Genomic DNA, 64414 nt, shown 5'->3' with positions numbered 1-64414 from the left:
TTAACTGTAATAAATCCCTGAAGCTTGTGAGTAATCTACTTCATACACAACCCCCATCCTTTAGAAATATTATATTTTGGGGTCATTCATAAGTGACTTCATTCTCAATCACCTGACTTTGAGATGACTGATTGGGAAAGAAAGATGCAGAGCTGCTTGTTATGTGGTAACTGAGCCGATGGTCTCCATAAGGGATATGTTTAGGAGACAGGAGACACTGAGTTCCTCAGAAGCCGCTGGGCTATGCTGCCTCACTTATGCCCAAAGAGGCTTTATTTTTCTCAGCAAGATATCTGCACCAGAACCATTGAACAGAAATGTCCTCTCGCCTCTGTCAAGTCTCTGTTAGATCCTTTAGGTCCCACACAGTACCGTCTTTAAAGAATCTTTTAAAAACTCTGCTCCATGGATGTACTTGACAGACCTTCTTCATTCTTCAAACCTTTACTGAGTACACATTTACACAAGGTGTTTCACTAGTGTTTAGAACACAATTGAAAAGCCCAACTAGGACCTGGAGGAGCGCATATTCAAGATGGAATGAGTAGCTTTGACAAGTATTAAGTGCTCCATTTCCAGAGCTCCCCAAGCAAACACTAAGGGAAAATAATGATAATTTATAGATTACATAGAATTGTTACCAAGTTTCCTGCAAATATTGAGTTCATCTTCCCATTAGATTTTAAGTTGGTTGAAGGACTGTGTCGTAGACCAGCTCCAACATTGGGTCTCAGGAGACGAACGGATGGTGAAGAGTCGGCGAAAGAGGAGGTGGAGAAACAACAAAGACACCAAAGTGAAGGTGTTGATCCCAATCTTTACTTGTGAAGTTGATCATATATACTTTTCATTTTGGTAGGCTTACAGTACTTTGTGGTTACAAAACAGGAATCATTATTCAAACAAAACAAAATATTACGTAGCTACAATTAGGATAGAAGAATATATCTTGGCTTATGCATAAGCAAGCATTTGTACTTTCAGTTCGAGTTTTGCTTTGAGCTGTTTCTGCTTAGTTAACTTTTAATAATAGTTACAAATGTTCCAAACTATTGGCCTATACCTTGACTATTCTTTCTTGACTTACTGACTGGAACCGGTGCCATGGTTACGCAAGTAGTTGATTTGTTATTACTTGTAACCAAACAAAAGTAAGAGCACAAACCATTGTGCACAGGAACAAGAACAAGTTGCCCAGTACTAAGCACTAATCTATCTTCTTAACATTAATTTTTCTTCTCTAGATTTTAATTTAATTTCTCAAAAAATTCCTTGATAGGAATACAGGGAGTTTTTCTTTAGACATTAACAATTTACACTTTATAGCTGAATCATTGCATTTAGAGCAAACAGATCTGTGCTTTAGAAGTAGTTGCATTAATTGGGAAAGTCATGATTTTTCCTTTATACTTAATGGTCATATGAGAAATCAAAACTATACTTACTAAAAAAATACAAAAACAAATCAGCCCATTCCCAGAATCATACTGCGCTCCTCCAGAGGATGGACGCCTTGCTCCATCCACCTCAGTAGGGCCTTGCCATTGCCTGAGTCAGGGGAGGGGCACAGCCGGACAGGGATCAGATTTTTTCCTTTTTGGGTTTCTTAGTAGATCTGGCTTAGGACTAAATTAGACCCTGTATAGGAACAAAATTGGTTTGAATTGAAACTATCCACTACCAAGAAAAGAAATTTTAAAATCCTAAATGGAAAAGAGAATTTTTTATTTTGAAGAATTTTATAACTAGAAGGCTCTGACATATCGTAAGAGGTAATAATTTGTCTTCCCTTTTCCCTTTATGCTTGAAGAAGCCCAGGTGAAATAAAAAGAACTGAAAGAGCTGGCACAGTGGTGCACGCCTGTAACCCAGCAGCTCAGGAGGCTGAGGCAGGAGGATAGTTAGTTCAAAGACAGCCTCAGCAAAAACAAGGCCAAAAACCTCAGTGAGACCCTGTCTCTAAATAAAATATAAGATAGGGCTGGGGATGTGGCTCAGTGGTCAAGCCCGTGAGTTCAATCTCAGGTAACTTACACCCTACACCCGGGCCCCCAAAAAACAGAACTGAAAGAGATGTTAAATGCTGAATTGAGTGCTGAATCTCCAATACAGGAGTGAGGCTTCTTTCTGGTGAATTTGTTAAGATTTTAAACCTACCAGTTAGGGGTAAGGGCATCCCTGCATGTTAGGTGAAAGAGCCAGCCTTTCCCAAAGTGTGTCCTTGGACCAGCATCACTGGGAACACTTAAAACTCACTGACTGAGGCCAACTGTTCTGCACAATGACCTCTGATCTTTCCCTCAGCTCCAAGCACCCACACCACATGGAGGGATATGAGGACAACTCTGAGCCAGGCCAGATAGCTCATAGATTTCACAGTAATAAATTCACATTGCCACAAGCACCAGAAATCATTCAGATATTTTTTCTGAATATATTGACCTTCTACTGTGTGTGTGTGTGTGTGTGTGTGTGTGTGTGTGTGTGTGTGTGTGTGTTTTAAGAAATTTACTGGGCAACATGAAAATTGGACTTAAAAATTTTAATCATTGCTTGTGCTATTGAGATCAAATAGGAATCATTGTTTCTCTTATGTGCATAAGGGTTTTCATGATCACACAATTCTTTCTCGTTTTGGTCATGCTCATTTTTTTTTGTTTGAGGAAATGAAACCCTAAGTTTAGTCAGAAAAACATTTCATTTATTGCCAAAGCAAAAAAAAAAAATTCTTCTTTAAGACTCTAGACTTATTTATTTCATTTTTTTTATATTTAGATTTTAAAATTAGTTGTGCTTAACTGAAGCACCGAATTTCTATTGAAATTTAAATACTTTAAGCTTTTTAAGGCCCTGAGATTTGGAATTTTAATGAAAGCTGTGTTGGCCTATTAATCATGTGCAATGAGTTATTAGAACCAAAGACAAGAATGTCTGGGCATTGAAGGTAATAAGACAGTTTACTAATATATGGTATTATCATCAGGTAACAAAGTATCACTACAAATAAGAGTTATTACATGATAAATTTTCTGAGTCAATTTCTTTTTTGTTTCTTAAATCATAATTTTAATACATATTAAATGTACAAATTAATGTACATTATGCAAATTAAAGGGATTCATTGATGTTTCCCTACTTGCATTAATATATTGTGCATTAATTTCAATTCTTTTTTCTGTAAAATGGGGATAATAGGTTATCTTATACTTTGTTGTGTAAACCAAATAAGTTAATGCATGTTAAAGTCTTATAGGCATTTAATAAGTGTTAAGTATTTTTATCTAATGTGTGTCTCTATTCGTTACTCAATTTGAAAAATCCTGATTTGATTCAGGTATGCAAAAATTCATCTTTTCAAAGAAATTCACTGAGTTTTGATAGAATGGATTATCCGAAATTCAATCTAATTTTTACAGAAATCATGCCACTTTTAAACTACATTAAACAAGGTTTTTAAAGTCAGGCATTTATGTGTATTGAAGCAATCTAAGAAGACTCACACTCAAATTATTTTTCTATGAAATATGCCCTAGATGATTATGATGATTATGGTTATTATTATTGCAGAGCAGACGGTTTACTTCTAAGTTGATCTAATTCCTATGCTGCATTATATAAATTCTAAGGAGCAAGTACATATTGTGTCACAAAGTGTCATTTATCAGTTATGATTGTTAATAATGGATTCTAATGGTGACCATGATGATGATTCAATCTAATGCCCTACATTAATAAAGAGCATAAAGGATAAAGAAAATTGTTTGGGTATCATCCTTCACCCTACCCCACACTCGTGACTTACAAGAAATTAGCCAGTAAAACCAAGGAAAAACTTATATGTAGATAAAATTATATAAACATACATTGGGAGATTTTTTTCATTCCCCATGAAACTGTCCCTCCTGAACTGACCTTTATATTTAAGACCTTTACAATAGCAGTATGCACAACTTCAGAGATTGTATTTTTAAATCCCTGAACATTTACATTTAGTTTTCCCTTTTACACATCCACAGACCATGTACCAATTTTTCATAGTAAAATCTGCTGGAACTGCCTTCTATGTGAAATTTTATTTCTTTTTCTGAAAACATCTAGATATCTACCTATAAAAGAGATTGTCATATTGATCTTTTTGATAGGGGGAGTTGAAAGAAAGTACATGTCACTGATTTCTAAATGACTGGATGTTCATCCAGGTAGTTGGTAGAAAAAACAGAGAACGTAAGAAATGTCAAGTACATGTAGGTTCCAGCTCCATTTCAAAGTTGATTTAATGTAAATCAATGCTAATAAGGTAACCTCTTGTTTAGGGAAATTATTTAGAAAAAGCGATACCTACAACTGAACTAGATAGTGTGGTGTTTTTAGTCATTTCTGGATAAACTTTTACTACAATTTTCGTGTACACCAAGTATCACAAGAATCCCTACTTTCTCTATTTCCTTCTTTACTTTCTCTATTCTCCTGGGGGATTTCATATTCACCCTTTGCTGTAACAGTTGCCTTCAAGACAATGACTCCCAAATACACACCTGCAGTTCTAGGCTGTCTGTGAAGGGCATTTCCACGTGATTATCCCACAGATAACTCACATTCAACATTACTCAAATCAAATCCACTAAAGCCTCCTCTACATCTGCTATTCCTCACATATTCCTCTTTTCCTGAGTGATCCCACCAGCTAGCCAGCCTGCCCAAACTGATTTGTTGTCTTTACCATGTCCTCTTCAACTAGGACTTTAAAGTTCTCCATATCCTTCTCCATGAGGGCTTCAGAGATTTTCTCCCACCTTCAACACAGCACGTCTTCAGATACAGACCACTTCATTTTGATCTTGTTTTAGCACTTAGATCACTCTTTTGAACTAAACAGGTGTGTCTAAAACCTGGGGAGCCAGGTTTCACAGTTATCGATCCCTGCTCCTTGGACTCACACGCACGATTCCATGAGTGGGTCTATCTCCGTGTTCCAGACCTAGAGATCTGATGATTTTCTAAAACCCAGTCTATCTCCCTCCAGATATCCCTGTTTTCAATCTGCACTCACCTGAAAGAGATTTATGGTCCCCTATTGTTGATACTCTGCAATCATTGATGTCCTTGCTCATACCCAAGCCTGGCTTCCAGAGACACACCTGGGCTTTCTGGTGGCCCATGGCATCGTGGGGGGTGGGACGTTTTCCGAGGTTTCTATTGCCAAGGACCTTGCTTAGAAATCAGGCCTGACACAACTTCACAGAGCCTAGTCCCGGCCCCATAGGCTGATACACTGCCACCTCCCCTGAAGTAGCAGGCTCCTCAGAATAACCCAGGGCTTGTCAGCATCCACTGGTACTATCCCACCAGCCCCTTGAAGCCTAGCTGGAGTGTCCATAGAAACAGGGTACATCTCTATGGAAATGGGCTCCCTCCTCCCACCCCAGTGTGATGCAGCTCTCAGAGAAGCTCAATAATGAGGGTCTTTCCATTTTTAGCAATTAGGATAACCAAGTGTTCTGAGCTTGCTGAGCCTTAGATGGCAGATTCCTGCTATATTCTTTGAGATTTCTTCCATCAATGTTGCCTGAGATGCCAACTTGCCATCCCACTAACTATAAGACAGTGTTCTTAGTAAAGACCAATCCCACAACCAATAACATACACACACACACACACACACACACACACACACAAACACACACATGCACACGCCCATCCATCATGGTGAGCAAGGCTTTGTATCTGTGATACAGACTGAATGCACCCACCAATCACATTCACTACTTCAAACAGATCGTGATCAGGAAACAACTGATGTCACTTTTAAAATGTTATATGTCCTGGACTATCACTGTGGTAAAAAAGAAGTAGAGAAATGCAAAAAATGGGAGAAAATACTTGACCTCATAGAGACCTATAAAAATATTTAGATGTGGTTCCAACAATCCTGAGTTAAAAATCATCTTGAAAAAAATGCTTTCACTTCTATTTATCAATTTACTTACTTACTTACTTACTTACTTACTTACTTACTGACTGACTGCAGTACTGGGGATTGAACCCAGTGGCACTCTACCATAAAGCTATATCCCCAGCCCTTTCAATTATTTGGGGCGGGGGGCCTTGCAGAGTTTCAAATTTATGATCCTCCTGCCTTAGTCTCCCAAGTACCTGGGATTACAGGCAGGTACCACTCTTCCCCATTAATTACTTATTTTTAAAATAAGGCTATTTTTAAAAATTGAAATATAATTTGTACTCAAAGAATGCACAGATCTAAAGTGTACAGGTTTATAATATTTTGCATATATATGAACTACCAAAAATCAGGATATAAAACATTTCCATCACTTTAGAAAATTCCTTCATGCTTCAACTGATATCACCCCTGAGCTCAAAAAAAAAGACCACCATTATTACTTGACCATTATAGCTCTTTTGCTAATTTTTGAAGTTTATTTAAAAGAAACATACAGTATATATTTTGTATCTGACTTCTTTAACCCAGAAAAATTTTTTTAGATTTGTCAATGTTATTAATGTTCTAGTATTTGTGTTTCTAAAGTAACTGAATTATTCCACTGCATGATAAACCGTGATTTGTCTTTTATCCTTCTGCTGAAGGCATAATATTTGTTTGAGTTATTATGAATTTTTACACAAGAATTTTTGTGAACTGTGCATTAATTTCCTTGGAAATATTCTGGGAATGGGATTGTTTTAAAACGAATAACTACATATTTAACTAAATTAGAAATTACTAAATATTTTTGAACAGTAAGTGTATAGACTTCAAATTTCACCTTGAGTATCTATCGAAATAGCTAGAAAGCATGTTGTTTCATAATTATAATAACCAAAAAGAGTAGAAGAAAATGCAAATTAATGACTTTCCTTGACTTTATTGGGGATGAAGATTATAAGGCAAACAACTAACCGAAGTCTAAAGAGAGATAAGAAACCAAAATAATCCAGGCATTTTTTTAACTATGGGAGAACCCACTAGATAAATAGGAGTTTATTTATAAAAAAACTCAAATAAAAAATAGTTAATGGATTGCTAAAGACTAAGTATAGACTGGTTTAAGAGCATAAAAACCCAGAGGGCTACAGACATAAGATGTTTGTATTTTTTCTATTTTTCCATGGATTCCACCAAATGCTCCCAGGAAGATAGGGAAGTGTTCTGAGAAAGTGTCTTTAACGGTATCATTTCTTTGATAGGTGGAGGGACAAGGAATAGCAAGAGCAGCCAAAACTCCTCACAGACCTATTTCCTGATTTTTTGCATAGAACAAAAGCTGTAATCTTCAGGGGCAAGAGTAACAGAAACTGTTATATTAGGACACTCAACCGAAAACATTTGCAGCTATGGAAAGGAACAGGCCCAAATGTCTAACGTCGGGAGGAATAAGAACAAGGCTCAGCCATATTGCTAGAAAGTGGCTCACTGTAAAGGCCATATTTCTGTGACTGAGTTTACAGTACCTAAGGCAGGGCTTCCTGGAAACATCAGAAATCCCTTATCTGTTTCCACTAGTCCACTAACATGCATTGACTGAAAATAACAGTAGAATACAGCTGAGAATTCTTCAAGAAACAGATTATCTCTGGAGAACAGCGAAAATAGAATACACAAAAGCAAGCAGGGAACAATATTAACTAACTGAACGCAGCCATATAGAATAAGGATAATATTACATTCAATTGAGATCAATCCCAGAATGTAAGGCTGGTTCAATATTAAAAAATTCAATCAACCGAATTTCCATAGGAACAGACTAAATAAGAAAAAATATATATCATTTCAATAGATGCAGAGAAAATAAAAAAATTCAATATCTATTTATGATAAAAAGTATAACTATACGAAACTAGAGGCAAAGTCCAGTGGTAGAGTGCATGCTTAGTATGCATAAGGCTCTGAATTCAAAACGCAGCACACATAGACCAAAAAAAAAAAAAAAAACTACTAGTAAAAAATGGATAGACATTTTCTAACTTGATAAAAGGCATTGAGTAAATGTAATGTGCAAGACACATATCTTATATTATCTCAAAACTTTTTTCAGCAGTTGTGAAATAGACATCATTAATATCCTAAGCAAGGAACAAACTGAAGAATAGAGATGAGCTGACTTTTTTACAAACAACATCTAGTAAACAACAGATGGATTTCAATCCACATCTATCTGGACCAAGAGCCTACTGTTTTACTATAATGTTTTTCATTTAAGATTGAAAAAGTAAAAGAAATTTTAGTTCAAAACAATGGATCACGGATTAGCATGGGTAACATGATAGAAAATCAGTAATTGTATCAATCATTTTTTTTCAGGAAATGTAAAATTTGATGAGGTAAATCTTATAATACAAAAGAAGAAAAATACCTAAGTATATATCATTTGTCAAAATTTCTTGTATCTTAAAAAACTTAAAAAAATAAAATTTTCTACTGAAAAAAATAGATCAATGTATTTAAAAGCAGGTGACTTATAATTTTACTTTTAAGAAATAATATGAGATTATCACAGATACATATGTATGAAAGCTTCTATTCCAATATTTATGATAGTAAATGGAATGGAAGATTTCTATGTTCAATAAAAAGGGAGATATTAACTTAATTTCATGTTAGGAAATTAAGATTACAAGGCAAACAACTAAATAGTGTACAACAATATTGGGAAATTTTGCTTTGGATATTTTAAAGATAGATAGAGGTAGAATGGGATGAATGCAAAGAGAGCTTTGATTTTATGACCTGTTCTATTCTTCTGAATAACTTTCTAAATTTTCCTCATTTTTCCACAATGAAAACTTATTACTTGAAATAACAGACATACAAAAAAGAATTAATCACCGTGAAGCACAGTGTTAGGAGGGAGATACTGCAGATTCATTGAGACACAGGGGTTGATTGCTGGTCGTGCATTTTGACCAAGTCTCCATTTATTCATACAAAAGAGTACCCATGCAAAAGTCTATGAGAAGTTATGCTCTCTGTAAAGTCACTCCTATACGTCTCTTCCCAGAGTCCAGGCATCTCTGTATAAAATATTATTTGCCATGATGCTGCAGATTAACAAGCCTGTTTGCGGTGCTCTCAGTCCATTCTCGTCATGGTCACTTTTTCTCTGTTTTGGAGCTATAATATCACTGGAAATGAGAAATCAATCATTTGTCACTGAATTAATAATCTTAGGATTTTCCAACCACTCCAACCTAGAGGGCTGGTTCTTTCTGCTCTTTCTGGTCATTTACCTGACCACTCTCCTGGGGAACATTCTCATAATAGTGGCCACCAGGGTCAGTCCTGCTCTCCACACTCCAATGTACTTTTTCCTCAGCAATTTGAGCTTCTTGGACGTCTGCTAAACATCCACCACCCTCCCAGTACTGCTGGTGAACTTCTTCTGGGAAAAGAAGGCCATTTCTTATGAGGGCTGCCTTTCCCAGATCTTCTTCTTGGTGACAAGTGCTGGCACAGAAGACGTCTTACTGGCTGTGTGGCCAGTATGACTGGTGTGTGGCCACCTGTCATCCTCCTCAGTACCCAGTCATCATGAGTGTGAAGGTCTGTGTTGGCCTGGTGACTGGGTCCTGGCTGTGTGGGCCGGTGAATTTAGTCACACACACGGTGCTAGCCATCACACTCACTCTGTGTGGGCTCCACCAGTTCAGCCACTTTCTCTGTGACACCCCATTGCTCCTGAAGCTCTCCTGCTCAGACACCTCTGTCAAAGAGTCTGCGCTCCACGTGGTCAGTGCCACCATGGGCCTGAGCCCCTGCCTCCTCACTGCAGGCTCCTACGCGCTCATAAGCTCATCATGGCGGCCATCCTGGGGATTCCCTCTGCCCAGGGAAGGAGGAAGGCCTTCTCCACCTGTGCGTCCCTCCTCACTGTCGTGGTGGTCTTCTATGGAACAGCCAACTTCCACTATGAAAGGCACAGAGAAGGCTGGACATGGACACCCTGGTCTCTGTGCTCTTCTGTGTGGTGAGCTTACTGTTGAGCCCGGTCATTCACAGCCTGAGAAGCAACGAGGTCCAGAGTGCCCTTAGGAAGCTGGCTGGAGGGTGTGCATCCCTTTGCACGATCAAAGTCTAGACCAATCTTCAAACCGGAGTATACAGTCATCTGAAAAAAGATGCCTCCCAGGGACCTGTAGGCACCTGGTTAGAGAGTCTGTATCTGGAGCTTCAACTCCAACTCCCGCTTTTAAAATCTCTGAGACTCCTTTCTCTCCTCTCTTTTCACAAACACCCTTTTCCCACTTTCAGGTTCAAGTGTGTTGGACACCTTGTGTGGGTGTTCAGCACCATCTCTATCCTTCTGTGTTCTCCCCACACAAGAGGGACAGAAAGTACGAGAACCTCGTTTCCCACACTCCCCTGCTTGCAGGCCTCCATTTTAAGAGGTTCTGTCAAAATCAGCCAAACACTAGGCAGAGAGGAAGAAAGGAAAGGAAGAAAGTGGGTTCTTTTGGATCCCATAGCAGCAGCAGCAAACCAGCCCTGTAGAGGCAGGAACTAATCTCCTTGGTGCCAGGAGCTGTGTGTGCAGGCTCCTAGACAGCTGTTCCTGAATGTGGGTCACAGTAGCGTGGAATGAGCATCTCTTTTCAGGGATGTTAGGGTTTCCATATATGGGGTGGTGACACCTGCCCTATTTTCCGTATTTCTTCCAGATCTCCCAACCATTTTATACCTATTTTTTGTGTCAACTTCCTCTACCCTAAGACATAAAGAGTCATTATTCATCTCTACCTGACCACGGTGGCACTGACCACAATAGTGGTTTACATCAGAGATGGTTCTAGATAACAGATCTGAGAAGGTAGGTTGGATGTCTGACCTGAGGGAATTGAATATGTTGATGATGTCACAGCCCATAGAAAAGGAGACCTGATAATTCCTGGTGTGCAATGACCCAACAGAGACTTTTCGTTATCGTGGCCTGAAATCAAATGTCTATGGAAAACTGAGCTTAGGTATAACACCACCGACCTTCAGGGTGGTAATGAACATTACAACATGACTACAGACTGCTGTTACTGAATGTAGTGGGAGACTTACAGAAAGAAAATGATAGGTTCAAGCATTATATTCCTCCTTCACGTCAGGTTCAGATCATCAGAAATATTTTCTCTCTAGAAACTGATAAAGGTTAATATCAGAATAAAACATCCAATTCTCTAAATTGCAGAAGTACAAAGAAAATTATAAATCCACAATTTCTCCAGGTGTCTCCTATGTCAATTAGGACATTAATGGGAGAATGATTGAGACCCTGTTAATTAGAATGGCAAAATACCAGTGGAATTAGACAAATCTCAGAGCCTTGAACTCTGAAATCTCCATTAACCCTCTTTGCTGTCAGAAGCAGCCCCTCCTCCCCCAAGGAGACTAGCTTTCCCTAAATTGAAGACCCTATGATGACTCAAAATGGACACTTGTCTTTTTTTTTAAGAGAGAGTGAGAGAGGAGAGGAGAGGAGAGGAGAGGAGAGGGGAGAGAGAGAGAGAGAGAGAGAGAGAGAGAGAGAGAGAGAGAGAGAGAGAGAATTTTTAATATTCGTTTTCTTGTTCTCCGCAGACACAACATCTTTGTTTGTATGTGGTGCTGAGGATTGAACCCGGGCCGTAGTTCACTTAGTTTCCCATTTGGTTATTGGGTTATTTGATAATTGGGTTATTTAATAATTGTGGGTTTGATGTTAAGTTTTTTGAGTTCTTTATTAATATTCTAAATATTCATCCTCTTTTAGAAGAGCACCTCATAAAGATTTTCTCCCTTTCCCTAGGTTCTCTCTTCATATTCTAATTGTCTCCTTTGTTGTGCAGAATCTTGTTCATTTGATGCCATCCTATTAGCTAACTTTTGCTCTTTTCTCCTGAGCTTTGGCATCCTATAGAGAAAGTCATTGCCTCTGCCTGTAGGTTGGAGTATTGACTTTGTTTTTTTTTTTTGAAACTGCATAATTTCTGATATAGTGCCTAGGTCTTTAATGCATTTTTAGTTGATTTTTTGCAGGGTGAGCGATAGTTCAGGTCTCATTCTTCTGCATTTGGACAGGGGTGTAGAAGGACTGTTTCAGAGAGTCGTTGTTAAAGACTGAGGTGCAGAAGAACTGTTGCAGAGAGCAGAAGTTGTAGACTTAGGTGCAGAAAAACTGTTACAGAAAGCAGAGTTTGGAGACTGGGGTGCACAAGGATCGTTGAAGAGAGCAGAGTTTTCAGCCTGAGGTGAAGAAGGACTGTTGCAGAGAGAGGATGTTGGAGACTGGGGTTCAAAATGACTGTTGCAGAGAGCAGAGGTTGGAGACTGGGGTTAAGAAGAATCGTTGCAGATAGCAGAGGTTGGAGACTGGTGTGCAGAAGGACTGTAATGGAGAGCAGAGTTTTGAGACTTGGTTGCAGAAGGATCTTACAGAAAGCAGAGTTTGGAGACTGAGGTGCAGAAGGACTGTAACAGAGAGCAGAGTTTGGAGACTGTGGTGCAGAAGGACTGATAAAGAAAGCAGAGGTTGGAGACTAGGGTGCAGAAGGACAATTACAGAGTTCAGAAGTTGGAGACTGCGGTACAGAAGGACTGTTACAGAGAGCAGAGATTGGAAATTGGGGAGCAGAAGGACTGTTTCAGAGAACAAAGTTTGGAGACTGGGTTGCAGCAGGACGGTTGCAGAAAGCAGAGTTTGGAGACTGGGTTGGAGAAGAATGTTACAGAGAGCAGAGTTTGGAAACTGGGGTGCAGAAGTATCTTACAGAGAACAGAGGTTGGAGACTGGGGTGCAGAAGGAGTGTTAAGGAGAGGAGACGTTGGAGACTGGGGTGCAGAAAGATCGTTGAAGAGAGCAGAAGTTGGGGACAGGAGTGCAGAAGGACAGTTGCAGAGAGCAGGGGTTGGAGACTGAGGTGCAGAAAAAGTGTTACAGAGAGCAGAGTTTGAAGAGTGAGGTGCAGAAGTATCGTTGAAGACAGTAGATGTTGGAGACGGAGTTGCAGATGAATCATTGCAGAGAGCAGAGGTTGAGACTGGGCTGCAGAAGGACTGTTACAGAGAGAACAGGTTTAAGCCTGGGGTCCAGAAGAAAGGTTGCAGAAAGCAGACGTTGGAGACTGTGGTGCAGAAGGACTCTTGCAGAGAGCAGATTTTGGAGCCTGAGATGCAGAAGGACTGTTACACTGAGAAGACGTTGGAGATTGGTTTGAAGAATTATGATACAGAAAGCTGAGGTGGGAGCCTGGGGTGCAGAAGGACCGTTAAAGAGAGCAGAGGTTGGAGACTGGCATGCAGAAGGACTGTTTCAGAGAGCAGAGTTTGGAGACTGGGTTGCAGAAGGCCTGCTACAGAGAGCAGAGGTTGAAGACTGGGTTGCAGAAGGACTGTTATAGAGAGCAGACTTTTGAGGCTGGGTTGCAGAAGGACTGTTATAGAGAGCAGAGTTTTGAGGCTGGGTTGCAGAAGGATCTTACATAGAGCAGAGGTTGGTGACTAGGGTGCAGGACAACTGTTACAGAGAGGAGTGGTTGGAGACTGGGGTGCAGGAGGATCGTGCAGTGAGCAAATGTTTCAGACTGAGGTGCAGAAGGACTGTTACAGAGAGCAGAGGATGGAGACTGAGGTGCAGAAGGACGTTTACAGAGAGCAGAGTTTGGTGACTGATGTGCAGAAGGACTGTTTCAGAAAGCAGAGGTTGGAAATTGGGGTGCAGAGGGACCATTAGAGAGACCAGAGTTTGGAGACTGCGGTATACAAAGACTGTAACAGATAGCAGAGGTTGGAGAATATGGTGCAGAAGGACTGTTACAGAGAGCAGAGGTTGGAGACTGGGGTGCAGAAGGACTGTTAAACAGAGCAGAGGTTGAAGACTGGAGTGTAGAAGGTCTGTTGCAGAGATCAGTGATTGGAAAACTGGGTTGCAGAGGGACTGTTACACACAGCAGAGGTTGAAGACTGAGGTGCAGAAGGACTGTTACAGAGAGCAGAGTTTGGAGACTGGTGTGCAGAAGAACTGTTGCAGATAGCAGAGGTTCGAAAATGGGGTGAAGAAAAACTGTTGCAGGGTGCAGGTGTTGGAGACATAGGTGGCAGAAGGACTTTTGCAGAGAGTAGAATTTGGAGATTGAGTAGTAAAAAACTGTTGCATATAGCAGAGGTTGGAGACTGGGGTGCAGAAGGACTGATACAGAAAACAGAGGTTAGGGACTGAGGTGCAGAAGGACCATTACAGACAGCAGAGTTTGGAGACTGCAATACAGGAGCACTGTTACAGAGAGCAGAGGTTGGATACTGGAGTGGAGAAGAACTGTTTCAGAGTGCAGAAGTTGGAGACTGGTGTCCAGAAGAACTGTTGTAGAGAGTGGAGGTAGGAGACTGAGGTGCAGAAAGACTGTTAAAGAGAGCAGAGTTTGGAGACTGGTGTGCAGAAGAACTGTTGCAGATAGCAGAGGTTCGAAAATGGGGTGAAGAAAAACTGTTGCAGGGTGCAGGTGTTGGAGACATAGGTGCAGAAGGACTTTTGCAGAGAGTAGAATTTGGAGATTGAGTAGTAAAAAACTGTTGCATATAGCAGAGGTTGGAGACTGGGGTGCAGAAGGACTGATACAGAAAACAGAGGTTAGGGACTGAGGTGCAGAAGGACCATTACAGACAGCAGAGTTTGGAGACTGCAATACAGGAGCACTGTTACAGAGAGCAGAGGTTGGATACTGGAGTGGAGAAGAACTGTTTCAGAGTGCAGAAGTTGGAGACTGGTGTCCAGAAGAACTGTTGTAGAGAGTAGAGTTAGGAGACGGAGATGCAGAAACACTGTTAAAGATAGCAGAGTTTGGAGACTGAGGTGCAGAAGGGCTGATACAGAGAGCAGAGTTTGGAGACAGGGGTGCAGAAGGCTGTTACAGAGAGCAGAGGTCGGAGCCTGGGTACAGAAGGGCTGTTACAGAGAGCAGAGGTTGGAGACTGGGGTGCAGAAGGACTGTTGCTGAGAACAGAGGTTGGAGAGTGAAGTGCAGAAGGACTGTTACAGAGAGTTTAGGTTGGAGACTGAGGTGTAGAAGGACAGTTGCAGAGAACAGAATTTGGAGACTGAGGTGCAGAATGATTGTTATAGAGAGCAGAATTTGGAGACTGGGTTCAGAAGGACTGTTGCAGAGAGCAGAGGTTGGAGACTGGGGAGCTGAAGGACTGTTGCAGAGGAAAAAGGTTGGAGACTGGGGTGTTGCAGGACATTTGCAGAAAGCAGAGGTTAAAGAATGGGGTGAAGAAGGAATGTTACATAGAGCAGAGTTTGGATACTGGAGTGTAGAAGGATTTTACAGAGAGCAGAGGTTGGATACTTTGGTGCAGAAGGACTGTTGCAAAGAGCAGACATTAGAGACTGGTTTTCACAAGGATCGTTCAAGAGAGCAGATTTTAGAACCTGGGGTGCCAAAGGACTGCTACACAGAGCAGAGGTTGGAGACTGAAGTCCAGAAGGACTATTACAGAGAGCAGAGGTTGGAGAATGGGGTGCAAAAGGCCTGTTACAGAGAGCAGAGGTTGGAGACTGGGGTGCAGTAGGACTCTTACAGAAAGCAGGGTTTGGAGATAGGGTTGCAGAAAGATCTTACAGAAAGCAGAGTTTGGAGACTGAGGTACAGCAGGACTGTTACAGAGAGCAGAGGTTGGACACTGAGGTGCAGAAAGATCGTTGCAGAGAACAGAGTTTTCAGACTGAGGTGCAGAAGGACTGTTGCAGAGACCAGAGTTTGGATACTGAGGTTTAGAAGGACTGTTACAGAGAACAGAGTTTGGAGACTGGGGTGCAGAAGAACCATTACAGAGAGGAGACTTTGGATACTGCACTACTGGAGGACTGTTACAGAGAGCAGAGGTTGGAGACTGGTGTGGAGAAGGACTGTTGCAGAGAGCAGAGGATGGAAACTGGGGTGGGGAAAGATCGTTGTAGAGAGCAGAGTATTGAGACTGGTGTTCAGAAGGACTGTTACAGAGAACAGAGTTTGGAGAAGGGGTGCTGAAGGACTGTTACAGAGGGCAGAGTTTGGAGACGGCATTGCAGAAGAATCTTACAAAGAGCAAATGTTGGAGACTGAGGTGCAGGAGGACTCTTACAGAGAGTAGAGGTTAGAGACTGAGGTGCAGAAAGACTGTTGCAGGGAGCAGAGGTTTGAGACTTGGGTGCAGAAGGACTGTTGCAGACAGCAGAGTTTGGAGACTGAGGTGCAGAAGGACTGTTACAGAGAGCAGAGGTTGGAGACTGGGGTGCAGAAGGACTGATACAGAAAGCAGATTGTGGGTTTGATGTTAAGTATTTTGAGTTCTCTATTGTAAATATTCATCCTCTTTTAGAAGAGCACCTCATAAAGATTTTCTCCCGTTCCATAGGTTCTCTCTTCAAATTCTAATTGTCTCCTTTGCTGTGCAGAACCTTCTTAATTTGATGCCATTCTATTAGCTAACTTTTGGTGTTATCTCCTGAGCTTTGGCATCCTATTGAGAAAGTCATTGCCTCTGCCTGTAGGTTGGAGTATTGACTTTTTTTTTTCTCGAAACTGCATAATTTCTGGTCTAGTGCCTGGGTCTTTAATGAATTTTGAGTTGATTTTTTGCAGGGTGAGCGACAGTTCAGGTATCATTCTTCTGCATTTGGACAGGGGTGTAGAAGGACCGTTTCAGAGAGTAGATGTTAAAGACTGGGTTGCAGAAGAACTGTTGCAGAGAGCAGAAGTTGTAGACTGAGGTGCAGAAAAACTGTTACAGAAAGCAGAGTTTAGAGACTGGGGTGCACAAGGATCGTTGAAGAGAGCAGAGTTTTCAGCCTGAGGTGAAGAAGGACTGTTGCAGAGAGCAGATGTTGGAGACTGGGGTTCAGAACGACTGTTGCAGAGAGCAGATTTTGGAGACTGGTGTGAAGAAGGATTGTGGCAGAGAGCAGAGGTTGGAGACTGGTGTGCAGAAGGACTGTTACAGAGAGCAGAGTTTGGAGACTTGGTTTCAGAAGGATCCTACAGAAAGTAGAGTTTGGAGACTGAGGTGCATAAAGACTGTAACATACAGCAGAGTTTGGAGACTGTGGTGCAGAAGGACTGATACAGAAAGCAGAGGTTGGAGACTAGGGTGCAGAAGGACAATTACAGAGTGCAGAAGTTGGAGACTGCGGAACAGAAGGACTGTTACAGAGAGCAGAGATTGGAAATTGGGGAGCAGAAGGACTGTTTCAGAGAACAAAGTTTGGAGACTGGGTTGCAGCAGGACCGTTAACGAAAGCAGATGTTGGAGACTGGGTTGGAGAAGCAATGTTACAGAGAGCAGAGTTTGGAAACTGGGGTACAGAAGGAGTGTTAAGGAGAGGAGACGGTGAAGACTGGGGTGCAGAAGGATCGTTGCAGAGAGCAGAGGTTGGAGACTGAGGTGCAGAAAAACTGTTACAGAGAGCAGTGTTCGAAAAGTGAGGTGCAGAAGGATCGTTGAAGACAGAAGAATTTGGAGACAGAGTTGCAGAATAATCATTGCAGAGAGCAGAGGTTGAGACTGGGCTGAAGAAGGATCGTTACAGAGAGCAGAGTTAAGAGACTGGGGTGCAGAAAGACTGTTACATAGAGAACAGGTTAAACTCTGGGGTACAGAAGGAATTTTGCAGAAAGCAAAGTTTGGAGCCTGTGGTGCAGAAGGACTGTTGCAGAGAGCAGAGTTTGGAGACTGAGTTGAAGAAGGACTGTTACAAAGAGTAGACGTTGGTGATTGGTTTGAAGAATTATGTTACAGAAAGCTGAGGTGGAAGCCTAGGGTGCAGAAGGACCGTTAAAATGAGCAGAGGTTTGAGACTGTCCTGCAGAAGGACTGTTTCAGAGAGCAGAGTTTGGAGACTGGGGTGCAGAAGGCCTGCTACAGAGAGCGGAGTTTGGAGACTGGGTTTCAGAAGGACTGTTATAGAGAGCAGACTTGTGAGGCTGGGTTACAGAAGGACTGTTATAGAGAGAAGAGTTTTGAGGCTGGGTTGCAGAAGGATCTTACAGAGAGTAGAGGTTGGTGACTGAGGTGCAGGACGACTTTTACAGAGAACAGGGTTGGAGACTGGGGTGCAGAAGGATCGTGAAGAGAGCAGAGTTTTCAGACTGAGGTGCAGAAGGACTGTTACAGAGAGCAGAGGATGGAGACTGAGGTGCAGAAGGACGGTTACAAAGAGCAGAGTTTGGTTACTGAGGTGCAGAAGAACTGTTACAGAAAGCGGAGGTTGGAAATTGGGGTGCAGAGGGACCGTTAGATAGAGCAGAGGTTGGAGACTGCAGTATACAAAGACTGTAACAGAGAGCAGAGGTTAGAGAATATGGTGCAGAAGGACTGTTACAGAGAGCAGAGGTTGGATACTGGGGTGCAGAAGGACTGGTACACAGAGCAGAGGTTGAAGACTGGGGTGTAGAAGGACTGTTGCAGAGAGCAGAGGTTGTAGACGGGTGCAGAAGGACTGTTAAAGAGAGCAGAATTTGGAGACTGAGGTGCAGAAAGACTGTTACAGAGAGCAGAGTTTGGAGACTGGTGTGCAGAAAGACTATTGCAGATAACAGAGGTTAGAAACTGGGGTGAAGAAGGACTCTTGCAGGGAGCACGTGTTGGAGACATGGGTGCAGAAGGACTTTTGCAGAGAGTAGAATTTGGAGACTGAGGTGCAGAAGACTGTTGCAGATAGCAGAGGTTGGAGACTGGGGTGCAGAAAGACTGATACAAAAAGCAGAGGTTGGGGACTGAGGTGCAGAAGGACCATTATAGAAAGCAGTGATTGGAGACTGCAATACAGGAGGACTGTTACAGAGAGCAGAGTTTGGAGACTGGAGTGGAGAAGATCTGTTTCAGAGTGCAGACGTTGGAGACTGGTGTGCAGAAAAACTGTTGCAGAAAGTGGAGGTAGGAGACTGAGATGCAGAAAGACTGTCAAAGAGAGCAGAGTTTTGAGACTGGGCTGCAGAAGGACTGTTGCAGAGAGCAGAGTTTGGAGACTGGGGTGCAAAAGGCTGTTACAGAGAGCAGAGGTTGGAGACTGGGTACAGAAGGGCTGTTACAGAGAGCAGAGTTTGGAGACTGGGTTGCAGAAAAATATTACGTAGAGCAGAGTTTGGAGACTGTGGTGCAGAAAGATTGTTACAGAGAGCAGAGGTTGGCGACTGGGGTGCAGTAGGATTATTTCAGAGAGCAGATGTTGGAGACTGGGATGCAGAAGGATCATTGCAGAGAGCAGAGATTGGAAACTGTGTTGCAGAGGGACTGTTACACAGAACAGAGGTTGAAGACTTGAGTGTAAAAGGGCTGTTGCAGAGAGCAGAGTTTGGAGACTGGTGTGCAGAAGGACTGTTCCACATAGCAGAGGTTGGAAACTGGTGTGAAGAAAGTCTGTTGCAGGGAGCAGGTTTTGGAGATATGGGTGCAGAAGGACTTTTGCAGAGAGTAGAATTTGGAGACTGAGGTTCAGAAGGACCATTACAGACAGCAGAGTTTGGAGACTGCAATACAGGAGGACTGTTACGGAGAGAAGAGGTTGGAGACTGGAGTGGAGAAAAACTGTTTCAGAGTGCAGACTTTGGAGACTGGTGTGCAGAAGAACTGTTGCAGAGAGTAGAGTTAGAAGACTGAGATGCAGAAAGACTGTTAAATATAGCAGAGTTTGGATACTGGGGTGCAGAATGACTGATACTGAGAGCAGAGTTTGGAGACTGGGGTGCAGAAGGCTGTTACAGAGAGCAGAGGTTGGGGAATGGGTACAGAACGGCTATTAAAGAAAGCAGAGTTTGGAGACTGGGTTGCACAAGAATATTACATAGAGCAGAGTTTGGAGTTTGTGGTGCAGAAGGATTGTTACAGAGAGCAGAGATTGGAGACTGGTTTGCATAATTACTGTTATACAGAGCAGAGGTTGAAGACTAAAGTGTAGAAGGACTTTTGCAGAGAGCAGAGTTTGGAGACTTGTGTGCAGAAGGACTGTTATACAGAGCAGATGTTAAAGACTGAGATGCAGAAGGACTGTTACAGAGAGCAGAGGTTGGAGACTGGGTTGCAGAAGAATATTACGTAGAGCAGAGTTTGGAGACTTGGGTGCAGAAGGACTGTTATACAGAGCAGATGTTAAAGACTGAGATGCAGAAGGACTGTTACAGAGAGCAGAGGTTGGAGACTGGGGTGCAGAAGGATTGTTACAGAGAGCAAAGTTTGGCGACTGGGGTGCAGTAGGATTATTGCAGACAGCACAGGTTGGAGACTTGGGTGCAGAAGAACGGTTGCAGTGAGCAGATATTGGAGACGGGGATGCAGAAGGATCGTAGCAGAGAGCAGAGATTGGAAACTGGTTTGCAGAAGAATATTTCGTAGAGCATAGTTTGGAGACTGTTGTGCAGAAGGATTGTTACAAAGAGAAGAGATTGGCGACTGGGGTGCATTAGGATTATTACAGAGAGCAGAGGTTGGAGACTGGTGTGCAGAAGGATCGTTGCAGAGAGCAGAGGTGGGAGACGTGGGTGCAGAAGGACGGTTGCAGAGAGTAGATGTTGGAGACTGGGATGCAGAAAAATCATTGCAGAGAGCAGAGATTGGAAACTGGGTTGCAGAAGGACTGTTACAAAGAGTAGAGGTTTAAGACTGCAGTGTAGAAGGACTGCTGCAGAGAGCAGAGTTTGGAGACTGGGGTGCAGAAGGACTTTTACAGAGAGCAGATGTTAAAGAATGAGATGCAGAAGGAGTGTTACAGAGAGCAGAGGTTGGAGACTGGGGTGCAGAAGTACTGATACAGAAAGCAGAGGTTGGAGACTTGGGTCAAGAATGAACCTTACAGAGAGCAGAAGTTGGAGACTGCAGTACAGAAGGACTGTTACAGAGTAGAGTTTGTAGACCAAGGTACAGAAGGACTGTTGCAGAGTGCAGAGGTGGGAGAATGGGATGCAGTAGGACTGTTTCAGAGAGTAGATATTAAAGACTGAGGTGCAGAAAAACTGTTGCAGAGAGCAGAAGTTGGAGACTGGGGTGCAGAAAAATTGTTGCAGGGAGCAGAGGTTTGAGACTAAGGTGAAAAAGAACTGTTACAGAGATCAGAATTTTGAGATTGGGGTGCAGAAGAATCTAACAGAGAGCTTAGATTGGAGATTGGGGTGCAGAGGAACTGTTGCACAGAGCAGAGGTTGTAGACTGGGATGCAGAAGGACTGTTACAAAGAGCAGAGATTGGAGACTGTGTGGCAGAAGCATCTAACATAGAGCAGAGTTTTGAGACTGAGGTGCAGAAGAAATGTTACCGAAAGCAATGGTTGGAGTCTGGGGTGCAGAAGGATTTTTGCAGGGAGCAGAGGTTGGAGACTGACATGATGAAGGACTCTTGTAGACAACAAGGGTGAGAGAATGGGGTGCAGAAGGACCGTTGCAGAGAGCAGATGTTGGAGACTGAGGTGCAGAAAGATTGTTACAGAGAGCAGAGGTTTGAGAGTGGGGTGAAGAAGGACTGTTACGGAGATCAGCGTTTGGAGACTGGGGTGCAGAAGGATCTTTCAGAGTGCAGTTGTAGGAGACTGCGGTGCAGACGAACTGTTGCACAGAGCAGAGGTTTGAGACTGGGGTGCATAAGGACTGTTACAGAAAGCAGAGTTTCGAGACTTTGTTGCAAAAAGATCTTACATAAAGCAGAGTTTGGAGACTGAGGTGTAGAAGGACTGTTGCCGAGACCAGAGGTTTGAGACCTCGTGCAGAAGGACCCTTGCAGAGAGCAGAGGTTGGAGATTGGGGTGGAGAAGGATCTTACAAAGAGCAGAGGTAGGAGACTGGGGTTCAGAAAGACTGATACAGAGAGTAGAGGTTGGAGACTGTGGTGCACAAGGATCCTTGCAGAGATCAGAGTTTTCAGACTGATGTACACAAAGACTGTTGCAGAGAGCAGATATTGGAGACTGGGGTGGAGAAAGATCGTTGCAGAGAGCAGAGGCTAGAGACTGTGGTGCAATAGGACCATTGCAGAGGTCAGAGTTTGGAAACTGAGGTGCAGAAAGATTGTTACAGAGAACAGAAGTTGGATACTGGGGTGTAGAAATACTGTTGCAGAGAGCAAAGGTTGGAAACTGGGGTTTAAAAAGACTGTGGCAGAGAGCAGAGGTTGTAAACTGGGGTGCAGAAGGCCTGTTATAGAGAGCAGAGTTTGGTGAAAGGATGCAGAATGAGTGTTACAGAGGGCTTATTTTGGAGACTGGGTTGCAGAAGGATCTTACAGAGAGCAGATGTTGAAGACTAAGGTGCAGAAGGACTGTTACAGAGAGTGGAGGTTTGAGACTGAGGTGCAGAAGGACCATTACAGAGGGCAGAGGTGGAGACAGAGGTGCAGAAGGATTGTTACAGAGAGAAGAGGTTGGAGACTGGGGTGCAGAAGGACTGTTGCAAATTGCAGAGGTGGGAGAATGAGGTGAAGAAGGACTGTTGCAGGGTGCAGGTGTTGGAGACTTGGGTGCAGAGGACTGTTAAAGAGAGCAGAATTTGGAGACTGAGTTGCAGAATAACTGTTACAGAGAGCAGAGTTTGGAGACTGGGGTTCAAAAAAACTGATACAGAAAGCAGAGTTTGGAGACTGGGGTGCAGAAGGACCATTGCAGAGAGCAGAGTTCGGAGACTGCAATACAGGAAAACTGTTACAGAGAGAAGAGGTTGGAGAACGGTTTATAGAAGAATTGTTTCAGAGTGCAGATGTTGGAGACTGGGGTTCAGAAGAACTGTTGCTGAGAGCAGAGTTTGGAGACTGGGTTGCAGAAGAACTGTTGCAGAGCGCAGAGGTTGGAGACTGAGGTGCAGAAAGAATGTTACAGAGAGCAAAGTTTGGAGACTGGGGTGAAGAATTACTAATACAGAAAGCAGAGGTTGAGACTGGGGTGCAGAAGAACCGTTACAGAGAGCAGAGGTTGGAAACTGTAGTACAGAAAGACTGTTACAGAGAGCAGAGGTTAGAGAATGGGGTGCAGAAGTAAGGTTGCAGAGTTCAGAGGTTGGAGACAAAGGTGCAGAAGGACTGTTACAGAAAGCAGAGGTTGGAATCCGTAATTCAGATGGACTTATACAGAAAGCAGAGGTTTGAGACTGGGGTGCAGAAGGACCGTCAGAGAAAGCAGAGGTTGGAGACTACGGTCCAGAAGGACTGTTACAGAGAGAAGAGGTTTGATACTGGAAAGTAGAAGGACTGTTGCAGAGAACAGATGTTGTAGACTGGGTTGCAGCAGGACCCTTGAGGCAAGCAGAGGTTGCAGACTGGGTTGGAGAAGAATGTTACAGAGAGCAGAGTTTGGAAACTGGGGTACATAAGGACCTTACAAAGAACAGAGGTGGGAGACTGGGGTGCAGAAAGAGTGTTAAATAGAGGAGATGTTGGAGACTGGGGTGCAGAAAGACTGTTGCAGAGAGCAGATGTTGGAGACTGGGGTGCATAAGGATCGTTGCAGAGAGAAGAGGTTAGAGACTGGGGTGCAGAAGCACGGTTGCAGAGAACAGAGTTTGGAGACTGATTTTCAGAAATACACTTACAGAGAGCAGAGGTGGAGTCTGGGGTGCAGAAGAATCGTTGAAGAGAGCAGAAGTTGGAGACTGAGTTGCAGAAAAATCGTTGAAGAGAGTAGAGGTGGAGACTGGGCTGCTGAATGATTTTTACAGAGAGAAGAAGTGGGAGACTGCAGTGCAGAAGGCCTGTTACAGAGAGCAGAGATTGGAGACTGGTTTGCAGAAGGAGTGTTTCAGTGAGCAGGATTTGCAGACTGGGTTTAGAAGGGTATAACAGAAAGCAGAGTTTGGAGACTGATGTACAGAAGGACTGTTACAGAGAGCAGAGTTTGGAGACTGGATTGCAGAAGGATTGTTGCAGAGAGCAGAGTTTTCATACTGAGGTAAAGAAGATCTGTTGCAGAGAGCTGATGTTGGAGACTGGGTGCACATGGACTGTTGCAGCGAGCATAGGTTGGATACAGGGTGCAGATGGATCGTTGCAGAGAGCAGAGGCTAGAGACTGGGGTCCAGGAGGACAGATACATAGAGCAGAGTTTGGAGACTGGGGTGAAGAAAGCCTGTTACAGAGAACAGAGATTTGAGATTGGGGTGCACGATGCCTGTTACAGAGAGCAGAGTTTGGAGATTGGGTTGCAGAAGGATCTTAAAGAGAGCAGAGGTTGAAGACTGAGGTGCAGAAGTACTGTTACAAAGAGTAGAGTTTGAAGACTGAGTTGGAGAAGGATCATTGCAGAGAGCAGAGCTTGGAGACTGAGGTGCAGAAGGATTGATACACAGAGCAGAGGTTGGAGACTGGGGTGCAGAAGGACTGTTTCAGAGAGCAGAGGTTTTAGTCTGGGGTGTAGAAGGACTGTTGCAGTTAGGAGAGATAGGAGATTGGGATCCAGAAATACCCTTACAGAGAGCAGTGTTTGGACACTGCAGTACAGAAGGACTGTTACAGAGAGCAGAGGTTGGAGACTGGGGTGGAAATGAACTGTTGCAGAGAGTAGATGTTGGAGACTATGGTGCACAAGGACTGATGCAGAGAACAGAGGTTGTGGACTGGGGTGCAGAAGGACCGTTGAAGAGAGCAGAGGTTGGAGACTGGGGTGCAGAAGAATCTTACAGTGAGCAGAGGTTGGAGTCTGAGATGCAGGAGGACTGAGGCAGAGAGCAGACGATGGAGATTGGGGTGTAGAAGAATTGTTGCAGAGAGCAGAGGTTGGAGACTGAGGTGGAGAAGGACTGGTACAGAGAGCAGATTTTGGAGACTGTGGTCCAGGACTGATATTGAAAACAGATGTTGGAGACTGGGGTGCAGAATGATTCTTGCAGACAGCAGAGGTTGAAGACTGGGTTGCAGAAAGACTGTTGCATAGAGCAGAGGTTGGAGACTTAGGTGCAGAAGGACTGTTACAGAGAGGAGAGGTATGAGACTGTTGTTCAGAAGAACTGGTACAGAAAGCAGAGTTTAAAGACTGGGGTGCAGAAGGACCATTACAGAGAAGAGAGGTTGGAGACTGCGGTACAGAAGGACTGTTACAGAGAGCAGAGTTTGAAGACTGTGGTGCAGAAAGACTGTTGCAGAGAACACAGGTTGGAGACTCGGGTGCAGAAGGATCGTGGCAGAGAGCAGAGTTTTTAGACTGAGGTGCAGAAAGACTAATGTAGAGAGCAGATGGTAGAGACTGGGGAGCATTATGACTGTGGCAGAGAGCAGAGGTTGGAGACTTGTGTGCATATGGACTGTTCTAGAGAGTAGATGTTGGAGACTGGGGTGCAGAAAGCCTGTGACAGAGAGCAGAGTTTGGAGAAGCGGTGTAGAAGGACTGTTACAGAGAGCAGAGTTTGGAGATTGGTTTGCAAAAGGATCTAACAGAGAGTAGAGTTTGTACACTGAGATGCAGAATAACTGTTACAGAGAGTTGAGTTTTAAGGCTGACCTGCAGAAGGACAATTGCAGAGAGTAGAGTTTGAAGACTGAGGTGCAGAAGGACTGTTAAAGAGAGCAGAGGTTTGAGACTTAGGTGCAGAAGGACTGATACAGAATGCAGAGTTTTGAGACTGGGTATCAGAAGGACCATTACAGAGAGCAGAGTTTGGCGACTGAGGTGCTGAAAAAACTTTGAAGATAGCAGAGGTTGGACACTGGGGTGCAGAAGGATCTTATAGAGAGCAGAGGTTGGAGACTGGGATGCAGAAGGAATGTTGTAGAGAGCAGACGTTAGAGACTGGGGTGTCAAAGGATTGTTGCAGAGAGCAGTTGTTAAAGACTGGGTTGCAGAAGGACTGTTGCAGAGAGCAAGGTTAGAGACTGAGGTGCAGAAGGACCGTTACAGAGAGCAGAGATTGGAGACTGGGGTACAAAAGGACTTTTACAGAGAGCAGAGATTGGAGATTGGGGAGCAGAAGGACTGTTGCAAGAACAGATGTTTAAGACAGGGTTGCAGAAGGACAATTGCAGAGAGCAGAGGTTTGAGACTGAGGCGCAGAAAGATTGTAACAGAGAGCAGAGTTTGGAGACTGTGGTGCAGAAGAACTGTTACAGAGAGTAGAGTTTGGAGACTGGGGTACAGAAGCATATTACAAGGAGCAGAGTTTGGAGACTGGGGTGAAGAAGGACTGCTGCAGAGAGCAGAATTTGGAGACTGGGGTGCAGAAGGATTGTTACAGAGAGCAGAGGTTGTATACTGGGGTGCAGAAGGACTTGTGCATAGAGCAGAAGTTGGAGATTTTGGTGCAGAAGGAACTGTTGCAGAGAGCAGAGGTTGGAGACTTAGGTGCAGAAGGACTGTTATACAGAGCAGAGGATTAAGACAGAAGTGCAGAAGAAATGATTCAAAAAGCAGAGTTTGAAGACTGGGGTATAGGAGGACCATTAGAGAGAGCATAGTTTGGAGTCTTTAGTACAGAAGGACTCTTACAAAGAGCAGAGGTTGGAGACTGGGGTGCAGAAGGACTGTTGATGAGAGTAGATTGTGGAGAATGGGGTCCAGAAAAACTGTAGCAGAGAGCAGACGTTGGAGACTAAGGTGAAGAAGGACAGTTACACAGAGCAGAGGTTAAAGACTGGAGTGCAGAAGGACTGATACAGAAAGCAGAGTTTGGAGATTCGGGTGCAGAAGTATCCTTACAGAGAGCAGAGTTTCGAGAATGCAGTACAGAAGGACTCTTACAGAGAGCAGAGTTTGGAGACTGGGGTGGAGAATGACTGTTGCAAATAGCAGATGTTGGAGACTGGGGTGCAGAAGGAATGTTGCAGAGAGCAGAGGATAGAGACTAAGGTGCACAAGGACTGTTGCAGAGAGCAGAGGTTGCAGACTGAGTTGCAGAAGGACTCTTACAGATGGCAGAGTTTGGAGAAGGTGATGCAAAACGACTTATATAGAAAGCAGAGGTTGGATACTAGGGTGAATAAGGAACCTTACTGAGAACAGAGGTTTGAGACTTCGGTACAGAAGGACTGGTACCGAGAGAAGAGGTAGGAGACTGGGGTGCAGAAGAACTGATGTAGAGAACAGAGGTTGAAGACTGGGGTGCAGACGGATCGTTTGGTCGAGCAGAGTATGGAGACTGGGGTATAGAAGGTTACTGTTGCAGAGAGCAGAGGTTGGAGACTGAAGTGTAGAAGGACTGTTGCAGAGATCAGACGTTGGAGACTGGGGTGCAGAAGGATTTTTTGGGCGAGCAGAGTATGGAAACTGTGGTGTAGAAGGACTGTTACAGAGAGCAGAGGTTGGAGACTGGGGTGCAGAAGGACTTATAGAGAAAGCAGATGTTGGTGACTGGCGTGCAGAAGGACCGTTACAGAGAGCAGATGTTGGAGAATCTGGTATAAAAGGACTGTTACAGAGTGCATAGGTTGGAGACTGGGGTGCAGAAGACAGTATCAGAAAACAGAGGTTACAGAATGGGGTGCAGAAGGACCCTTGCAGATAACAGAGGTTGTAGACTGAGGTGCAGAATTATTGTTACAGAGAGCAGAGTTTGGAGACTAGGTTGCAGAAGAACTGTTACAGTGAGCAGCGGTTGGAGACTGGTGTGCAGAAGGATCTCACAGAGAGCAGAGGTTGGAGACTGGATTGCAGAAGGACTGTTGTAGTGAGCAGATGTTGGAGACTGGGGTGCAGAAGCATCCTTGCAGAAAGTAGAGGTTGGAGACTGTTCTGCAGAAGGCCTCTTACAGAGAGCAGAGGTTTGTGACTGTAGTGCAGAAGGTATGTTACAGAGAGCACAGTTTGGAGACTGGGGTGCAGAAGGACTGTCACAGAGAGCAGAGTTTGCACACTGGGTTTCAGAATGGTCTTACAGAGAGATGAGGTTGGAGACTGAGGTATAGAAGGACTGTTACAGAGAGCAGAGGTTAAAGACTGGGGTGCAGAAAGATTATTGCAGAGAGCAGAGTTTTCAGACTGAGGTACAATAGAACTGTTGCAGAGAACAGATGTTGTAGACTGGGTTGCACAAGGACTGTTGCAGCGAGCAGAGTTTAGAGACAGGGGTGCAGATGGACTGATTGAAAGATCAGAGTTTGGAGTCTGGGGTGCAGAAGGCCTTTTAAAAAGAGCAGAGTTTGGAGACTGGATTACAGAAGGATCTTACAGAGTGCAGATTTGGAGACTGAGGTGCAGAAACACTGTTAATTAGAGTAGAGGTTAAAAACAGAGGTGCAGTAGGACCGTTGTAGAGAGCAGAGGTTGGATACTGAGGTGCAGAAGGATTGTTACAGAGAGCAGAGGATAGAGACTGGGATGCAGAAGGACTGTTGCAGAGAGCAGAGGTTTTACACTGGGATTTAGAAGGACTGTTGCAGAGAGTAGAGGTTGGAGACTACGGTGCAGAAGGACAGTTACACATAGCACAGGTTGGAGACTGGGGCTCAGAAGGACTGATACAGAAAACAGAGGTTGGAGACTCGGGTGCAGAAGTACCCTTACAGGGAGCAGAAGTTGAAAAATGCAGTACAGAAGGACTATAACAGAGAGCAGAGTTTGGAGACTGGCTTGGAGAACGACTGTTGCAGAGAGCAGATGTTGGAGACAGGGGTGAAAAAGTATTGTTGCACAGAGCAGAGGATGGAGAGTGTGGTGCAGAAGGACTGTTGCAGAGAGCAGACGTTGCAGACTGAGTTGCAGAATGACTGTTACAGAGGGCAGAGTTAGGAGACTATGGTACAAAACGACTGATACAGAAAGCAGATGTTGGGTACTGGGTGCATAAGGACCCTAACGGAGAACAGAGTTTGCAGACTGCGGTACAGAAGGACTGTTACAAAGAGCAGAGATTAGAGACTGGGGTGCAGAAGAACTGATGTAGAGAAGAAATGTTGGAGACTCGGGTGCAAAATTATCCTTGGGGCAAGCAGAGAATGGAGACTGCAGTGTAGAAGGACTGTTGCAGAGAGAAGAGTTTTTAGACTGGGGTGCAGAAGGATCGTTGGGGCGAGCAGAGTATGGAGACTGGGGTGTAGAAGGACTGTTGCAGAGAGCAGAGGTTGAAGATTGGGGTGTCGAAGGACTGTTGCAGAGAGCAGAGGTTGAAGACTGGGGTGTCGAAGGACTGTTTCAGAGAGCAGATGTTGGAGACTTGGGTGCAGAAGGACTGTTGCATAGAGCAGAGATTGGAGAATGAGGTACAGAAGGAATTTTACAGAGAGTAGAGGTTGGAGACTGGGGGTCAGATTGATTATTGCAGAGAGCAGAGTTTTCAGACTGAGGTACAGAAGAACTGTTGCAGAGAGCAGATGTTGGAGACTGGGGTTCACAAGGACTGTTTCAGCGAGCAGATGTTTGAGACTGCGGTGCCAAAGGATCTTTGCAGAAAGCAGAGGTTGGAGACTGAGGTGCAGAAGGACTGATAGAGAAAGCAGATGTTGGTTACTGGGGTGCAGAAGGCCCGTTACAAAGAGCAGAGGTTGGAGAATCCGGTACAGAAGGACTGTTACAGAGAGCAGATTCTGGAGTCTGGTGTGCAGAAGACTGTGGCAGAGAGCAGAGGTTAGAGACTGAGGTGCAGAATTATTGTTACAGAGAGCAGAGTCTGGAGACTGGGTTGGAGAAGTACTGTTAAAGTGAGCAACGGTTAGAGATTGGTGTGCAGAAGGATCTTGCAGAGAGCAGAGGTTGGAAACTGGGCTGCAGAAAGACTGTTGTAGAGAGCAGATGTTGGAGACTGGGGTCCAGAAGGATCGCTGGGGCGAGAAGAGTATAGAGACTGGGGTGTAGATGGACTGTTGCAGAGAGCAGAGGTTGGAGTCTGGGGTGTAGACGGACTGTTTCAGAGGGCAGATGTTGGAGACGTGTGTGCAGAAGGACTGTTTTGTAGAGCAGAGATTGGAGACTGAGGTACATAAGGACTGTTACAAAGAGCAGAGTTTGGAGACTGGGGTGAAGATGGATTATTGCAGAGAGCAGAATTTTCACACTGAGGTACAGAAGAACTTTTGCAGAGATTGGAGACTGGGGTTCACAAGGAATGTTGCAGAGAGCAGAGGTTGGAGACTGGTGTGCAGAAGGATCTTTGCAGAGAGCAGAGGTTGGAGAATGAGGTGCAAAAGGATCATTGCAGAAAGCATAAGTTGGATACTGGGGTGCAGAAGGAATGTTTTAGAGAGCAGTATTTGGAGACTTGGGTGCATAAGGACTGTTGCAGAAAGCACAGGTTGAAGACTGAGGTGCAGAAAGAGTGTTACATTGAGCAGAGGTTGGAGACTGGGGTGCAGAAGAACTGATAGAGAAAGTAGATGTTGGAGACTGGGGTGCAGAAGGACCATTACAGAGGGCAATGGTTGGAGAATCCTGTACAGAAGGACAGTTACAGCGAGCAGAGTTTGGAGACTGGTGTGCAGAAAGATCTTACAGAGAGCAGATGTTGGAGACTGGAGTGCAAAAAAACTGTTTTAGAGAGCAGAGGTTGGAGACTAGGGTGCAGAATATCGTTGCAGAGAGTAGAAGTTGGAGACTAAGGTTCTGAAGGCCTCTTACAGAGAGCAGAGTTTGGAGAATGGGATACAGAAGGCCTATTACACAGAGCAGAGTTAAGAAACTGAGTGCAGAAGGACTGTTATGGACAGCAGAGTTTGAATACTGGGTTTCCGAAGGGTCTTACAGAGAGCATAGTTTGTAGACTGAGGTACAGAAGGACTGTTACTAAGAGCAGAGGTTGGAGACTGGATGCAGAATGATTATTGCAGAGAGCAGAGATTTCAGACTGAGGTACACAAGAACTGTTGCAGAGAGCAGATGTTTTAGACTGGGTTACACAAGGACTGTTACAGCGAGCACAGGTATGAGACTGGGCTGCAGAAGGATCGCTGCAGAGAGCAGAGGTTGGAGACTGGGGTGTAGATGGACTGACACAGAGAGCAGAGTTTGGAGACTGGGGTGCAGAAGGCCTGTTACACAGAGCAGAGTTTCGAGACTGGGGTGATGAAGGACTGTTACAGAGAGCATAGTTTGGAGACTGGGTTGCAGAAGGATCTCACAGAGAGCAGAGGTTGGAGACTGAAGTGCAGAAGAACTGTTACAGAGAGTGGAGGTAGGAGACTTAGGTTCAGAAGGACAGTTGCAGAGAGCAGAGGTTGGAGACTGAGGTGCAGAAGGATTGTTACAGAGAGCAGAGGTTGGAGACTGGGGTGCAGAAAGACTGTTGCCGAGAGCAGAGGTTGTAGACTGGGATGTAGATGGAGTGTTGCAGAGAGTAGACGTTGGAGATTGGGGTCCAGAAAAACTGTATCAGAGAGCAGACTTAAAGACTAAGGTGCAGAAGTACAGTTACAAGAGCAGAGGTTGGAGATTGGGGTGCAGAAGGACTGACACAGAAAGCAGAGGTTCTAGACTCAGGTGCAGAAGTACCCTTAGAGAGAGCAGAGGTTGGAGAATGCAGTAAAGAAGAACTGTTACAGAGAGCAGAAATTGGAGACTGGGGTGGAGAATGACTGTTGAAAAGAGCAGATGTTGGAGACTGCGGTGCAAAAGGACTGCTGCAGAGAGCAGAAGATGGAGAGGAAGGTGAAGAAGCACTGTTGCAGAGACCAGAGGTTGCAGACTGAGTTGCAGAGGACTAATGTAGGGAACAGCTATTGGATCCTGGGGTACAGAAGTGTTGTTTAGGCGAGCAGAGTATGAAGACTAGGGTGAAGAAGGACTTTTGCAGAGAGCAGATGTTGGAGACTAAGGTGCAGAAGTAGAGTTACACAGAGCACAGTTTAGAGACTGGGGTGCAGAAAGACTGATAGATAAAGCAGAGGTTGGAGACTCGGGTACAGAAGTATCTTTACCTAGAGTAGAGTTTGGAGAATGCACTACAGATTAACTGTAACAGAGAGCAGAGGTTGGAGACTGGGGTGGAGAATGACTGTTGCAGAGAGAATATGTCAGAGACTGGGGTGCAAAAGGACTGTTGCAGAGAGTAGAGCATGGAGACTGGCGTGCAGAAGGACTGTTGCAGAGAGCAGAGGATGCAGGTGAGTTGCAGAAGAACTGTTAGTGAGGGAAGAGTTTGGAGAAGGTGGTGCAAAACGACTGATACAGAAAGCAGAGGTTGGATACTCGGGTGCATAAGGACCCTTACAGAGAACAGAGGTTGGAGATGGGGGTACAGAAGGACTGTTACAGAGAGCCGAGGTTGGAGACTGGGGTGCAGAAGAACTGATGTAGAGAACAGAGTTTGGAGACTGGGGTGCAGAAGGATCGTTTGGGCGAGCAGAGTATTGAGACTAGGTTGTAGAAGGACTGTTGCAGAGAGCAGAGGTTGGAGACTGGGATGGAGAAGGACTGTTTCAGAGAGAAGACGTTGGAGACTGGGGTGCAGAAGGATCGTTGGGGCGAGCAGAGTATGGAGACTGGGGTATAGAAGGACTGTTGCAGAGAGCAGAGTTTTCAGACTGAGGTACAGAAGAACTGTTACAGGAAGCAGATGTTGGAGACGGGGGTTCACAAGGACTGTTGCAGCTAGCAGAGTTTTCAGACTGGGGTGCAGAAGGATCGTTGCAGACAGCAGAGGTTCAAGACTGAGGTACAGGAGAACTGTTACAGAGAGCAGAGATTGGAGACTGGGGTGGAGAATGACTGTTGAAGAGAGCAGATGTTGAAGACTGGGGTGCAAAACGACTGCTGCAGAGAGCAGAAGATGGAGAGTGGGCTCTTCTGATCGTTGCAGAGAGCAGATGTTGGAAACTGAGGTACAGAATGATCGTTGCTGAGAACAGAGGTTCAAGACTGGGGTGCAGAAGGATCTGTACAGAGAGCAGAGTTCGGAGACTGGGGTACAGAAAAACTTTTCAGAGAGCACATGTTGGAGAATGGGGTGCAGAAGGAATGTTGTGGAGAGAAGAGGTTGGAGTTTTGAGTGCAGAAGGACTGTTGCAGAAAGCAGACGTTGGAGACTGGGGTGCAGATGGATTGATACAGAGAGCAGAGTTTGGAGACTGGAATGCATAAGACCTGTTACAAATAGCACAATTAGGAGACTGGGGTGATGAAGGACTGCTACAGAGAGTAGAGTTTGGAGACTGGGTTGCAGAAGGATCTTACAGAGAGCAGAGAATGGAGACTGAGGTGTAGACGCACTGTTACAGAGAGTAGAGGTTGGAGACTGAGGTGCAGAAGGACCGTTGCAGAGAGCAGAGGTTGGAGAATGAGGTGCAGTAGGATTGTTACAGAGAGCAGAGGTTTGAGACAGGGGTGCAGAAGGACTTATGCACAGAGTAGAGGTTTTAGACTGGGATGTACAAGGACTATTGCAGAGAATAGAGGTTTGAGATTGGGGTCCAGAAAGATTGTAGCAGAGAGCAGAGGTTGGAGACTAAGGTGCAGAAGGACAGTTACAAAAAGCAGAGATTGGAGACTGGATTGCTGAAGGACTGACACAGAAAGCAGAGGTTGGAGACTCTGGTGCCGAAGTACCCTTAGAGAGACCAGAGGTTGCAGAATGCAGTACAGAAGGACTGTTACAGAGAGCAAAGTTTGGAGACTGGGGTGCAGAATGACTGTTGCAGAGAGCAGATGTTGGAGACTGGGGTGCAAAAGGACTGTTGCAGAGAGCAGAGGTTGCAGACTGAGTTGCAGAAGGACCGTCACAGAGGTCAGAGTTTTGAGACTGTGGTTCAATAGGACTGAAAGAGAAAGCAGAGGTTGCATACTGAGGTGCATAAGGACCCTTACAGAGAACAGAGGTTGGAGACATTGGTACAGAAGGACTGTTAGAGAGAGCAGAGGTTGGAGTCTGCATTGCATAAGAACCAATGTAGAGAACAGAGTTTGGAGACTGGGGTGCAGAAGGACCGTTGGGGCGATCAGAGTATGGAGACTTGGGTGTAGAAGGACTGTTGAAGAGAGCAGTGATTGGAGACTGAGTTAAAAAAGGACTGTTACAGAGAGCAGAATTTTGAGACTGGGGTGCAGATGGATTATTGCAGAGAGCAGAGTTAGGAGACTGAGGTGCAGGTGGACTGTTACAGAGAGCAGAGGTTGGAGACTGAGGTGTAGAAGTAGTGTTAGAAAGAGCAGAGTTTGGAGACTGAGGTGCAGAAGGACTGTTACAGAAAGCAGATGTTGGAAATTGGGGTGCAGAAGGACCGTTACAAAGACCAGAGTTTGGAGACTGCGGTATAGAAAAACTATTACAGGGAGCACAGGTTGGAGACTAGGGTGTAGAAGGAAAGTTACAGAGAGCACAGGTTAAAGACTGAGGTGCAGATAGATAGACACAGAGAGCAGAGTTTTGAGACTGGTGTTCAGAAGGACTGATAAAGAAAGCAAAGTTTGGAGACTGGGTTGCCGAAGGACTGTTACAGAGAGCAGATATTGGAGACTGGGGAGCAGAAGGACTGTTGCAAAGGACAGAGGTTGGAGACTGGGGTGCTGCAGGACACATGCAGAAAGCAGAGGTTAAAGACTGTTTTGGAGAAGGAATGTTACAAAGAGCAGAATTTGGAAACTGGATTGCAGATTGATCTTACAGAGAGCAGACTTTGGAGACTGTGGTGAAGAAGGACTCTTCCAGAGAGTAGAGGTTGGAGACTGGGGTCCAGAAAGATTGTTGCAGAAAGCAGAGTTTGAGGACTGGGGTGCAGAAGTATGGTTGCAGAGAGCAGAGGTTGGAGACTTGGGTGCAGAAGGACTGTTGCAGAGAGCAGAAGTTGGAGACTGGAGTGCAAAAGGACTGTTAAAGAGAGTAGAGGTAGGAGACTGAGGTGCAGAAGGACTGTTTCAGAGAGAAGACGTTGGAGATTTGGCTTCAGAAGGACTGTTGCAGAGAGCAGAGTTTGGAGACTGTGCTGCAACTCTCTGCAACTGTGCAGAGAACATGTTGGAGACTATGCTGCAGAAGGAATGTAGCAGAGAGCATATGTTGGAGACTGGGATGTAGAAGGACTGTTACAGAGAGCAGAGTTTGGAGACTGGGGTTCAGATGGATCTTACAGAGAGCAGAGTTTGGAGACTGGGGTGCAAAAGGACTGTTGCAGAGAGCAGAGGTTGGAGACTGGGGGGAGAATAATCGTTGCAGGGAGAAAAGGTTGGAGAATGGGGTGCAGAAGGCCTGTTTCAGAGAGCAGAGTTTGGAGACTGGCTTGCAGAAGTTCTGTTACATAGAGCAGAGTTTGGAGACTGTTGTGTAGAAGGACTGTTACAGAGTGCAGAGTTTAAAGACTGGGTTGTAGAAGGATCTTACAAAGAGCAGAGTTATGAGGATAAGGTGCAAAAGACTGTTACAGAAAGCAGAAGTAGGAGACTGGGGTGCAGAAGGGTCTTGCAGAATGCAGAGTTTTAAGACTGAGGGGCAAAAGGACTTCTGCAGAGAGTAGATATTGGAGACTGGGGTGCAGAAGGACTGTTGAAGACAGCATAGGTTGGAGACTTTGGTGAAGAAGGATCGTAGCAGAGAGCAGAGGTTAGAGACTGGTGTGCAGAAGCACTGTTACAAAGAGAAGAGTTTGGAGACTGGGTTGCAGAAGAATCTTAGAGAGAGCAGAGGTTGCAGACTGAGGTGCAGAAGGAATTTACAGAGAGTAGAGGTTGGAGACTGATTTGTAGAAGGACCTTGCAGAGAACAGAGTTTGGAGACTGAGGTGCAGAATGATTGTTACAGAGATAGAGGTTGGAGACTCTGGTGCAGAAGGACTCTGCAGAGATCAGACGTTGGAGACTGGGGTCCAGAGGGATCATTGCAGGAAGCAGAGTTTGGAAACTGGAATGAGAAGTACTGTTGCAGAAAGCAGATGTTGGAGACTGCGGTTCAGAAGGACTGTTGCAGAGAGCAGAGTTTGGAGAATGTGGTGCAGATGGACTGTTTAAGAGAGCAATGGTTAGAGACTGAGGTTCAGAAAGACTGTTACAGAGAGTAGAGGTTGGAGACTGGGGTGCAGAAGGACTGTTACAAAGATCAGAGGTTGGAGAGTGGGGTTCAGATTAATCTTACAGAGCCAGAGGTTTGAGAGTGTGGTGCAAAAGGACTGTTGCAGAGAGAAGAGGTTGGAGACTGGTATAGAGAAGAATCATTGCAGAGAGAAGATTTTGGAGACTCGGTGCAGAATGCCTGTTATAGAGAGCAGATTTTTGAGACTGGTTGCAAAAGTCCTGTTACAGAGAGCAGAGGTTAAAGACTGTTGTGCAGAAGGACGGTTACATAGTGCAGAGTTTAAAGACAGGTTTACAGAAGTATTTTACAAAGAGCAGAGTTGGGAGAATGAGGTGCAGAAGGACTGTTACAGGCAGCAGAGGTAGGAGACTGGGGTACAGAAAGTTCATTGAAGACAGTAGAGTTTTCAGACTGAGGTGTGGAAGGACTGTTGCAGAGAGCAGTTTTTGGAGACTGGGGTGCAGAAGGACTGTTGCAGAGAGCGGAGGTTGGAGACTGGGGTTAAGAGGGATGGTTGTAGAGAGAAGAGTTTGGAGACTCGTGTGAAGAAGGGCTGTTACAGAGAGAGGATTTTGGAGACTGGGGTGAAGAAGGACTGTTGCAGAGAGCAGAGGTTTGAGACTGAGGTACGGAAGTCCTGTTACAGAGAGCAGAGGTTGGAGCTTGGATGCAGAAGGACTCTTGCAGAGAACAGAGTTTGGATACTGGGGTGAAGATGGATCTTAAATAGTGCAGAATTTGGAGACTGAGGTGCAGAAGGACTGTTGCAGAGATCAGAGGTAGTAGACTGGGGTGCAGTAGGATCATTGCAGAGAGCAGAGGTTGCAGAGTGGGGTGCAGAAGGATCGTTGCACAGTGTAGATTTTGGAGACTGGGGTGCAGAAGGCCTGCTACAGAGAGAAGAGTTTGGAGACTGGCGTGCAGAAGGCCTGTTATAGAGATGAGAGTTTTGAGACTGGGGAGCAGAAGGCCTGTTATAGAGAGCAGAGTTTGGAGACTGGGTTGCTAAAGAATCTTACAGAGAGCAGAGTTTGGAGACTACGTGCAGGTGGATTGTTACAGAGAGCAGTGTTTGGAGACTGGGGTACAGAAGGATCTTGAAGAGAGCAGAGGTGTCAGACTGAGGTGTAGAAGGACTGTTACAGAGAGCCGAGTTTGGAGACTGAGGTGCAGAAGGACTGTTATAGAAAGAAGTGGTTGGAAATTGGGGTACAGAAGGACTGTAACAGAGACCACAGTTTGGAGACTGCGGTATAGAAAAACTGTAACAGAGAGCAGAGTTTGGAGACTGAGGTGTAGAATAATAGATACAGAGAGCAGAGTTTTGAGACTGGGTTTTAGAAGGATCTACAGAGAGCAGAGGTTGGAGAGTGAAGTGCAGAAGAACTGTAACAGAGAGTAGAGGTTGGAGACTGAGGTGCAGAAGGACCGTTGCAGAGAACAGAGTTTGGAGACTGAAGTGCAGAAGGATTGTTACAGAGAGCAGAGTTTGGAGACTGGGCTACTGAAGGACTGTTGCAGAGAGCAGAGGTTGGAGACTGGGGTGCAGAATGACTGTTGCAGAGAGCAGAGGATGGGACTGGTCTGCAAAATAAATGTTGCAGAGAGCAGATGTTGGAGACTGCATTGCAGAAGGCCTCTTAGAGAGAGCATAAGTTGGATACTGGGGTGCAGAAGAACTGTTGCAGAGAGCAGAGGTCTGTGACTGAAGTGCAAAATTTTGTTACATAGAGTAGAGGTTGGACACTGGGGTGCAGAATTATAGTTGCAATAAGCAGAGCTTGGAATCAGGGGTGCAGAAGGATCTTATAGAGAGCAGAAGTTGGAGACTGAGTTGCAGAAAGACTGTTGCAGAGATCAGAGGTTGGAGACTGTGTTGAAGTAGGATCATTGCAGAGAGCAGTGGTTGGAGACTGCGGTGCAGAAGACCTGCTACAGAGAGCAGAGTTTTGAGACTGCTGTGCAGAAGGCCTGTTACACAGAGGAGAGGTTGGATACTGGGGTGCAGAAGGACTGTTATAGAGAGCAGAGTTTGGAGACTGAGTTCCTGAAGAATCTTACAGAGAACAGAGTTCGGCGACTGAGGTGCAGGTGGACTGTTACAGAGAGCAGTGGTTGGAGACTGGGGTGCAGAATTTTCGTGCAGAGAGAAGAGGTGTCAGACTGAGGTGCAGATGGACTGTTACAGAGAGCAGATTTTGGAGACTGAGGTGTAGAAGGACTGTTACAGAGAGCAGAGTTTGGAGACTGAGGTGCAGATGGACTGTTACACAAAAAAGTGGTTGGAAATTGGGGTGAAATAAAACATAAGAAAGACCAGAGTTTGGAGACTGCGGTATAGAAAAACTGTAACAGAGAGTAGAGGTTGGAGACTGAGGTGCAGAAGGATAGATACAGAGAGCAGAGGTTTGAGACTGGGGTTCAGAAGGACTGATACAGAAAGCAGAGTTTGAAGACTGGGGTGCAGAAGGACCGTTCCGGAAAGCAGATGTTGGAGACTGGGTAGCAGAAGGACTTTTGCAGAGGACAGAGGTTGGAGACTGGGGTGTTTCAGGACATTTGTAAAAAGCAGAGGTTAAAGAATGGGGTGGAGAAGAAATGTTACAGAGAGCAGAGTTTGGATACTGGAGTACAGAAGGATCTTACAGAGAGCAGAGGTTGGATACTTTGGTGCAGAAGGACTGTTGATGAGAGCAGAGTTTGGAGACTGGGGTGGAGAAGGACTGTTGCAGAGAGCAGAGGTTGGAAGCTGGGATGCAGAAGGATTGTTGCAGAGATCAGAGTTTGGAGACTGGAGTGCAGAAGGACTGTTGCAAGAGCAGAGTTTGGAGGCTGAGGTGCAGAAGGATAGACATAGATAACAGAGGTTGGAGACTGGGGTTCAGAAAGACTAATACAGAAAGCAGAGTTTGGAGACTGATGTGTAGAAGGACTGTTACAGAGATTAGAGTTTGGAGACTCAGGTGCAGAAGGACTGTTACAGAGAGCAAATATTGGAGACTGTGGTGGAGAAGAATCATTGCAGAGAGAAGAGTTTGGAGACTGTTGTGCAGAAGGACTGTTACAGAGTGCAGAGTTTAAAGACTTGGTTTCAAAAGGATCTTACAGAGAGCAATGTTTGGAGACTGAGGTGTAGAAGGACTGTTAGAGAGAGCAGAGGTAGGAGATTGAGGTGCAGAAGGACTGTTACAGAGAGCAAAGTTTAGATACAGGGGTGCAGAAGCACCTTACAGAGAGCAGAATTTTGAGACTGAGGTGAAGAAGGACTGTTGCAGAGATCAGAGGTTGGAGAGTGGGGTGCAGTTGGATCATTGCAGAGAGCTGATGTTGGAGACTGAGGCGCCGAAGGATCGTTGCAGAGAGTAGATTTTGGAGATTGGTGTGCAGAAGGCCTGCTACAGAGAGAAGAGTTGGGAGACTGGCTTGCAGAAGGCCTGTTACAGAGAGGAAAGGTTGGAGACTGAGGTGCAGGTGGACTGTACTAGAGAGCAGTGTTTGGAGACTGGGGTGCAGAAGGATCGTACAGAGAGCAGAGGTTTGAGACTGAGGGGCGGTTGGACTGTTACACAGAGCAGAGGTTGGAGGCTGAGGTGTAGAAGGACTGTTACAGAGAGGAGAGTTTGGAGACTCAGGTGGAGAAGGACTGTTATACAGAGCAGTGTTTGGTGACTGGGTTCCTGAAGGGTCTTACTGAGAGCAGAGGTTGAAGACTGAGGTGCAGGTGGACTGTTACAGAGAGCAGAGGTTTGAGACTGAGGTGTAGAAGGACTGTTACAGAGACGATAGTTTGGAGACTCAGGTGCAGAAGGACTGTTACAGAAAGCAGAGTTTCGAAATTGGGCTGCAGAAGGACCATTACAGAGAGCAGAGGTTGAAGAATGCGGTATAGGTCTGTTACCGAGAGCAGAGGTTGGAGACTGTGGTGCAAAAGGACACTTACATTGAGCACAGGTTGGAGACTGAGGTGCAGAAGGGTAGATACAGAGAACAGAGTTTGGAGACTGGGGTTCAGACAGACTGATACAGATAGCAGAGATGAAGACTGGGGTGTAGAAGGATCGTTACAAAGAGCAGAAGTTGGAGACTGCGGTACAGAAGGACTGTTACAGAGAGCAGATCTCGGAGTTTGGGGAGCAGGGAAACTGTTGCAGAAGACAGAGTTTGGAGACTGGGGTGGAGAAGGAATGTTATAGAGATTAGAGTTTGGAAACTGGGGTGCAGAAGGATCTTACAGAGAGCAGAGGCTGGAGATTGATGTGCAGTTGGATTCTCACAGAGAGCAGAGTTTGGAGACTGTGGTGCAGAAGTACTGTTGAAGAGATCAGATGTTGGTAACTAGGGTGCAGACGGACTGTTGCAAAGAGCAGAGGTTGGAGACTGGGGTGCAGAAGGACTGTTGCAGAGAGCAGAGTTTGGACACTGTGGTGCAGAAGGACTGTTGCAGAGAGCAGACGTTGGATACTGGGGTTAAGAAGGATCATTGCAGAGAGCAGAGTTTTGATACTGGTGTGCAGAAAGACTGTTAGAGAGAGTAGAGTTTGGAGACTTGGTTTTAGAAGGATGCTACAGAGAGCAGAGGTTGGAGACTGAAGTGCAGAAGGACTGTTGCACAGAGTAGAGTTTGGAGACTGAGTTGCAGAAGTACCCTTGCAGAGAACAGAGTTTGGAGACTGAAGTGCAGAAGAAATGCTACAGAGAGCAGAGTTTGGAGACTGTGGTGCAGAAAAACTGTTGCAGAGAGCAGAGGTTGGAGGCTGAGTTCCAGAAGGACTGTTGCAGAGCGCAGAGGTTGGAGACTGGGGTGCAGAAGGACTGTTGCAGAGAGCAGAGTTTGGAGACTGTGGTGCACAAGGACTGTTGCAGAGAGCAGAGGTTGGAGACTGAGGTGCAGAAGTCTTGTTACATAAAGCAGAGGTTGGAGACTGAGGTGCAGAAGTCCTGTTACATAAAGCAGAGGTTGGAGACTGTGGTGCAGAGGGATAGTTGCAAGGAGCAGAGCTTGGAGACAGGGGTGCAGAAAAATCTTACAGAGAGCAGAATTAGAGACTGAGGTACAGAAGGACTGTTACAGAGAGCAGAGTATGGAGACTGGTTTACTGAAGGATCTTACGAAGATAAGATGTTGGAGACTGAGGTGCAGAAGGTCTGTTACAAAGAGCAGAGGTTGGAGACTGAGGTGTAGAAGCACTGTTGCAGAGAGCAGAGTTTGGAGACTCAGGTGCAGAAGGACTGTTACAAAGTGTAGAGTTTGGAAATTTGGGTGCAGAAGGACCGTTAAAGAGAGCAGAGTTTGTAGACTGCAGTATAGAAAAACTGTACAGAAAGCAGAGGTTGGAGACTGGGGTGTAGAAGAAATGATACAGAGAGCACAGGTTGGAGACAAAGGTACAGAAGGATAGATACAGAGAGCAGAGACTAGAGTTCAGAAGGACTGATACAGAAAGCAGAGTTTGGAGACTGGGGTGAAAGAAGACCGTTATGGAGAACAGAGGTTGTAGACTGCGGTACAGAAGGACTGTTACAGAGAGCAGATGTTGGAGACTGGGCAGCAGAAGGACTGTTTCAGAGGACAGAGGTTGGAGACTGGGGTGCCGCTTTACACCTGCAGAAAGCAGAGTTTAAAAACTGGGGTGGAAAATGAATGTTACAGAGAGCAGAGTTTGGAAACTGGAGTGCAGAAGGATGTTACAGAGACAAGATTTTGGAGACTGTGGTGCAGAAGGACTGTTACAGAGAGCAGAGGTTGGAGACTGGGGTCCAGAAGGATCGTAGCAGAGAGCAGAGTTTGGAGACTGGGGTGCAGAAGGCGTGTTGCAGAGAGCAGAGGTTGGAGACTGGGGTGCAGAAGGACTGTTGCGGAGAACAGAAGTTGGAGACAGGGGTGCAGAAGGGCCGTTGCAGAGAGATGAGGTTGGAGACTGAGGGGCTGAAGGCCTGTTACAGAGAGCAGAGTTTGGACACTTGGTTGCAGAAGACCTGTTACAGAGAGCAGAGTTTGGAGACTTGGGTGCAGAAGGATTGTTATAGATAGCACAGTTTGGAGACTGGGGTGTAGAAGAATCGATGCAGAGAGCAGAGCTTTCAGACTGATTCTTAGAAGGACTGTTACAGAGAGGAGAGGTTTGAGTTTGAGGTCCAGAAGGACTGTTATAAAAAGCAGAGTTTGGTAATTGGGGTGCAGATGGACCGTTACAAAGAGAAAAGGTTGGAGACTGCGATACAAAAGGACTATTACAGAGTGCAGAGGTTGGAGACTGGGTAGAAGAAGGATCCTTGCAGAGAGCAGATGTTGGAGACTGGGGTGCAGAAGGACTTTTAGAGAGAGCAGAGGATGGAGATTGGGGATCAGAAGAACTGTTACAGAGATCAGAGGATGGAGACTGGTGCTGAAGGCCTGTTACAGAGAGCAGAGTTTGGAGATAAGGTTCAGAAGGATAGCTACAGAGAGCAGAGGTTGGACACTGATGTGCAGAAGGACTGTTACAGAGAGCAGTGTTTGGAGACTGGGATGCAGAAAAATCTTTTCCTTGATCAGAGGTTGGAGACTGAGGTGCAGAAGGATTGCTACTGAGAGCAGAGTTTGGAGACCTGGGTCCAGTAGGATAGTTACAGAAAGCACAGGTTGGAGACTGTTCTGCAGAAGAAATGTTGCAGAGAGCAGAGGTTGGAGACTGGGGTGCAGAAGGACTCTAGCAGAGAGCAGAGTTGGAGACTGTGGTGTAGAAGGACTGTTGCAGAGAGCAGACGTTGGAGACTGGGATGCAGAAAGATCGTTTCAGAGAGCAGATGTTTGAGACTGGCATATAGAAGGACTTTTGCAGAGAGCAGAGGTTGGACACTGGGGTGCAGAAGGACTGATACAGAGAACAGAGGTTTTAGATTGGGGTGCAGAATAACTGATACGGAAAGTAGAGTTTAGAGACTTTGTAATGGACCCCTTTCCCGCAAGAAAGACGCAACTCGGGAATCCTCTTTCAGCAGTTTATTCAGGCCCTTGATATTTCTTCTACTGATCCCTCTGAATCCCCTCCCAGCCTTAATATAGCATCTCAAGCCCCAATGCGAAACTCTCACGTGGAACTTTCTCATAGGGTGCTGAAAAGCCATGTGCCAACTCTCCCAAATAAGGAGTTGTTTTTCACAAACCACAGAGGAGCCAGCGCCATCTTGTAATAGCGACCATAATCTGCATAAGCAGCAGAGGCGGCTCACCACAGTTCCCCCTTTCGGTTTTCTTAAAACAATACAGGCGAGAGTAGAGGTCCTATCCCACTGTGCTGAATGGCTGCATTGCATGGCTCAGTCCTAAAGAGGCGCCTTCCCCAGATCTACTCCATATCAGCCGACGCCTTTTTTCCTGGGGCGGGGCGTGGACATGTCAAACACGCATGCAATAGGACATGCTCTCCTTGAGGTCCCGGTCCACTGCGGGATCACTCAAGTGCAGTGCCTTGCCTCGCATCCTGTATCGTGACGATGGTGAACAAAAGGGGGTAGCTGGGACTACCTCTGTAGGACAACCACAATTAAGTTAGCGACACCCTGAGAGAAAGGCACGGGCTTTAAAGCCATAGCTAAAGACCAGTGTGGAAACCCTTCTGCGTGCAATGGCAACAAGACCTGCAGAGTGCAAGGGCTTTCCAGCACTAGAAGAAAGACAAAAGAAGGACATGTCGAACCCAGTGCAATGTTAGAATAACTTGGGGTGCAACGACCATGTCAAAGGCACTAGTGTGAAAACCCATCTGCGTGCAATGGTAGCAAGACCAGCAGAGTGCAAGGGCTTTCCAACACTAAAAGAATAAAGAGGAAAGACATTTCAATCCCAGTGCAATGTTATAATAACTTGGGGTGCAATGACCATGTCAAAGATTTACTGTTTAAGATGCACAAGCCAGACTGTCACGACCCCCTTGCCCGCAAGGAAGACGCGACTCAGGAATCTTCTTTCAGCAGTTTATTCAGGCCCTTGATATTCTTCTAATGATTCTTCTACTACCCGGAATAATAATTGGATGCCCCTCCCAGCCTTAATAAAGCACCTCGAACCCCAATGCAAAGCTGCCACGTGTACCCTTCTCACAGGGTGCTAGAAAATGACATGCCAACTTTCTCTGATAAGGAGCTGGGAACACGCCAACTCTCTTTGATATGGAGTTGTCCTTCACAGACCACAACGGAGCCAGCGCCATCATGTAATGGCAACCACAGTCCGCAGGAACGGCTCACCACAGCTCCCCCTTTTTGTTTCACTAAGACAATACAGGCGAGAGTAGAGGTCCTATCCCACTGTGCAAAAGTGGCTGCATAGTATGGGCCAGCCCCAGGGGGCGCCTTCCCCAGACCTGACACCATATCAGCCGACGCCTTTTTTCGTGGGGCGGGGCGGAGACACGTCAAACCCGCATGCAATAGGACATGCTCCCCTTGAGGTCCCTCTTCTCAATGGATCACTCAAGTGCAGTGCCTTGCCTCGCATCCTGTATCGTGACGATGGTGAGTAAGAGGGAATAGCTGAGGTTGAACTGTGGCCATGCAGAGGTACAACTACAAACAAGTTGGCAGCACCCTGAAAGAAAGGCACGGACTTTAAAGTGATAGATAAAGACCAGTGTGGAAACCCTTCTGCGTGCAATGGCAACAAGACCCGCAGAGTGCAAGGGCTTTCCAGCACTAAGAGAAAGACAAAAGAAGGACATGTCGTACCCAGTGCAATGTTATAATAACTTGGGGTGCAACGACCATGTCAAAGGCACTAGTGTAGAAACCCATCTGCGTGCAATGGTAGCAAGACCGGCAGAGTGCAAGGGCTTTCTGACACTAAGAGAATAACGAGGAAAGACATGTCAATCCCAGTGCAATGTTATAATAACTTGGGGTGCAATGACCATGTCAAAAGTTTAGTGCTTAAGATGCGCAAGCCAGACCTGTGGCGAGTTGCCAGTTTCTAAAGCAGCAAGAGCTTGTATGATCATAGCCTTATCTTGAGCACTACGAGCCTTAAGGCGACAGAGAAACCACAAACAGAGGAACATACCAAAACAACACAGTGCACCAAAAATGCCTACTCCCACCCACTCTTTAAAAAAGGAAAAGGCAGAAGATATCCAATTGGTGAATTGACCCAGAGTCACGGGATCGACACGGGTACTATTCAAGACAGCTATCTGGGTTAGTTGAGACTGGATCATGTCTTCCGCTTCCATGGACCAATTTCCGGCCAGATATCCACCAATGATGTGGGAAGCATTCCTGGAATCATTAAATCTGACAGAGGTTATACATAAATGTGCACGTTGGTCAATGCAGCCTAAAAGTACTAGGTCAGCCAATTCTTCTACCTGAGCTTGAAGAAAATCTATTCTTTGGTTGGTAGCTAAAATCCCCGACAAAATATGTTGATTAATCGCATTTTGCGATTCAAGTATAGTGGACGTTTGTTGAACAACTTGATTAATAGTGGCAGCAGTTTGTACTCTCTGCGGACTCTAAGTAGCTCTACAATAGGAAATTTATCTGGATCCGCAGTGACTGGGATTGGGACAAAAGTTGGAATTTTCATAATTACTGCTACAGTCCAAGAACCATTCCAACACTCAGATAAGAAACAGGTAATAATAGAACAATCCAGCATCCCCGATGAGGTGTGATTAGCTAAAAGGAACAGGAACGGGGATTGGATACAGACCATTGCAGGAGGCAATGTGGCATAATGCAACAGAGAGTTGAACGAAACAGATGTAAGCCTATTACCTCGTTCACTCTCCTTAGTAGTGCCAGAAACATTAGCCAGCCAACTTTTGGCTCCTAGTAATTGAGCCAATGCGGAAATATCGGCTGAAGCCCCCTTCTCATTGGAAATTAGCCATTGAAACCAGGACCAACCTGTTCCTGTAGAGGAGTTGGCATTGTTGTTAAAGTTATAAACATATCTCTTCAGAGGGGGGGAAAAGGAGAAACCTTTAGCAACTTGATGTTTCTCCCAAGAATGATCCTGACAAGGCGTAAATGTCGGGGGAAAACCAAAATTAGGGGTACAGTAGGGAGAGGCCTTGAAATGAGTGGCATAGCAAGTACTATTAGAAGAAGGAGGCATTGGGATTAATACCTCGGAGATAATAGCTAAAGTAGTTATGTTTAAAACAGAGCTAGTTGCGGGGGTCCCTGAGCCTGATTGCTTCCCTGAAACTACTTGGCTCAATACAGCACTGAGAATACTCCCTGAGACTCGACTGGACCGCAATGGGTCCTCCCAGTTAGTCAAATTTTTAGTCTTAAGGCTAATACAATTAGTGTTCCCAAGACTGAAACAAAAAACTCCTGTGAGATTAACTTGAGACTGATTAAAAATATTTTCCATGTCCCCTCTAGGAGAGGTACAAGGAGCAGACATCTCACATGAGGTAGAAAAAAGAGTGGGGAGGACACTAGAATTACTATGAACTGGCATTGGCATTGGCCATGCCCGTGCCACTGCCCACCACTGCATTGGTGCCATCTGTACCGTTGGCACCAGCATCAGAGCCAGAGCACTCATCAGAATGAAGCTCCTCATCATGGGACTGTTGTGGCACCTCCTGCTGCTGGTTAGTAGATCTCGAGACTCTTCTTGTCAGGCGTTCAGGGATCCACAGCGGCTCCGTGCGATCCTGGGGAAAAACACATACAGATCCTCGTGCCCATGTCAGCACGGGGTCAGGGCCGTTCCATTGGCCCGTAAGAACATCCTTCCACTTAACATAGCCAGTCACAGAGGGCTGAGGGGACACATGTCTATCGGCCGCAGAGCGGCCATGAATATCCAAATTCAAAAAATTAATGGTAAAAAGAGCTAAGGACAGGCGTTCTTTAGGAGTGTGGTCAACTCCTATTCCCCCTTTTTGTTTTTCTAAGGTTTCTTTTAAGGTGCGGTGGGCACGTTCAACAATGCCTTGCCCTTGAGGATTGTAAGGCAACCCATGAGCAAGTTGTACTCCCATAGCAGAACAAAAGGATGTAAACTGTCTGCCAGTATAAGCAGGTCCATTATCAGTCTTAAGGGATGCAGGTGCACCCCATGCTGCCCATGCCTCTAAGCAATGAGTAATAACATTACGTGCCTTTTCTCCCGATAAAGCAGAAGCATGAATAATTCCAGAGTATGTGTCAATAGAAACATGTACATATTTGAGGTTACCAAAGTCAGGCACGTGAGTTACGTCCATCTGCCAGGCAACCAATGGCTTCAATCCTCGTGGGTTTACACCATAAGTAGGAGGATGAAGAAATGTGACACAATGGGGACATTGTAATACTATCTGACGAGCATCTGCTCTGGAGATGGAAAAACGTCTGCGCAGTGTCATAGCATTGACATGAAAGTTGTGGTGAAACAATTTAGCTTCTTCTAAGGAGGAGGCCAAGCATACCAACTGGCTTCTAGTTGCCGAGTCAGCACAGGCATTACCCTGTGATAACGGGCCAGGAAGAGAGGTGTGAGCCCGAATGTGCATTGGATAGAAGGGGGCAGTACGGCTACGGATAAGCTGTTGAAGCTGATTAAAGTAAGCAGACACAGAATGGGTGTCACTAATAGCTCCTACAGCCTCCAAAATTTTGAGCGCCTGCACCACATAGATGGAGTCCGAAATGAGATTGAAAGGAAAAGAACACTGTTTAAAAACTTCAATGACAATTTGTAGTTCTACCCATTGTGGATTTCCAGGAGCAAATTGATGCTGGACAGGAGGAGAGTCATTAATCACATAAGCTCCCATTCCAGACTTAGAGCCATCAGTAAAAATGTTAACAGCCCCCGGAATTGGAGTGGGTGAAGTTACTTTAGGGAAAATGATAGGATGCTCTTTAACAAAATGGAGTAATGGATGAGAAGGGTAATGATTATCAATATCCCCTTGAAACGAACAACATAGAATGGCCCAGTTGTCCAGAGTAGCACACAAAACATTAATTTGAGCTTTAGAATAGGGTATGATAAGAGAAGAAGGTGCTTGTCCAAAAAATTGAATGCTCTGTTGAATCCCTCTAAGTGCTAACGCTGCAACAGCATCAGGATAGTATTCTAAAGATTTTCCTGGGGATACATGTGGGTGAATCCATAGTAAAGGCCCATCTTGCCACAGTACTCCAGTAGGCTGCCGCATAGTGGCAAGCACACATAACTGGAAAGGTTTATCACTCTGGAGCCTGCATAGAGTAGCATGTTGTATAGCTTCTTCTACTTTTATAAGGGCCGCTCTGGCCTCTTTAGTGAGGGTACGAGGGGAAGTAAGATCTGGATCACCCTTAAGAATAGCATACAAAGGCTGGAGCACGATATTAGGAATATGTAAATAACCTCTTATCCAATTAATATCTCCCAACAGTTTTTGAAAATCATTTAAAGTTTGGAGATCTTGAGTTCTTATAGTAACTTTTTGTGGTTTTAACATGTCATATTTAATCGTCGCTCCCAAATACTGAATAGAATCCCCTGTTTGAACCTTCTCAGGTGCAATACGTAATCCATACTGAGCTAACAACTTCACCAAGTCTTTATAGGCCTCATAAACTGACTGTTGTAATTTGGCTGCCAATAATACATCATCCATATAATGAATAATCTTAATGGAAGGATATTGTTGTCTGAGAGGTGCGAGTGCCTTCCCTACATACATCTGGCAAATCGTAGGACTGTTAGACATTCCCTGTGGTAAAACAACCCACTCAAACCTTTGATCTGGTTCCTCGTGATTACACGAGGGAAGGGTGAAGGCAAAACGCTGTGAGTCCTTAGGATGCAAAGGAATAGAAAAGAAACAGTCTTTAATGTCAATAGCAATGATATGCCAGCCCTGAGAAACAGAGGAAAGCAGCGGCAGCCCGAAACACCCCCGCCATACGGAGGCGGATCGGGAGGCCGCCCGTTCTTGAGCCCTTGCTTATCTCTGTTCCCTGTACCTAAACTCCCTAGCTGCCGAGACAGCGTCTCCAGCTCCTCCTCTTCATTATCTTCTACCTCTGACCCACTTTCGCATGGGGGCGTGCGCAGCACACTGAGATCTGGATACAGTCTCCTCCCGTTCTCCACGCCCCGCACACTCCCCTCTTCCTGAGACACTTCGCTCTCTGTTGTTTCTGATTTTTCTTCATGCAATTGTTCTAAAACCTCCTGCCCTTTAACAAGCGCTTCTTGGCATCTGCCATCCGTAAGACAACTACGGACCATCTTCCAGAGGGGTATCACCCCGCCCTCTAGCATGCCCTGCTCACGAGCAAAGTCAAGGTCTTTGCCTAATTTATCCCAGCTGGGTGTAGTGAGGCTGCCTGAAAATGCAAACCACGGTGCAGCTGTATCTACCCTCTGTAAAAATTTCTCTAAGGTACTGCGTTTCACCTCCAGTCCCTTGGAACGTAAAAGGCCATCGAGGACTAGAAGGAGTGGACTTGAAGTCACAGCACCCATAACGCAACACAAGAAAACACAGAAATCGAAAGTGAAAGTACACAAAACAAAACGAACATACACAGAAAACAAAACAAAAATACAGAGTGCAATTGCTATGAGATGTAACGCCCTCTCTTTTTACAGAGGAGCAGGTACCTTTTAATGCTCCCTCTTTATGTATAGAGGAGCCTCCGCTTTTTAACAGCGGGTCCCACCTTACCTGGGACTTACCGGCGCGCCTCCCTGACTGCTGAAAGTTCTGGTTCCTGGGTGTTTCTTTGTTTCTTTTCTCCCGGGTCTCGGCACCACTTGTCACGACCCCCTTGCCCGCAAGGAAGACGCGACTCAGGAATCTTCTTTCAGCAGTTTATTCAGGCCCTTGATATTCTTCTAATGATTCTTCTACTACCCGGAATAATAATTGGATGCCCCTCCCAGCCTTAATAAAGCACCTCGAACCCCAATGCAAAGCTGCCACGTGTACCCTTCTCACAGGGTGCTAGAAAATGACATGCCAACTTTCTCTGATAAGGAGCTGGGAACACGCCAACTCTCTTTGATATGGAGTTGTCCTTCACAGACCACAACGGAGCCAGCGCCATCATGTAATGGCAACCACAGTCCGCAGGAACGGCTCACCACACCAGACTTGAGGTGAGTTGCCATTTTCTAAAGCTGCAAGAGCTTGTATGATCATAGCCTTATCGTGAGCACTGCGGGCCTTGAGACGACAGAGAAACCACAAACAGGAACATACCGAAGCAACACATTGCACCAAAAATGCCTACTCCCACCGACTCTTTAAAAAAAAAAAGGCAGAAGATATCAAATCGGTGAATTAACCCAAGTTCCGGGATCAACATGGGTACTATTCAAGACAGCTATCTGAGTCAGTTGAGACTGGATCATGTCTTCTGCCGCCATGGACCAATTCCTGGCCAAATAGTCACCGATGATGTGGGAAGCATTCCTGGAATCATTAAATCATGAACCGGCATTGGCATTGGCCATGCCCGTGCCACTGCCCACCACTGCATTTGTGTCGTCTGTGCCATCGGCACCAGCACCAGAGCCAGAGCACTTAGAAGAATGAAGATCCTCATCACAGAATTGCTGTGGTAACTCTTGTTGCTGGTTGGTTGATGTTAAGACGCTTCTTGTCAGGCGTTCAGGGACCCACAACGGTTCCGTGCGATCCTGGGGAAAAACACATACAGATCCTCATGCCCATGTCAGCATGGGGTCGGGGCCATTCCATTGGCCCGTAAGAACATCCTTCCACTTAACATAGCCAATCACAGAAGGCTGAGGGGACACATGTCTATCGGCCGCAGAGCGACCATGAATATCCAAATTCAAAAAATTAATGGTAAAGAGAGCTAAGGACAGGCGTTCTTTAGGAGTGTGCTCAGCTCCTATTCCACCTTTTTGTTTTTGCAAAGTTTTCTTTAAGGTGCGATGAGCACGCTCAACAACGCCTTGTCTTTGAGGATTATAAGGTAGACCATGAGTAAGGTGTACTCCCATAGTAGAACAAAAAGATGTAAATTGCCTGTCAGTATAAGCAGGTCCATTATCAGTCTTAAGGGATGCAAGTGCACCCCATGCTGCCCATGCCTCTAGGCAATGAGTAACAGCATTATGTTTCTCTTCTCCCAATAAAGCAGAAGCATAAATAATTCCAGAGCATGTATCAACAGAAACATGTACATACTTAAGGTTACCAAAGTCAGGTATGTGTGTCACATCCATTTGCCAGACAACCAATGGCTTTAACCCCCGTGGGTTCACTCCATAAGTAGGGGGATGAAGAAACGTGACACAATGGGGACATTGTAATACTATTTGACGAGCATCCACTCTTGAAATGGAAAAACGCCTGCGCAGCGTCAATGCATTAACATGGAAATTCTGGTGAAACAATTTAGCCCCCTCTAAGGAGGAGGCCAAGCAGATCAACTGACCTCTAGTGGCTGAGTCCGCACAGGCATTACCCTGTGATAACGGACCAGGAAGAGAGGTGTGAGCCCGGATGTGCATTGGATAAAAATGAGCAGTGCGGCTATAGATAAGCTGTTGAAGCTGATTAAAGTAAGCAGATACATTATGGGCATCACCAATAGCTCCCACGGCCTCCAGGACTTTTAGTGCTTGTACCACATAGATGGAGTCCAAAATGAGATTAAAAGGAAAAGAACACTGCTTAAAAACCTCAATAACAATTTGTAGTTCTACCCATTGTGGATTTCCAGGAGCAAATTGATGCTGGACAGGGAGAGAATCACTACCCATTGTGGATTTCCAGGAGCAAATTGATGTTGGACAGGGAGAGAATCATTAATTACATAAGCTCCCATTCCAGACTTGGAACCATCAGTAAAGATGTTAACAGCCCCCGGAATTGGACTAGATGAAGTTACTTTAGGGAAAATGATGGGATGTTCCTGAACAAAATGGAGTAATGGATGAGAAGGGTAATGATTATCAATATTTCCTTGAAACGAGCAACATAGAATAGCCCAGTTGTCTAGATTAGCACATTAATTTGAGCTTTAGTGTAGGGTATAATAAGAGAAGAAGGTGATTTTCCGAAAAATTGAATGCTTTGTTGAATCCCTTTAAGTGCCAACGCTGCAACAGCATCAGGATAATATTCTAAGGATTTTCCCGGGGATACATGTGGGTGGATCCATAGTAAAGGCCCATCTTGCCACAGTACTCCAGTAGGCTGCTGCATAGTGGCAAGTACACATAACTGGAAAGGTTTATCACTCTGGAGCCTGCATAGAGTAGCATGCTGTATGGCTTCTTCTACTTTTATAAGGGCCGCTCTAGCTTCTTTGGTGAGGCTACAAGGGAAAGAAAGATCTGGATCACCCTTAAGAGTAGTATACAAAGGCTGGAGCACAATATTAGGAATATGTAAATATCCTCTTATCCAATTAATATCTCCCAGCAGTTTTTGAAAATCATTTAGAGTGCGGAGATCCTGAGTTCTTATGGTAATTTTTTGTGGTTTTAATTTGTCATACCCAATTGTCGCTCCCAAATACTTAATAGAATCCCCCATTTGAACCTTTTCAGGTGCAATATGCAGTCCATATTGAGCTAACAGCTTTACTAGTTCTTTATAGGCCTCATGAACTGTCTGCTCTAATTTAGCGGCCAATAATACATCATCCATATAATGAATGATCTTGATGGAGGAATACTTTTGTCTGAGAGGTGCGAGTGCCTTCCCCACGTACATCTGACACATCGTAGGACTATTAGCCATTCCCTGTGATAACACCACCCACTCAAACCTTTGATCTGGTTCCTCGTTGTTACACGAGGGAAGGGTGAAGGCAAAACGTTGTAAGTCTTTAGGATGCAAAGGAATAGAAAAGAAAAAGTCTTTAATGTCAATACCAATAATATGCCAGCCCTGAGGAACAGAGGAGAGCAGAGGCAGCCCTCTTTGAATGGGCCCCATAAGTTGCATTTGAGCATTGACTGCTCGTAGATCATGCAGTAGGCGCCACTTCCCTGATTTCTTCTTAATGACAAATATGAGAGTATTCCATGGAGAAGTAGAAGGTTTGATGTTACCCAAGTCAAGTTGTTATTTAACTAAATCATGGGCTGCTGCCAATTTAGCCGAGGGAAGAGGCCACTGAGGCACCAAAACAGGCTCCTCAGTGAGCCATGTTATAGGTATTTGAGCCCCAGTGGCCCCTAGGAAAAACCCAGAACAAATCTGTTAAGCTTTTGATGACCTTGCACAGGATGCCTACGCCCCTGTAGGTGTTTTCCTAGTCCTAGACCTGGCCTATACCCCATATTTTGCATAATTTGGTGAGACACTGGGGAATAGTCATTACTAAGAGTGAACCCCATGCCTTTCATCAAATCACGGCCCCATAAAAAAATAGATAGATCAAGTACGTAAGGCTGAAAGGTACCATTGTGTCCTTCTGGGTCCTTCCAAGAAAGATGTCTACAGCTGATTTGAGGAGCTTGGGCATATCCAAGTCCTCTTAGGGATTGATCAGAAGTCTGCACTGGCCATCCCTTAGACCAGTCCTTAAGGGCTATGATACTACAGTCTGCTCCTGTATCCAGCAATCCCACAATAGATTTACCTTCTATGCTTAATTCCAAAGTGGGGCGATTGCTCATATCCAGTGACAAATAGGCACAATTCCCTCTGGTGGTACCAATCTCATTTCCCGTCCGTGACCTTGAGTCAGCAGGGAAGTGGCTATGTAAACTAGGCAAAATTAGCAATTGAGCAATCTGATCCTCTGGGGAGATAGACACAATGCCCCTTGGAGCTTTCAACATAACCTTTACTGCCCCTATAGCATCAGGGCTTATGACTACAGGGAAAACATGAAGACCTTGTAAGATAGAGGATGCACGTCCAATTAGCAAACCTACAGTGCCAGGTGGTAAAGGTCCTTTGAACTCAGTTTCCACAAATTGGACTCCCATCTTAGGTGTTAATACAAGTCTGGAGGTGGAACAGAGGTCCAATCCCGCGGCACCTGTAGTGGCTCTCTGCGTCTCATCGGATGGCGTAGAGATGGCCATGTCTCAGGTTCAGGTGTGACATTCTCCACTGCCCCATATATTTGTGGGCCCTGGGGTCGGGGGCCCGGCAGCCGTTTTTTGGCCCAGCGGAAATAGGCTGTCCATGGATGTCCCTCACTGATCTACACTCTTTTGCCCAATGCTTCCCCTTTTTTCATTTTGGACACGGCCCCGGTTGATGAGGGCCATTAAAAGGGCCACCGTAAGGAGGTCCAGTAAAATTTCCTTTTTTGGGACATTCACGTTTGAAATGACCGGGTTGACCACAATGGAAGCATGTTCCAGCACCAGGAATGCCCCCTTTTGCAATCCGAAGGACAGCAGCTACAAGACCTGCATTAGTTAAAGGTCCTCCAATCTCTCTACAAACCTTCATCCATGCTTCTATGCCCTTGTTTTTATAAAAAGTGATGGCTGCTTAACATTCCTTGGTGCATTGCTCAAAGACCAATTGCTTGATAAGGGGCATGGCTCTATCAGGATCCCCAAAAATCTTTCCAGCGGCATCCACCATCCTTGCTACAAAATCTTAAAAGGGTTCTGTGCAGATGGACCGTTACAAAGAGAAGAGGCTGGAGACTGCTATACAAAAGGACTATTACAGAGAGCAGAGGTTGGAGACTGGTAGAAGAAGGATTGTTATAGATAGCACAGTTCAGAGACTGGGGTGTAGAAGGATCGATGCAGAGAGCAGAGCTTTCAGACTGATTCTTAGAAGGACCGTTACAGAGAGAAGAGGTTGGAGACTGCGGTACAGAAGGACTGTTACAGAGAGCAGAGTTTGGAGACTGGGGTGCAGAAGGACCATTGCAGAGAGGAGATGTTAAAGACGGGGGTGCAAAAGGACTGTTAAAGAGAGCAGAGGTTGGAGACTGAGGTGCAGAAGGATCGTTACAGAGAGCAGAGGTTGGAGACTGGGGTGCAGAAGGATTCCTACAGAGAGCAGAGGATGGAGACTAGGGTGCATAAAAAGTGTTACAGAGAGCAGAGTTTGGAGATTCTGGTTCAGAAAAACTGTTAAAGAGAGCAGAATTTTAAGTCTGGGGTTCAGAAGGATTGTTACAGAGTGCAGAGTTTTGATTTGGGTGCAGCAGGACTGTTACAGAGAGTAGAGCTTGGAGACTGGGGTGCAGAAAAACAGTTACAGAGAGCAGAAGGTGGAGACTGCTGTGCAGAAGGCCTGTTACAAAGAGCATTGGTTGAAGACTGAGGTGCAGAAAAATCGTTACAGAGAGCAGAGGTTGGATACTGAGGTGCAAAAGACTGTTACAGAAAGCAGAGGTTGGAGACTGAGTTGCAGAAAGATTGTTAGAGAGAGCAGAGGTTAGAGACTGAGGTGCAGAAGGACTGTTACAGAGAGCAGAGTTTGAATAATGGGGTGCAGAAGTATCATTGCAGAGAGCAGAGGTTGGAGACTGAGGTGCAGAATGGTCTTACAGTAAGCAGAGGTTAAAGACTGGGTTGCAGAAGGACAGTTACAGAGAGCACAGGTTGGAGACTGGGGTGCAGAAGAAATGTTGCAGAGAGCATAGATTTGAGACTGGGGTGCAGAAGGACTGTTTCAGAGAGCAGAGGTTGAAGAATGAGGTGCAGACAGACTGTTACAGAGAGCAGAGTTTGAAGACTGGGTTGCAGAACGACTGATACACAAAGCAGATTTAGGAGACTGGGGTGCGGAATGACTGTTTCAGAGAGCACAGTTTTGAGACTGCGGTATAGAAGGACTGTTACAGAGAGCAGAGGTTGGAGACTGGAGTGCAAAAGGACTGTTGCAGAGAACAGAGGTTGGAGACTGGGGTGCAGAAGAACCCTTGCAGAGAGCAGATTTTTGAGACTGAGGTACACAAGGTTTGTTACAGAGAGCAGAGTTTGGATACTGGGGTGCAGAAGGACTGTTACAGAGAGCAGAGTTCAGAGACTGGGGTGCAGAAAGATTTTACAGAGAGCAGAGGTTGGAGACTGAGGGCAGAATGACTGTTGCAGAGAGCAGAGGTTGGATACTGAGGTGAAGAATGATCGTTTCAGAGAGAAGAAGTTGGAGACTGGGGTGAAGAAGGCCTGTTACAGAGAGCAGAGGTTGGAGACTGGTGTGCAGAAGGACTGTTACAGATAGCACAGTTTATAGACTGAGGTGCAGAATGATATTATAGAGATCAGAGTTTGGAGACTGAGGTGCAGAAGAAATGTTACAGAGAGCAGAGTTTTGAGACTGGGTTGCAGAATGATTCTTGCAGAGAGCAGAGTTTTCAGACTTAGGTGCAGAAGGACTGTTGCAGAGAGCAGATGTTCGAGAGTGGGGTGCAGAAGGACTCTTTCAGAGAGCAGAACTTGGAGACTGGGGTGAAGAAGGATTTTTGCAGGGAGCAGAGGTTGGAGACTGGGGTGCAGTAGGCCTGTTACAGATATCACAGTTTGGAGACTGTTGTTCAGAAGGATATTATAAAGAGAAGAGTTTGGAGACTGAGGTGTAGAAGGACTGTTACAGAGAGCAGAGGTTGGAGACTGGTGTGCAGAATGATTGTTGCAGAGAGCAGATTTTTCAGACTGAGGTGCAGAAGGAGTGTTGCAGTAAGCAAATGTTCGCAACTGGGGTGCAGAAGGAGTGTTTCAGAGAGCAGAACTTGGAGACTGGGTTGGAGAAGGATTGTTGCAGGGAGCAGAGGTTGGAAACTGGGGTGCAGAAAGACTGGTATAGAGAGCAGAGGTTTTAGACTGGGGTGAAGAAGGCCTGGTGCAGAGAGCAGATCTTTAACACTGTTGTGCAGAATGATTGCTGATAGCTGGTGAGCCTCCTTGTGGACACTTTCTTTTCCGCACAGTCCATCAGGCCTTCTCTCCTCACCCTGCTCTCTTTTGCCTTTATGAGAACCTGTGACTTCCACAGTCACTCTAAGCCATGACTCCCAGGCCTATCTCCTGGGAACCTGTCCTATTGCCTCCTGGAATCTCCTCGGGGAGACCCCACAGTTACCCAGACTCCAGGCCCAACCTCCTTTTCTCCTTTCCTAACCCCAGACACGCTCCTTCTCATTTTTTTTTATGTTTTAATGAGTGATCCCACTGCCACTCAGCTACCCCACAGACCATATCCCCTCTTGTGTCCTCGTCACCAGGACATTAAGGTGCTCCACCCAGGGCTCCTCTTCAGAGCTTTTCCCCAAGCTCCAAATGTCACATCTTCAGTTACCAGATATTTCCTTTTAATCTTGTTTTGGCACCCGATTACTCTCCCAGACTAAATGAAGGAATTCTAATCAAAGCACATAGACTGTAGGTACTATTATGGCTTAGAAATAAGGTATCCCCCCACCAAAAGCTCATGGTCAGCCACAGTAGCAGTGTTCAGAGGTGAAATGATTAGACTGTGAGTCTTGTGACCTAATCTGTGGATCCATCCATTTTGTGGGTTAATTATCTGAAAGGCCCACTGTACTGAGAGGAGTGTGGGCAGGTGGAGTGTGGTCGGTGACATGCCCTGGGGAATCACATCTTGTCCCCTGCGAACTGTCTCCTCCCGTCCCCTTCCCCGCCCCCAACCTTCTGGCTGCCATGAGCTAGGAATGCTTCCCCCCTTGTTCCCTTCCACCTCAGTGTCCCACCTCATCTCAGGCCGGCAGCAATGGGTCAGCTGGCCCCAGACCAAACCTCCAAGCCAGGAGGCCACATTACATCTCCCCCTCGGGGTTGTTCTGGTCAGGCCTGTGGTAACTGTGGCAACCCTGGACTGACCCAGGGAGTAGGTGTTATGAGTGGATTGGACCCACAACCGTTTCCTAAATTCACAGATTCTGTCATTTTCAGAGCTCAAGACATTTCCTTCTGGATGGCCTGTTTCCAGCCTGCCCTCACCTAGAATGCAGTCTACTAGTGATTACTGAGATTCTCCAGCCATCCTGGTCCTGCCCATTTGCACACAACAGCTATCTCCTAGGCAGCCAGACCCATGGACCTCCTGCTGCCCACTGAAGAGAGAAGAGAGATTTTCTAAGGTCCTATTAGAAGTCCACTCTTAGGGATCCAACATGGCGGCCGGCGAAGAAGCAGCGATTCTAATGTCTCCACTTTAACCGGATAAGAAAGACCCATTGGAACAGTGGCAGCCTACCTACGGAGGAACTTCTAGCATAATTCCCTTAAGAAGAGAGCTGCCGTGAACTGGTAGGTTTATTGGAATTGACAGTTTGTCCCAGAGAAGTGGATCTTGGACGGTCACGCGGGCACAGAGATCTGGACCCGTAGCCATCAGCCGCGCCGGCAAGCGGCTCCCCCGGGAGGCTTAGCTCTCGCTCTGGGAGGAGCTGCCTAACCCACCTGGTCTCTAATGACGCGGCCACAGCAACCCGGCTAGACAGGTGGCCCCGCGGCGGGTACAGAAATCAACTCCTGCAAATAGCGGCCGTTTTTGCAAGCGGTGGACACCCGGAGCGACTTGGCCACCCCCAGCCCAAACCGGAATTCGGCCTCCGCAATACGGGCTCTCCTGGGAGGCCTAGTGCTCGTTCTGGGAGGAGCCGCCTAACCCACCTGGTCCCTAATCACGTGGCCACAACTACCCGGCTAGACAGGTGGCCCAGCGGCGGGTGCAGAAATCAACTTCTGCAACTAGCAGCCGTTTTTGCAAGCGGCGGACACCCGGACCGACTTGACCCGCCCCTCCAAAACTGGAATTCGGCCTCTGCTATCCGGGCTCCCCTGGGAGGCTTAGTGCTCGATCTGGGAACAGCCGCCTCACCTGCCCGGTTTCTAACCACGTGGTCGCAGCTACCCGGCTCTACAGGTGGCCCCCCCAGCGGGCGCAGAGGTACAATCCCGCAACCACCAGCAGCTTCTGAAAGTGGCGGCAGCCCGGAGCGGAGTGGCAGCCCAAACCAGCAGACACCTCCGCCATATCGGCTCTCCTGGGAGGCCCTGCTCTCGCTCGGCGAACAGCCAAACCACAAGCCCGGATCTTAACCACGCAGACACAGCTACCCCGCTCTTCACGTGGCTCCCGGTGGCCCGACTCAGCTAGAAGGGTCCCCGCATGGCCCCGCACATGGCCATGCCCTCTGGGCTCTGCTAGTAGCCCCGCCCACCTGGCAAACAACCGGGAAAATTTAAAATCTCTCTGTGGGCGTGACCGCAAGGACAAAAGGACTCTCGACACCCAACTCCCCTTACTGTCAGAGTCAGGCAGACCTGAGACCCATCAACGGATCAGGCCTAGAGGCCTGCCAGCATGGTAGATATGCCACTCCAATTGGAGTAGGGGGGCAGAGCAGAGCAGCCGCCCGCATCCGGATCAGGCCCAACGACCCGAGGGGGTGATAGTCATATCGCCACAATTCAAGTGGGGGCAGAGCAGAGCCGCCACCCGCTCCCGCAGGGTGGGCAGACCCTCGAACAACAGGCAGAGCAGGCCTAGCGGCCTGTGAATGCGGTTATGAGATCACCCCAACTAGAGAAGGAGCACAGCCACTACGCGCCCTGCAAGGGAGATTTTTCAACTATACAAGAGCAATATAAATAATTAGGGGGAAAAACTCATAAACACAAGAGTTCCACCAAGCAGAAGGAAACGTGAGCAGCATGAAAAGACAAGGAAAGAAAGGACCACAAGAAATGCAGGGCAACTCAACTTTAGAAGAGGTAATAGCTGCAACAGATGGAATGTCAGATAAAAAGTTCAGGATATACATGCTTCAGATGATCTGGAGTCTCAAGGAAGACATGAAATAGCAAAATCAGACAATGAAAGATCACATTGACAAACAAATCCAGGAAGTAAAAGATCAATTTCACAGGGAGATAGAGGTAATAAAAAACAAACAGATAGAAATCCTAGAAATGCAGGAAACAATAAACCAACTTAAAAACTCAATTGAGAATACTACCAGCAGAGTAGATCACTTAGAAGAGAGAACATCAGACAATGAAGACAAAGTATTTCAACTGGAAAAGAACATAGACAGCTCAACAATTCTGCTAAGAAACCATGAGCAGAATATACAAGAATTATGGGACAATATCAAAGGACCAAATTTAAGAGTCATTGGAATACAGGAAGGCACAGAGCTCCATACCAAAGGAATAAACAGTCTATTCAGTGAAAAAATAGGAGAAAACTTCCCAGACTTGAAGAATGAGACAGAATCACAAATCCTAGAAGCCTACAGGACGCCGAATGTGCAAAATCATAAGAGATCCACACCTAGACACATTATAATAAAGATGTCCAACATACAGAATAAGGAGAGAATTTTAAAAGCTGCAAGAGAAAGAAAGCAGATTACATTTAGGGGCAAACCAATCAGGATAACAGCTGATCTCTCAACACAGTCTCTGAAAGCTAGAAGATCGTGGAATAACATATTTAAAACACTGAAAGAAAATGGGTTCCAACCAAGAATCATGTATCCGGCGAAATTAAGCTTCAGGATAGAAGACGAAATTAAAACCTTCCACGATAAACAAAAGTTAAAAGAATTCGCATCTCTTCAAAAAATCCTTTGCAAAACATTACAGGAAGAGGAAATGGACAATAACATTGAAAACAAACAATGGGAGGTAGGACAGTAAAGGGGGGAAAGTAGTCAAAGAGAATAACAAATCAGGTTTAGTAACATCAATAAACAAATATGGCTAGAAGAACAAACCATATCTCAATAATAACCCTAAATGTTAATGGCTTAAACTCACCAATTAAGAGACACAGGCTAGTAGAATGGATCACAAAACAAAACCCAACAATATGCTGCCTAGAGGAGACACATCTGATAGGAAAAGATATTCATAGACTGAAGGTGAAAGGTTGGGAAAAATCATACCACTCATATGGACTGCGGAAACAAGCAAGAGTGTCCATACTCATATCTAATAAAATAGATTTCAAGCCAAAGTTAATCAAAAGGGATAAAGAAGGACACTTCATACTGCTCAAGGGAACCATACACCAACAAAAAATAACAATCATAACTATATATGCCCCAAATAATGGTGCAGCTGTGTTCATCAAGCAAACTCTTCTCAAGTTCAAGAGTCTAATAGATCACCATACAATAATCATGGGAGACTTCAACACACCTCTCTCACCACTGGACAGATCTTCCAAACAAAAGTTAAATAAGGAAACTATAGAACTCAATAACACAATTAACAACCTAGACTTAATTGACATATATAGAATATACCACCCAACATCAAGTAGTTACACCTTTTTCTCAGCAGCGCATGGAACCTTCTCAAAAATAGACCATATATTATGTCACAGGGCAACTCTTAGAAAATATAAAGGGGTAGAGATAATACCATGCATCTTATCTGATCATAATGGAATAAAACTGAATATCAATGATAAAAGAAGGAAGGAAACATCAAGCATCACTTGGTGAATGAACAATAGGATGCTGAATGATCAATGGGTTTTAGAAGACATCAAGGAGGAAATTAAAAATTTCCTAGAGTTAAATGAAAACACAGACACAACATATCGGAATCTATGGGACACATTGAAAGCAGTTCTAAGAGGAAAATTCATCGATTGGAGTTCATTCCTCAAAAAAAGAAAAAAACCAACAAATAAATGATCTCTTACTTCTTCTCAAAATCCTAGAAAAAGAAGAGCAAAACAACAGCAAAAGAAGTAGAAGGCAAGAAATAATTAAAATCAGAGCTGAAATTAATGAAATTGAAACAAAAGAAACAATTGAAAAAATTGACAAAACCAAAAGTTGGTTCTTTGAAAAAATAAATAAAATCGACAGGCCCTTAGCCATGCTAATGAAGAGAAGAAGAGAGAAAACTCAAATTACTAACATTCGGGATGAAAAAGGCAGTTTCACAACAGGCACTTCAGAAATACAGAAGATAATCAGAAATTATTTTGAATCCTTATACTCCAATAAAATAGAAGATAGTGAAGGCATAGATAAATTCCTTAAGTCTTATGATATGCCCAGATGAGTCAGGAGGATATACACAACCTAAACAGACCAATAACAATAGAGGAAATAGAAGAAACCATCAAAACATTACCAACTAAGAAAAGCCCAGGACCGGATGGGTATACAGCAGAGTTTTACAAAACCTTTAAAGAGGAACTAATACCAATACTTTTCAAGCTATTTCAGGAAATAGAAAAAGAGGGAGAACTTCCAAATTCATTCTAGGAGGCTAACATCACCCTGATTTCGAAACCAGACAAAGACACTTCAAAGAAAGAAAACTACAGACCAATATCTCTAATGAACCTTGACGCAAAAATCCTCAATAAAATTCTGGCGAATCGGATTCAAATACATATCAAAAAAATTATACACCATGATCAAGTAGGATTCATCCCTGGGATGCAAGGCTGGTTCAATATATGGAAATCAATAAATGTTATTCATCACATCAATAGACTTAAAAATAAGAATCATATGATCATCTCGATAGATGCATAAAAAGCATTCGACAAAGTTCAGCATCCCTTTATGTTCAAAACTCTAGAAAAATTAGGATAACTGGAACATACCTCAACATTGTAAAAGCAATCTATGATAAGCCACAGGCCAGCATCATTCTGAATGGAGGAAAATTGAAGGCATTCCCTCTAAGATCTGGTACAAGACAGGGATGCCCTCTCTCACCACTTCTGTTCAACATAGTCCTTGAAACACTGGCCAGAGCAATTAGAGAGACGAAAGAAATTAAAGGCATAAAAATTGGAAAAGAAGAACTTAAATCATCACTATTTGCAGATGATATGATCCTGTACCTAGCAAACCCAAAAGGGTCTACAAAGAAGCTATTAGAGCTAATAAATGAAAGTGGCAGGATATAAGATCAATACGCATAAATCAAAGGCATTCCTGTATATCAGCGACAAATCCTCTGAAACGGAAATGAGGACAACTACTCTATTCACAATATCCCCCCACAAAATAAAATACTTGGGAATCAACCTAACAAGAGAGGTGAAAGATTTATATAATGAAAATTACAGAACCCTAAAGAAAGACATAGAAGAGGACCTTAGAAGATGGAGAAATATACCCCGCTCATGGATTGGCAGAACTAACATCATCAAAATGGCGATATTACCAAAAGTTCTCTATAAGTTCAATGCAATACCAATCAAAATCCCAACAGCATTTCTTGTAGAAATAGATAAAAGAATCATGAAATTCATATGGAATAATAAAAGACCCAGAATAGCAAAAACAATGCTAAGCAGGAAGTGTGAATCAGGCGGTATAGCGATACCGGACTTCAAACTATACTACAGAGCAATAGTAACAAAAACAGCATGGTACTGGTAACAAAACAGGCTGGCGGACCAATGGTACAGAATAGAGGACACAGTAACCAATCCACAAAACTACAACTACCTTATATTTGATAAAGGGGCTAAAAGCATGCAATGGAGGAAGGATAGCATCTTCAACAGATGGTGCTGGGAAAACTGGAAATCCATTTGCATCAAAATGAATCTGAATCCCTATCTCTCGCCATGCACAAAAGTTAACTCAAAATGGATCAAGGAGCTTGATATTAAATCAGAGACATGGCATCTGATAGAAGAAAAAGTTGGCTACGATCTACATACTGTGGGATCGGGCCCCAAATTCCTCAATAGGACACCCATAGTGCAAGAGTTAACAACTAGAATCAACAAATGGGACTTACTCAAACTAAAAAGTTTTTTTCTCAGCAAAAGAAACAATAAGAGAGATAAATAGGGAGCCTACATCCTGGGAACAAATCTTTAATCCACACACTTCAGATAGAGCCCTAATAACCAGAATATACAAAGAACTCAAAAAATTAGACAATAAGATAACAAATAACCCAATCAATAAATTTGCCAAGGACCTGAATAGACACTTCTCAGAGGAGGACATACGATCAATCAATAAGTACATGAAGAAATGCTCACCATCCCTAGCAGTCAGAGAAATGAAAATCAAAAGTACCCTAAGATACCATCTCACTCCAGTAAGATTGGCAACCATTAGGAAAACAAACAACAATAAGTGCTGGAGAGGATGCGGGGAAAAGGGCACTCTCGTTCATTGCTGGTGGGACTGCTAATTGGTTCAACCAATTTGGAAAGCAGTATGGAGATTTCTTGGAAAGCTGGGAATGGAACCACCATTTGACCCAGCTATTCCCCTTCTCGGTCTATTCCCTAAAGACTTGAAAAGAGTATGCTACAGGGACACTGCTGCATCGATGTTCATAGCAGCACAATTAACGATAGCAAGATTGTGGAACCTACCTAAATGCCCTTAAATAGATGAATGGATAAAAAAATGTGGCATTTATACACAATGGAGTATTACTCTGCATTAAGAAACGACAAAATCAGAATTTGGAGGGAAATGGATGGCATTAGAGCAGATTATGCTAAGTGAAGCTAGTCAATCGTTAAAAAATAAATACCAAATGACCCCTTTGATATAAGGGGAGTAAACAAGGACAGGGTAGGGACCAAGAGCTTTAGAAGAAGATTTACATTAAACAGAGATGAGAGGTGGGAGGGAAAGGGAGTGAGAATGATATATAAGAGGAAAGGAGGAGTAAGACAAGATAATACAAATGGAAGAAATGATTTAC

The 64414-nt window shown here is 45.1% G+C and overlaps 1 long non-coding RNA gene across 1 annotated transcript; it reads right to left on the bottom strand.

The window, feature by feature from the left end:
* Window positions 1-43777: 43777 nt before the first annotated feature.
* LOC144373731 (uncharacterized) lies at window positions 43778-49889 on the bottom strand. Its single transcript, XR_013433292.1, has 2 exons — window positions 49482-49889; window positions 43778-46484 (listed from the first exon to the last, which is right to left on the bottom strand). It is a non-coding gene; the product is annotated as an uncharacterized LOC144373731 (long non-coding RNA).
* Window positions 49890-64414: the final 14525 nt, after the last annotated feature.

The sequence above is a fragment of the Ictidomys tridecemlineatus genome, unplaced genomic scaffold (genome assembly GCF_052094955.1).
Source record: "Ictidomys tridecemlineatus isolate mIctTri1 unplaced genomic scaffold, mIctTri1.hap1 Scaffold_4649, whole genome shotgun sequence".
NCBI classification, from domain to species: Eukaryota; Metazoa; Chordata; class Mammalia; order Rodentia; family Sciuridae; genus Ictidomys; species Ictidomys tridecemlineatus.
The sequence above is the reverse complement of the archived record's forward strand: the minus strand, read 5'-3'. Positions and strand labels throughout refer to the sequence as shown.